General features: G+C 38.8%; 1 protein-coding gene and 1 long non-coding RNA gene across 2 annotated transcripts in view; one reads left to right on the top strand and one right to left on the bottom strand.

The window, feature by feature from the left end:
* LOC128626837 (uncharacterized) overlaps positions 1–5,627 on the bottom strand; it is a 7,572-nt gene extending 1,945 nt beyond the window's left edge. Inside the window, exons 1-2 of the long non-coding RNA XR_008390924.1 lie at positions 5,565–5,627; positions 10–96 (exon numbers count right to left, since the gene is read on the bottom strand). This is a non-coding gene — a long non-coding RNA (uncharacterized LOC128626837). The remainder of the gene's footprint in view (positions 1–9; positions 97–5,564) is intronic.
* Positions 5,628–24,648: 19,021 nt separating this feature from the next.
* LOC119065710 (antigen WC1.1-like) lies at positions 24,649–65,726 on the top strand. The gene is given in 21 exon segments (XM_037167838.2): positions 24,649–24,715; positions 32,619–32,933; positions 37,803–38,111; positions 38,205–38,522; positions 44,771–44,860; positions 46,041–46,355; positions 54,993–55,034; positions 55,124–55,438; positions 55,697–55,729; positions 56,308–56,445; positions 56,856–56,951; positions 57,219–57,319; positions 57,840–57,969; positions 64,347–64,551; positions 64,553–64,601; positions 64,603–64,815; positions 64,817–64,854; positions 64,856–64,939; positions 64,941–65,096; positions 65,098–65,371; positions 65,373–65,726. Coding segments are annotated over 21 exon segments (3,642 nt in total).
* The last annotated feature ends 6,363 nt before the right edge of the window (positions 65,727–72,089 follow it).

Raw genomic sequence — 72,089 nt, 5'->3', positions numbered from 1 at the left:
AGTACTCACCTGGCCTTCCCAGATGGTCCATTTGTACCTCATTTTCTTTATTCTTATGCACAGCATTACGCAGAAAATACCTGCATCTGCTCAAGACTAAGACAAAGCATACCGAGTCAGAGACAGTCATCTGGAAATGCCCTCATATATTTCCAGATTCTACAGGGTTCCTTTATCCTTATACCTGGGCATCATGTCAGCTCAGGCAGAGTCCCACACACTTCCTCATGCTCCATAGGTAAACCAGGAATGAACTTAACACAATTCTGACCTGTGCCTCCCAGGTATTTTTATCATATATCAGATTCTGATTTCTAAGACCACTTAGGCTTCAATCAAGACCTCAGCCCTGGCTGGTGTAGCTCAGTGGATTGAGCACGGGCCTGTGGACTAAAAGATCGTGGTTTGATTCCCAGTCAGGGCACATGCCTGGGTTGCAGGTCAGTTCCTAGCAGGGGCCAGTTCCCAGCAGGGAGCACACGAGAAGCAACCATACATTGATATTTCTCTCCCTCTCTCCTTCCCTTCCCTTCCCTTCCCTTCCCTTCCCTTCCCTTCCCTTCCCTTCTAAAGACAATTAGAAAAAAATTTTTTAAAAAGACCTCAGAGATTAGAAAAAAGAAGATATTGCTTTGATGTTCTCCACATAATAATGTATACTACTATCTCCTCCCTCCAGATACCCGCTCTCTCATTATAGGTTCCCTATTTCGTAAAGCCCACTATGGCACTTACATTTCTTTATATGTTGGTCTATCTCAAGTAAAAAGGGAGAGACCATGACAAAAAGAAAAAATACAAAGAGCATGGCAAACAGGGCAGAGGACCAAGGTACGCCATTTGGGAATAAACTGACCCCTGGTTCAACCTCCGCCATCGAGACCAAAGACAGAATGTGGAATTCTCTGCCCCAGCTCTTTTATCACCTAGGTGAGCAGAGTGATGAAGTCACAGCTTCAGGCACAATAGGAGTGATGATGGTCTGGGCTGGGATTGGCCAAGCCTCACTGCATGTATGTTATACAGAAGCAAGTAAACTCAGGGAGCTTCACTTCTACCAGAATTCAATGGGACCCAAAATACTAACCCAGCAGGCCAGACCAGAAAGAGGGCAGATTACTACACAGATATTTAGAGTGTGCCTCTATCTGCATCAGAATTATATCCATTCATCTAATGAAATAATGATTTCCCTAGAGTTCACAGCTCAAGAGCCAGTCTTATTAAACAAGATATCTAAGTTGAAGGACCAGAAAAGGACATATTTTCCTAAAGAAAGATTTCAGATCCTTTCCTAGAAGATTTGTAAAACTTTGTCTTTGGGTGCTTATTCATGTCAGAAATATGTATTGTGGATCATGCAATATTGTACCAGTCACAGGTATCAATGGGAAGGGAACAGTTTCTTCTCTAAGGTGGGGGTTATGTTGTCTTTTGAGTAAACAGACTGCAGGTAGTGAAGTTGCTCTGGATAACGCTATTGTCTGAATAACACCTTATTTTTAACCTACCACATGCCCATCTAACAATTTTCAAACAATCTAGATCAATAGATTCTCCCCCATTCACAAGACCACGTGACAGCAGAAGTTGTCTAATGCTCCAAGTCACTTTTGCTAGAGATTCCCAGCCCACTGCCACAGGAAACACTCTGTCCCTCCATCAATTCCTGGTCTGAACTCAACCTTCTCTTAGGTGACTGGAGCAGACCAATGACAAGATATGAATGCACGACCATGGTCTTTGTTAGTTCCCAGTATTTGTTGCATATCATCCCCAGCAGTACACTTTACTCCTCTCTCCTCCATGGAGAGGTCTCATTCCATATTTGGGTTCCCGGCATGGGAGAGAGGTGACAGCAGAAATGTGAAAAAGCCTTTCCTGTCCTCTTCAGTACATCTTTTCCTGTTTCTGTGCTCCAATCAGGTGCTGTAACCTCTCACCTGCAACCCTTTGCTCTTTTGAACCTGTTTTTTTTTTGTGTGGATCATTGTTCAAATTAATATTACTGGCAGAAAACAAACACTAGAAACTTCTATATTATCATCTTTCTCAGAGGTATAAACCACGCATTTTTTGTGTAGAAAATTCTTATACTTTCTTGAGTAGAAATTTAGGTTTCTGAAACTGGGCTACAAAATTTATGTTCTTTGGTATATATTATATATCTAGTATATCATTACATAGAAATTGTCTTTTTTATTTTTTTATTTTGGAAAAATTATAGCTTTACAGCAAGTCACACAGATGATATGTTTTGGTTGTTTACAGTTTTTGGCTATTACAGATAAAACTGGTATGAGCAATCGTATACAGATTTCTGTGTAGAGATAAGTTTTTATTTCTCAACCATGAATGTCCAAGAGTAGCTGGGTAATATGGTAAATGTATGTTTAATTTTTTTGGAATCACAAAACGAGCCTGTCATTTTAGATGACTGAGTTAATTCAGATATATTATCTAACTAAAGTGGAGAAATTATAATGAGAATTATAAAATCTTTTAAACTGGACAAAAATGTAAACATAAAATTTGTGGGAAGACTACATAAACTATGGAAGGAAATGTATATACATAATTACATTGTCTTACCTCACAATAAATTGGACCTAAAGAAAGTAAAAGCATGAAAAAGCTAATGGAGACAAAAGTAGTAAAACAGAAAACATACCTACAATAGAGTAAATCATTAAAGCCACCTAATGCTTAGTAAAGATTAAGGAAACTGCAAAGCCTCCAGCAAGACTGCTACAGGATACAAGTAAGCACCAATTGCTAATATCAGGAACGAAAGAAGTTACACGACTGCAAGTTTCACAGATGTAAAAATGATGAAGGTATAATAAACATTATACCAGTTTAGATAAAGTGGGCAATTCCTTTAAAAAATTACAAAAATTGTCACAGGAAGAATTAGAAGAGCTGAATTGTTTTATATGTACTTTATAAACATCCCCACGAAGTAAACTCCAGGCTCACATGGCTTCAGCAACTATTTATCATACGTATTTAAATGAGGAATAAAAGTACTTTTAAACAAACACTTGCATGGTGTAGAACCATGTTTTATGAAGCCATCATAACCTTGATACAAAGAGTGAGGAAAATTTTATGAGAAAAGCAAACCCTCCCGTAAACATAGCTGTAAAAGGCTAAGCAAAATATTCTCTCACTGAGTCCAGTAGTCCAGTAGTATTCATGAGGGTGATGTATCATGACCAAGTAAATCTTTATTCCAGGAATGCAAGGGTGATTTAACATTTGAAAATTCAATCAATGTCTCAACCTCTCAGTTTGACTGTGAGCCTAAAACTGCTCTATAAAATGAAATCTATTAAAAACAAATTCTTCAAAAAAACAAGCAAATTGAGACTCCAATGCTGTATGAAAGAGCATTCTCAAATGTTTGGCTTCTGGATCCCTTTACATGCTTAAAAATTATGAAGAAGAGCCCAAAAGCTTTATTAGAGTAGTTTATGTCTGTCAATATTGACATTAAAATGTTAAATTAAATGTTTAGATTAAATTTAAATAAACATGTAAACATGTATTTATGAATTAATCTAGAAATAATAGTAGTCTTAATTACATGTTTGCATAAATGGCATATTTTAATCAAAAAACTATACTTTCAAAACAAAAATTATGAAGTTATTGTTTTACATTTTCACAAATTTCTTTATTGTCAGGTCTAATAAAAGACAGCTAAATTCTTCTATCTTCTTCTCTATTCAGTCCTTTATGACGTCACACATCATGTACCCTCCCAAAAACTCCTTTGGACACTTATGCTGTAAAATAACATATTTCCAGTAGAATGAATATAAAAGGCCCCACAGTAGCATGCCTGTGGTGTAGAAATTTATAAACCACTTTAAAAATGGTTTGTTGAGTTCAACGAAATATGTACATTCTATAGCCCAGCAGTTCTTCTTCTGAGTATATTCCTAAGAAAAGTTTTCATCAATTTTGGGTAACATTTGGCTGATATAAATGTCTTTATATATGTTCTGGTAGGGAAAATCATTGTTTTGCTTCCCTATTACTTCTAACATCAGCTCTACTTAAAATAGCCAAAAACTAGAAATAATTCAATGTCTATTACAAATAGAACAAATAAATGAATTTCCATAGTCTTGCATAGGGTATTAGATGGCAATTTAAAAGAAATACTGACATGTAGCAACATACTGGAATCTGACAGATATAATATATTGTAAAAAAAGCCAGGCAAGGAAGGACTCTCACCACCTAAACCACTCAAAAATAGGCAGATCGAGTCTAGGATAATAAGAGGCCAACGTAGTGATAGGAGAGGCAGGCATGAGAGAGCCTTCAGTGCAGAAAATATTCTTTTTCTGCTATCTATATACCACTGCTGAGTTATACACTTCATATTGTGAAGTGTACTCTGTGTAAGTTTATAACTCTAACTCACTAAATAAGCCAAGACTTCTTCCTCCTATTTTCTGAGGTTTCTATTTTTTTTTGTACAAAACAGTAATTATTGCTTGAGAGTTTGATGAAACTTACCAATGAGACCATCTTGGCCTGTGTTTTAATTAGAAGACTGGTCTTTGATAACACTTCAAATTCCATTATACTCTTTCTTGAATTCAATTTTACTGTTTCTCCTTATGTTAACACCAATATTGTATATTTTTTGTAAAATTGTAGCTTATATAACGTATTTCCCTATGACTTAAGAATGCTAATTTTCTCTACATACAATTCCACATACAATGTTCTTGTTTCTTTTAAGATATTACTTTGTTTAATTACATGTTTGAACACACAACACACTATACAAATGATGTATTATAGACTTGCACACTTGAAACCTGTATAATATTATTAACCCATGTCACCCCAATAAATTTAATTTAAAAAAGGAAACACCATTACTGAGAACTTTAGAGTGAATCTGGTTCTTTCTGAGCAGAGCATATGCCCCTTTTACTGGATACTTGGTATTTTTGTTAATTCCTCTACAGTTTGTCTCAGTATAAACATTTTTCCTTATTACTCAAGTGACAATCTGCAAGTCCTCCCAAAACAAGATCATACATACTCTTTTGTAAATTGTGTGCAATTTCTACCTACTGATTCTTTAGCTCTTTCTTTTTCTCAACTTTTTCGTTTCTTACTTCAGGGATCCTAGCTAAGTTCAGGCCAGTGCTTTGCTTCTGTCTTCTATATTTCTTAGCATTGTATATTTTCCACATCTGTATCTTTTTGTCTTGTCTTCTTGAAAAATTATTCAAATTGATTTTCATCTCACCAATTTGTTCTTCATCTACATTTATACTCTTTGATTCTTAATTGTTTTCTTTAACTTCTCAGCTTGTAGCACTTTTGAGCTTGCCTCATATTAATCACAGACACAGTGAATAGCTTAGATTGTTCCTACAGATTTCTGTGGCTATAAAACATGCAATGAAATAAATTGTGGAAAATGCAAGATCAGAACTTTCCACCATTATCAGTTTTTCCCCTTTCAGCTCTCTCCCAGGGTGTTTGCTGCCCTTCACCAACCTCTGCCCAGCCCAGCACTCTCCACTCACCAGTTACATCTCGGTTTCAGTCTACTCAGGGAAGGATCTCACTCCGATATGGTTAATTCTTTAGATACTTCTTTCCCTTTTATCTCTATTATATCTCCAGAATTGATTTTGACAATGGCAGCCCCTGCTGGCTCACCATTTTGGCAAAAATATATTGTCATAAGATATAAAACAAAGTGCTCATTGAAGAAGAAATATTTTGAAAACATAATATAAATGTTTTCAAACTACATGTTTGAGCCAAACTACAAAATATTATCAATTAGTACACCAAATTCAAATTTCTAAAACTAATTATTCCTTTATTTCTATGACTGATCAACAGTGTGACTGCTATTTTAAAAAATTCTACACATAACTGCAGATCTTTTAGAGCAATCTAAGATGTATGAGGTACGCCACAAATTTCTACCAAGCAGAGATCAGCAAGGCCTCTGATGTTACTGGTAATCAGATATTACCAAAGATGCAGGATGTTTTTCTGTTCATCATTGCCCATTTGCAATTGTAACCATTATGATGTATAACAGGAAGAGAAATTTCTCTATATTAAAAAAATAATAACAGCAGATACATTTGCATTCAGGGAAAGGAAGTGGCTTGTGGGTAATAGTAATAAAGTTAATATTCTATGTGTCTATTTTATTTTAGCAGACCCGCCAGTGCCCAAAGATTATCCTTAGACTCATATTATTTACAGTAAGCTTACTATGCAGATAAGGTCCCGTGAGTACCTACTAACTAGTCTAATCTGTTTATATGCTGAAACTCTGTTATGTCCTTATATGCCATTCAACTGTCCCTGCTAAACCAAAGCACAAAGGTGAACCAAAATGCAAATAGGAACAATGAGCAAGTTCTGACTAGTGGGGTCAGATTGTGCACAAAATTACCTCAAATATGAGAATCAGGGAACCAAAAGATGGCAAGGCAGTGACTGCTAGATGAACCAACCTTTTCTCTGATTCCTGCCCATGAATCAAGCATGCGGTCTCAAGTGAACAAAATTCTTCTACTTTGTTTTAGTTGAAGGAAGCATTTTTTACTGACTTACTGTCCACTTACTTCCCTATACCTGAGGCAAGAAGGTCAATTTCAAGAGACCCAAGGGACGCATTTCAAAACTTGTGAAGAAGAGAAATTGGGAAAGGTCCGTGGAGAGAGGAAAGAGTATGTACAAAGTAATGGTGACAGCTGGGTTCAAATGGAAAGAGCAATTCCTTCGAACAGAAGGGTTGGAGAGAACAGTAGTGGAATATTAAAATTGGGCCACATTTGTTATTTACATTTTGTGCCAGGCTACATTCTTTCCTCATCCCCCTTTAACACTAAACTTCAGTAAATGTTGACTACATAAAATAAGCTTTTGATAGCAACGTTTTGGAAGAGTAAGAAGCAGCAAAATGTCCACACATTAAATGGTAAAATGGATCAGAGAGAAAATAAAATGCATAGAAACCAAAGAAAGAAAACAGAGGATTCAACATAAACACACTTTCAGAAAATGGTAGAAATATAATAACCCAAACACAGTCAAGAACCATCAAAAATACTAGGGACAGGGCACAGAACTAATGACTCACATCACTTTTATTTTTTTATTCAAAGAACTGAGAATTTAGACATGTTATATGTGGATGGTATATTTGTTCTCAGTAGATGTGTGAACTTTAATAATTTTCCCAGGAAGTCCTACAGGTTCGTGAGTCTGACCATATTCTGTATAATATGTGATCCTATGTATCCTAACACAGCAGTTCAGAAATAAAGGACCTCGTTTCCTTCCCCTTCCACTGATAGCCACACATTAGAATAGAATTTGGGGATAACTGTAGGTATTTTTTGCCTGTAAGTGTTTGCCACTTGACTTTCTGTACTCCTAGCTTGGATCTAGGGAGCTATTTAATTTCTTCACCATAAGGAAGCGACTCAGAGATAGTGAAATAGGGAGCAATTTTACAGAGCGTATATAACTGCTTATGAGAGAGCTATTTTCCAAGATGTTATGCACCAATATTTCCTACAATGCAGGTTGAAAAGACTATCTGCATTCACCATGGCCATACTGAGGGAACAACATGGTCCCACTCCTAAAGAGTGATCACTACCCCTGACCCCGACCCAGCCTCCAGCATTCCTATTACCCACCAAGAAACATGTTGTTTCTGGTGTTTTTCTATATTAGCCAAAGGAAGTGAGAATGAGGAACCAAAAATATTTTCCCAACTGAAACCTAACCATACTATGGGGTAATTTGAATTGATTTACATTTTAAAAGATCACTGTGCTTGAGGATATAAGACTATCTTCATTTTAATTAACTGTAAAGCACATATTATGTGCTACACACAGTAGTAACTCAACAATGATAAGATAGAATTGGGTATGGAAGTAAGTTGAGAACTAAGAATCTTCACAGCCAAAGCTACAGAGTTAACAGAAAATCATTCTGCTTCCAAGTGATTCTATACCTCCCTGTCCAATTATGCCTCTGAAAAGTGTTAAGATTTATTTTTATTAAGAAAATTCTGTCACATTTACATCTATCTCCATGAAATCAATTTCCATAATCTGTAGGAGAAGAAACTCAATTATGTAAGAAAGCATGATGTAAGTAGGACAGAACATTTCTAGAATATTCAAGTGTTTTCTTGGGAGCAGAGGTCACCTTGGGATCAGAGACACCTCAAACCTGGATCTGGACTCAGCATTTCCCCCAGTCTAACCACAGATCACTAGGGTTTCACCCAAGTGAAACAAATATATATTTGAGTTACAGTGGCTGAGGTATGAATACTATAAAAGCAGTCATGCTAAGTCTTTATGCAGTCAAAAGATGTTTCAATAACACAAATTGGTCTTAAAGGACCAAAGTATTTATTATTGGACAATGTGGATAGAAATGGAACACAAGTCAGCATTATCCAATCAGGACCTAGACTGATATTTTCTTATCCTCCAGTATGGACCCAAAATGTAACAGGACTTTAACACAGGTATATTTGTTCAGAAGACATTCCACTGTCTCCAAGTTCAGCATCCTAACTTCCAACCTCATCATCTTCTTTCAGGAGTTTCTCCTTTCCGAGATCTTCTTTCCTTAAGAAATGTGAAAACCAACTGCAATAACAAAATCAGGGCCTGGTTGTAACTGGGAGCCTAAACAGAGCCATTGGAGGCATCAGAATCATGGGCAAGGTGAAAACAACATTCCTAGGCCCCAGATGAGATCATATCTGCACAACATAAAACATCAGGAAAAGCATTTTTAATACAAACTGTTGTTTTCAGACCATTGCCTAAGAAATATTTATAATAGAGACTGAAGACCTCTGTGAATAGCTATTTTTCAGTCTGCACAAACAGCAGGGACATGAAATTGGAGGAAGAAATAATTGTGAACATCCTACCTTTCCCAATATGATTGGGCTAAATCACAGGAATTTGGTGATGAGAGGGTACAATTTCATTACCTTTTATTTCATGAGGACACTTAAAGACCAGATCCTGAGTTCCCAGATGTTCACAAGGATAATTCTGGCCTTTTCTGAAAGCCCTTTAATGGATATAGCAACTTCAGAGTCTACTGTTTTTCTCTTCCTAAGGGACTGATCACCCTCACATGGAGTATGACAGCAGTAGTTTTATTTGGCTTTCCAGCTCCAAAATTCTGTGGAGCAAGGCCAGCTTCATGGACATGAAAGCTCTGCAATAGTGCAGGACCTTATGCGGTTGCCACGTCCCAAGTCTTAATAATTTTTGAACACAGAATCCCCCATTTTCATTTTACATTGGGCCTTCAAAATTATGAGACTAATCCCACCATGGGTCTTAAGGAAATATGGAGTAATTCTCACCCTTTACATCATACCCAATGAAAACATACACTTATTAAACTAACTTAGATATATTAGTAACAACAGGGTATCAAAATATAACCTAATATCAATTTTAACTATATTTCTCAATCTGCCACACCTTAAAATAACCCAAACATCTTTTGATAATATGTGATTATTGTGATTGGGAAAATAAGGTCTCAACATCAAAAGTCTATGTGTGGTTGTAACTATCATGAAGTCTAGTTACCCCCATTCTCCCTAAAGATAACTACTAATAACAGAAATGACTGGGGAAAGTAATTGGTGTAATTAAGAAATATGGGACCACTCTAAAATTGTCTTTGCAGAAAGGATTGATAAGTAAGGACTCAAAGGCATCTCTCCAGGAAATAGGATATTGAACTTCTCTTTCACTGGTCTCTGAGGGACTCTTCTCTGGGCTACACAATTTGTGGAGCTTAGTACAAAATAAAATGCAGAGTCTCTTCTTCAAAAACTATCAATAAGTTCAAGGTGTGACAGGAGAGCAAGAAAGCAAGTGTGAGGTTGGGTGCCCCTTAGAGTGGTGGCTTGTTGCAATGGCAGGGGTCTCATTCTCCTGAAGGTGGTCCTGAGCATGTTCATCTCATTCATTTCCCGTAAATTAACTTCAGGGTGAATTTCAGACACAGAAAACCCTTCATATTTGCATTTGCATTCTAGATAACCTGCCTTCTCTAATAGCAATATCTTTCTCTGATAGAAAGCATGTAGGTAGAGTGGACCTACCCCTATAATGAGGAAAAGATTGTCCTGGATCTAACTGATTTTTTGTGTGTGACCTTGAGAAAATTGCACATTATCTACTTTCAGTTACTTATGAAGTAGTATTTGACTATATAATTCCTATGATCCCTTCAAGGACTGAATTCCAGAGTCTATAATTAAAGGCATTCTGGATAATTGGTAGATACAGCAGCTTCAAAATTTTATAATATTATCACCATAAAACACAAAAATCTTCATAATATTGCAATATATTTCAGTAAATGATATTTCTCAGTCATCACCCACCCTAAAGTTTTACAATTTTCAGAGGAAGGAATTAAGATATACAAATTGCCAGGTATAAAAACAGTCATGGGGATATAAAGTACATAGGGAATATATTCAATAATATTATAATAAGTATGTATTATAAGATGGGTATCAGATGGGTACTATTGGTCTGAAGTTGCAATTTCCCAAAGCTCTACCCCCTTCATTATCTTCTCCATGCAAGACTTGACCTCATGCCCATTCCCAAGAGCAGATTGGCCTGCCTTGCTGGGACATGTCTATGTCCAAAACCAACTTTGTCTTTACACTCATTGGCACACAGTGGCAGCTTAACCACAGAATCATCTGACAAGAAAGAAGCATTCTAAGAATAGACATGAAAAGAGAAATCTGCACTTGAGAAAACTTAGATAAGCCTTCAGAACAGAATTGCAGACTTGAAATATTTGCTTTCTAGAGAGAAGACTTGGTATTTCCTGGAGAGTCAGAGAGATATGCTGACATGTATGATTCTGAGATGGGACACAGGATGTCATGTGCAGATGTTATGCCCGCAAATGCTACAAATCACCCCAGATGATAGCTTATAGTCAAGAAAACATGCAAGTGAGGGTGAGGGACATCCACCCATCTCCAGCTGTTTCTCCTCCTGTGTCATGGTCATCATCAATGTCCTCACATGCAGCCTCACAGAGATATGTACATGGAGGCAATACAGATACAAAGGTTCTGAATCAGAAACTCAATATCCAGAGATGCCTTTATGTAGAACAACCTTTGAAGTCTTTGGGAGCTGCTCTCAACTCATCAGAACCCCTACCCCTTCAAGAATATACCCAGAACTTCTGACCCAGTCCTGCCCCACACCTGGTGCTGAAGTTCCTGCTCCCTTACATGATACCATCTTTCCTTGCCTTTCCTGATCCAAGTCATTGAGGCTTAGAGTCCACAGAAGTACAGGTAACATTTTCCAGAAATGTAATAAAGGCAAGATCCAAATTCTGCATCCCATATCACAATAGCCCACTTCTCATCCACTGCCCACAAGATCTCCTCATCCCCACCTCTTTTTTAAAGAGTACTTTGATACTTTCTTTTCTTTCTGCACTGCTGAACTGACAGGCAAATGAGAAAGAGGAACAGGCAGGGTCCCAAGATAAATCTGAAGATAGCTGTCACACATAAGATCCCAGTGCCAGGAATTGAGCCTAAATGGGTTCATGAAGAAAACATACCCTCTGGATAGGAAAGGGCACAGGGGAATCATGTCCCTTACAACCACCTGTTGCTGCTCAGGATGGTGAAGTTACAACTTCAGGCAGAGTGGACAGTTTTGAGTGTCCACTGATAAATCCTGTCCCCTGTCCTTTGCAGACCTCAGCCCCATCCTATAATACCCCAAAATTTACATAACAGAATTCTGAGGAGTATCAGGAAGTTTCACAACTGCCACAGACTGGAGTTTCAGAAGCATCATAACCAGCCCCCTTCCCAGGGACAGAGCTCATCCACATCAGAACAGGGAAAAGGCTCAGAGGACTGCTATTCAGGATGAGAATATTCCCAAAGGGAACAGCACCCATGTGCATGGCAACTTTTTCTCTTTCCCCAGCTTTTCTGCCCCAGCTCAACCCAGGAGAAGAAAAGAATCCGAGGAAGGACACTTTACCCTTTTCCAAAGGACCAAGGGTACCTCAGGGCACATCAGGTCCTGCCCGAAATGTGAGCACCACAAAGAATCATGGACTATCACTTCTGTCACATGAGGAAGAAGGAAGGGAACACTGTATCTGTTTTAAAATGTAAGCAAATGTTCCCCATTCTCTGGACACCAAAGAAAAACAAAATTGTCAAACCATCACCAGGACATGGACACTGTCTATAGTCTTAGAAAGCTCTAGGTCTGCCTCCTCCAAAAGGGCCTGGAGAACTCCATCATCAGGCCATAGGCTCACCTAGTGTAATAACACAGTTCATGGAAGACTTTTTGAAAGAACATTTTTGCATTCTTACCTTGTTTCCCATTACTGCCGTAACAAATTGCCACCGACTGGGTGACTCGAAAGAGAAATTTATCTCTCACATCTCTGGAGGATAGAAGTCCAAAATCAAGGTGTCAGCAGAGCCATGCTCTTTCTGTAGGTTTCAGGGGAGAATCTTCCCTTACCTCTTCTTAGCTTCTGGTGCTTGCTGGCAATCCATGTTCGTTAGCTTAGAAACATGTCGCTCTAGTCTCTGCCTCCATCAACACATATCATTTTCATATTGAGACATATCATATCAATGAGACAACACTGGGTGTCTCATGTTCACATAGTGTTCTCTCTGTGTTTGTGTCTAAATGTCCCTTTTCTTATAAAAACTGTAAACATTGGATTAGTGACCACTCTAATCCAGCAAAATCTCACCTTTACATCATTAAATCTAAAAAGACCATTTCTCCAAATAAGGTCACATTCTGAAGTAGTGGGTGGACATGAATTTTGGAGGGGCACTATTTAACTCAGAAAGTACCTCATCTTCCAAGCTGTAAAAACTGATTCTCCTTTACAGAGTTTCAATCCAAAGCCTTGACCTGTCCACATACCAGAGCACCTCAGGCCAGGATCCTCTTCACCCCTGTAGTTTCTCACAGTGACTAAAAGTACTGGTCTGTGGAAAAACTCCCTGCCCCCACACAACACTTCGACCAGCCAGATGCCCTCACTTCCCAGGCAAAACACTAATCCCCCAGGCAGCCAGGGCAGAGACATGCACATTGTGATGGAAAGCAGAAAAGAGAGAAACCACACCTTCAGGTAGTCACAAATTTGTATGAGGACATCCTGGAAAGCATAATGAGTTGTATAATCAAAACAAACTGTGTTCCATCTTTTTTTGGATTACCAATAGAACTGGTACTAGGTGTTTGTGACAGTAGTGACCCACACTTCTGGGTGCCACATCGCTCATTAGAGTTATAGAAATTTGGAGTAGTAAACTCTGAGCTGAACCCTCCAGTGCTTCCTATATTGCGCCAAAATAAGGACCACAAACTAACATTTTAAGTAGTCACTGTTAGAGTGGTTGTCTATTTAACACAAACTGTTACAAGTTTAGTTTCCGACATAAAGATTTGAGAATAGAAAGTTTATTGAGAAATACTCTCTTCAGGGACTAAAAAAAAAAGGCAGACTGGAGAGAGGGACAAGTTGAACCATAAAAGCAGCCCCATGACTTAAGGAGGTATCTGTTACTTCAAATGAAAAAGCAGCAAATGTGGAAAAAACTTCCAGTTAAGATAGATGTGTAGATAGAAGTCCTTTGCTTCCGTGCACAACCATAGAAAGAATCCCAACTAGATCCCAAAACAAAAAAACACCCAGAACTATCAGAAAACTCAGCTGTCTGGAAGTCCAATGATCAAGGATGTAAGAAGCCACACACATTCACCCGGATGGGTGGAGGGGCAGAGTCACGGAGACAATGAGAGGTGGTGTGGCATGAAGAAGCAGTGGTGGTGGTGGAACAGCCAGTCCCACATTCACGTATAGTGGATAAAAATCAGGAGGGATATCTGGGGAGTGAGGGATCCCAGTCCAGGCCAGTATGCAGAGCCCAGGGTTCCAGCACTGGGAAGATAAACTCCATTACCTCTGGTTATAAAAAACCAGCTGAGTTTGGAGCAGTGAAAGAAAGTTCTGGATTTTCATTGCTCAAAAGGCCTGCACAGACTTAGAACAAACATAAACCCATCCACTCTGGGTTTCATCACCAGGGCAGCAGGTGGAAGGGCACCAGTGGCACATGGGAACTGGGTGAAGTAAGTGGAAACAGGATGATTGTTGGGCAAACCTTTAGAAGCCAAGCAATAGCACTGTCCCCGTCTTTGAGCCCTCCCCCCTCACAGAGCCACAGTCTTGAAGTGGGTTACTCTGCCTTGGCAATTACCTAAGGCTCCGCCCCACACAATTTACATGTGCCTTATCTACATAGGCCATGCTACTAAGACAGGGAGTAAAAGAAGCTCTACCTAATACACAGAAACAAACACAAAAAGGCTGCAAAAGACATATGGCCCAAATGAAAGAACAGAACAAAACTCCAGTAAAAGATCTAAGCAACATGGAGATAGCCAACCTAACAGATGCAGAGTTCAAAACACTGGTGATCAGGATGCTCAGAGAACTCACTGAGTACAGCAAAAACATAAAGGCAGAAATGGAGGTTATACTAGATGAAATAAAGAAAAATCCACAGGGAACCAACAGTAAAGGGAAGAAAACCAGGATTCAAATCAACAATTTGGAACATAAGAGAAAAATAAACATCCAACCAGAAGAGAAAGAAGAAAACAGAATTCAAAAAAATAAGGATAGGCTTAGGAACATCTGGGACATTTCCAAACATGCCAACATACAGATCATAGGGATGCCAGAAGGAGAAGAAGAAGAGCAAGAAATTGAAAACATATTTGAAAAAATAATGAAAGAAAACTTCCCTAATTTGGGGAAAGATATAAACATACAAGTCCAGGAAACATAGTCCCAAACAAGTTAGACCCAAAGAGGACCACACCAAGACACATCATAATTAAAATTCAAAACGTTAAAGAAAGAGAGAATCATAAAAGCAGCAAGAGAAAAGTAGGTAATTACTTACAAAGGAGTTCCCATAAGACTATCAGCTTATTTCTTTAAAAAAAATCTTGCAAGCAAGAAAGGACTGGCAAGAAGTATTCAAAGTGATGAAAAGCAAGGACCTACAACCTAGATTACTCTATCCAAGAAGCTATCATTTAGAATGGAAGGGCAGATAAAGTGCTTCCCAGACAAGGTAAAGCTAAAGGAGTTCATCATCATCATGCCATTATTAAATAAAATGTTAGAGGGACTTATTTAAGAAAAAGAAGATCAGCCCTGGCTGGTGTAGCTCAGTGGATTGAGTGCGGGCCTGCAAACCACACGATCGAGGTTCAATTCCCAGTCAGGGCACATTCGTGGGTTACAGGCCAGTTCCCAGCAGGGGCCAGTTCCCAGCAAAAGGTGCGCCAGAAGCAACCATACATTGATGTTTCTCTCCCTCTCTCCTTCCCTTCCCCTCTAAAGATAAATAAATAAATAATCTTGAAAAAGAAGATCAAAACCATGAACATTAAAAGCCACCAATTCACAACTATCAACAACTGAATCTTAAAAACAAAACAAACTAAGCAAACAACCAGATAGGAACAGAATCATAGGTATATTGGAGGGTTATCAACCAGGAGGGGGAAGGGTGAGAATGAAGGAAGTGGTGCAGGGATTAAGAAGCATAACTGGTGTGGCAAACTCTGGCCCGAGGAGTATGCGTGTTGTGGCTGAAGACAAAAACAAATGCACACAGACTACAATAGTCCTGCGGAGACGGTACAGGTACTCTCTTAAGATGAGAGTCCTACAGCCACTTCTCTCAAGGGGAGAGTGCCCCCACCCTAGACAAGCTTTTGTCGTTTTTCTTGGGTCTTACATCAAAGAAGGATTTATTACCTATTACCTATAATGTTATTGTCTACATATTAGGTACAATCAAGGCAATGAAAATAACAAACGCAGAAGGGAAAGGTGGCGAGCTGATTATGCTCCATCCTTGGGACATAGCATAATTCACACAGGCTTTGGAAATTACCTTGAAGATAGGCAATAAACATCTACTGTTTCAGACCATGGTGAGACAGTTTTAGCAAGAGCAAGTAATAACAGTTTGGATGAAATTTCTAGGCCTGATTCCCACAAGAAAACCTGGTTTGAGGGTCTGGCTTCTTCCCACCACTTTGCTCCTGTTGGCTTTCCATACAGAGCTGAGTCACATTTGCCAGACTAAAACAAACCAGTTCCCTACAAACTGGTAGGAACAAAATTGATAGAGAGATGTTAAGAATAAGATAGGAAATGAAGATGCCAAAGAACTTACGTTCACAACCCATGGCCATGAACTAAGAAGGCAATTGCTTGAGGCAAGAAGGGTACCAGGTAGAGAGGGTGACAAAGGGAGAAAAATGGGACACCTATAACAGCATAATAAATAACATATACTTTGAAAAGGCAGAAGTGATTTTTTAAAAAGCAAAAGTAGAAATGTAATAAACAATAAACATGAAAAATCAAGGACATGTCATTAGCAAAAGATAACAATAATTCTTCAATACCCATGCTCAAAGATATGAAGTTTTGCCATCTAGTTGATAAACAATCTAACTGAAGAATTCAATAAATGAAATGAAAAAGAGAGCATCTGCAACGGTGCTCTGCCAATGAGACAAAAAAAAATGACCCACAAGCCAGGAATTTTGAAATATCAAGTCAAAGGAGAACAAACATTAAAGAATTTATAAAATGAAAAAGCTTATGTGATGTATAAGACTCCATCAAAAGAACACATAATGGTATAGTTCGGATTCCAGAAGGAGAATAAGAAGGCGGCAGAAATTTTACTTTAAAAATTAAAAAGCAAAAATTCCCCAAACCTGAGAAGATATTTGGACATCAAAGTTCACAGAGCTAATAGATCCCCTTGTTACCTCAGTGAAAAAAAAAAGAACATCTTCAAAATATAAGATAATAAGACTGTCAAAACCAAATATAAAGAAAACACTAAAAGTAGTCAGAAAGGGCCCTGGCTGGTGTAGCTCAGTGGATTGAGCACAGGCCTGCAAACCAAACAATCGTGGTTTGATTCCCAGTCAAGGCACATGCCTGGGTTGCAGGCCAGTTCCCAGCAGGGGACACACGAGAGGCAATCATACATTGATATTTCTCTCCCTCTCTCCTTCCCTTCCCCTCTAAAGATAAATAAATAAAGTCTTTTTTAAAAAAAGAGAGAGAGATTTTATTTTAAAAAACAGTAGTCAGGAAGAAAAAGGATTGAACATGCATGGAACCCTCTGAAGGCCAGGAGAGAGTGGAATGATATATCCAAATGGTTGAAAGAAAGTTTCCTTTTGCAACAACATGGATGGAACTGGAAAGCATTATGCTGAGTGAAATAGGCCAGGTGCTGAAAGACAAATACCATATGATCTCACCTTTAACAGGAAGCTAAACAACAAAACAAACAAGCAAGCAGAAAAAAAAAACAAAGACACTGAAGTAGAGAACAAGGGGATAGTGACCAGAGGGGAGAAGGAAGGGAAGTTAAGGGGAAAAAGGGGGAGGGATTTGGAGGAACAAATAGGAAGGACACAGGGATGAGAACTAAGGGAGTTGGAAATGGGAAGGAGGTGGGGAGCAAGGGGCGGGGGAGGCTGGGATGGGAAAAATAGACAAAAAACTGTACTTGAAAAATAACTAAATAAAATTTAAAAAAAAAGAAAGTTTCCAACCAAGATTACAGAAAAATTACCCTTCGCACATGAAGGAAAATAAAGTATTCCCCAGGAAAACAAAGCTGAGGACGTTCATTGCCACTAAACCTGCCTTGAAAGAAGTCCTGAAAGGAATTCTTTAAGTTAAAATGAAAAAAAAATGCTAATCAGCAACATGAAAACATATGACAAAATATAACAAACTGGGAAAGGTTCAATTTGAATATTCTAATTCTGTAATAGGATGGTGTGTTGACAACTAACTATAGATACACGTTAAAGAAAATTATTATTAAAATAAGTATAGCTACTATAATTTTAACAAATATACAACATAAAAAAGGCAAATTGTGACATAAAAAATATACATAGAATATGAAAGGGTGGAGCTCTAATAGGCAATCAAAAGTGAGTTGTTAAAGACTTAAGATGACTGACATGTTTTATGTAGGTCTAATAGTAACCGAAAAATGCAATCCTAGAGTAGATGCGCAAAAGATAAAGAAAGGAGAAGAGAGCATGCCAACACAGAAAATAAATTATTTTAACAGGTAGGCAGAAACAGAGAGGAAATAAATAAAAAAATGTAAATTAAAAAAGCCACAAAATAATTAATAAGATAGAATTACTAAGTCTTTACATATTAATTATTACTCTAAATAAATTGAATTCACCAATCAAAAGGCACTAAGCGGCTAAAAAAAAGAGACCCAACTATGCTGCCTACAAAGACTCACTTACATTTTAAAGACATACCATAAATTTAAGTGAAAGAATGGAAAAAGATATTCATTCAAGAACACATCAAAAGACAGGGTAGATATACTTATATACACAAATACCATATTTTTCCCTGTATAATGCACACCCACTTTTGTGCACATTATACACAGGATTATTACACCTTTTATTATACACATAATATGTAATCATTATACCCATGTATAAGGTGTATTCCTATTTTTCCCACAAAAATTTGGGCAAAAGGGTGCACATTATACATGGCAAGGCATGGCAATCTTTAAGCCAAAAGCAGTAAAAAGAGACAAAGAACATCAATTCTATAGTAATAAAGAGCTCAGTTCATTAATAAGATATAACAATCATAAACATATACACATCTCACACTAAAGCAACTAAATGTGTTAAGCAAATACTAATAGAACTGAAGGGGAAATAGACAGTAATAGTAGGAGAATTTAATTCTCTTTCAGCAATGGAAAGATTATCTAGACTGAAAATCAACAAAGAAATGTTGGACTTAAACCATACATTAGACCAGAGATTTTCAACCAGTGTATCAAAGAGGCTACAAGAATGAGTGTGCTGCAAGAATTTTTAAAACATGAAATACCTGATTATTTAGCCATGTGCACTGACCTCTTTTCCCTTAGGTTGTCAAAGTTAAAAAATGACAATAGCCAACACAACAGTAAACACGTGCTGTGAATCAATAAAAATTATACCTTTTTTATTTGTTCAGCTATTTTATTGTCATCTTATGCTAAATTTTAGAATCCCAGAGGATAAAATGAATCCTCCAAACCCTGAATTTATAAATAAGTACCACAAATCACATGAAGAACTGATAAGGAATATTCAAAACCCACTAAACAAGAAGTAAACAAGATGACCAGAAAAAATTTCTGAAAGGTCTTTAAACATATTCACCATGTTTACAATTTGCACCATATTACATAAATAAATAGACAGAGACATATAAAGACTTATTCCCTTATATAACTGAATTATGTTGCCATGATTCAGGTTCAAGTTAGTCATTTTACCAAGAAGAAAAAAAAATTTCTACAACTGAAACATGACATAGAACTTTGTGTTATTGTGTTCAGTTTTATTCACAATATTGATGAAATGCCATTATCCTTTTTGCTTTGTTTATATCTATTTTTGTCAGATTGGCAAAAATATAATACATCTTTGGTGGGCAGCAGAATTTTAGTAATTAGTTTACATGTACCATGAGACGGAAAAAGTTGAAAATTGAGGCATTACACCACACAGACTTAACAGACGTAGAACATTTTACCAAGAGCAGCAAAATGTCCATTCTTCTAAACTATACACTGAACATTCTCCAGGAAAGATCATATGATAGGACACAAAAAATTCTTGGCAAATTTAAAGAAAATTGAAATTATAGCATGAATCTTTTTCAATCATAGTGGTATAAAACTAGAAGTCAATAAGAGTAAAGATGGGAAATGTACAAATATGTAGAAATGAAACAACACACTCCTGAACAACCAATGGGTCAAAAATGAATCAAGAGGCAAATTTAAAACTATCTTGAAACAAATGTAAATAAAACTACCATATACTAAAACCTACAGGGTGATGTAAAAGCAGCTCTGATGTGAAAGTTTATAACAATAAATGTATGCATTGATGAAACAGAAAAATCGCAAGTAAACAACCCAGGTTAAAGTCTCAGAGAACTAGAAAAGAAAGTATGAACCATGCCCAAAGTTAGCTGAAATAAGGAAATAAAAAATTAGAGCATAAAAAAATAATACAGAGATCAGAAAAACAATGGAAAAGTCAGTAGACAAAGAGCTAATTTTTCTTTTTTTACTGGTGTTGAAGTACAGTTGTCTCCATTTTCCCCCCACCACTCTCCTCCACCCCATTGATGCCCACCTCACACCCTCAATCCTACCCCCCATTTAGTTTGTCCATGGTCCTTTATACATGTTTTTTGACAGCCCTTCCCCTTCCTTCCTCTGTTACCCTCCTCCCCACTCCCCTCTGGTTTTCAAAAACTAGAAACAAAATTAACAAAACCTTAGCAAGATTAACCAAAAAAAAAAAGACTTAAAATCAGAAATGAGAGAACAAACATTATAACTGATACTACAGAAATATATAGGATCATAAAAGACTACTATGAAAATTAACATGCCAACAAATTGGAAAATATAGAAGAAATGGATAATTTTCTAGAAACATACAACCTACAGTTATTGAATAAGAAAGAAATAGAAAATCTGAAGAGATTGAATCTCTAATCCAAAAACTCATGACCATTAACAATAGTGTGGTGATTGCTGGGGTGAGGAGGGTATAAGGGGACTAGGGAAAATACAATAAAAATAAATTATAAAATAATAACAAAAATCTAAATAAAAAATAAAGAAATACAGGACAGGAAAAAACCCTCCTGACACAGGACCAGATAGATTCACTGACAAATTTCACTAAACATTTAAACAACAAATGCCAATCCTTCTCAAACTCTTGCAAAAACTTGAAGAGGAAGGAATACTACCAAACCCATTTTATGAGCCCAGTATTGCCCTAATACCAAAGCCAGATAAGCACACTGAATGAAAAAAAAATAAAACAAAACAAAGAACTATAGACCAATAACTCTGGTGAATGTAGATGCTAAACTTCTCAATAAAACCTTAGTAAACTGAATTTAAAAATAGCTTTAAAATGGTTATGCACCCTAACCTGGATGCAAGGATGGTTCAACATATGCATATACAAATATGATACATCACATTAGTAGACAAAAGATAAAAATCCTATGATCATCTCAATACATGCAGAAAAACCATTTGACAACACACAACAAATTTTCAGGATTAAAACCCTCAACAGCCCTGGCTGGTGTAGCTCAGTGGATTGAGCACAGGCCTGTGAAGCAAAGGGTCACCGGTTTGATTCTCAGTCAGGGCATGTGCCTGGGTTGCAGGCCAGGTCCCCAGGAGGGGACATGTGAAAGGCAATCACACATTCATGTTTCTCTCCCATTCTTTCTCCTTCTCTCCCACTCTTTCTCCTTCTCTTCCTCTCTCTCTAAAAATAATTAAATAAAATATTTTTTAAAGTGGCAAGAGATCGATATTTAAAAAATAAAAATAAGTAAATAAATAAAACCCTCAACAAAATGGGTGTAGAATAACATACTTCGATGAAATAAAGGTCATATACAAGAAACCCACAGCTAACATTATACTCAATGATGAAAAACTGAAAGCTTTCCTTCTATGATCAAGAACAAGTATGTTCATTCTCACCACTTTTATCCAACACAGTACTGGAAATCCTAACTACAGCAATTAGGCAAGACATAAGATAAAAGGCATCTAAATCAGAAAGGAAGAAGTAAAATTGTAATTACTTGGAGATGATGTAATCTTATATACAAAAAAAACTAAGAATCAATCAAAAAAACCTATTGGAACTAATCAATAAATGCAGAATATAAAAATCAACATACAGATATCAGTTGCATTTCTACACACTAACATCTAAAAGAAATAAAACTATCAAATTCAGAATGGCATCAAAAAGCAATCAATTTACCAAGGAAATAAATACCTATATGATGAAAACTACAAGAATTTTGTAAAAAAAATTAAATACAAACAAGTGGAAGGGCTCCAATGCTTATGTATTAAAATAATTAATATCCTCAAAATGTCCATATTACCCAAAGCCATTTATAGAATCAACACAATCCCTATCAAAACCCCAATGGCAATTTTTCCAAAAATAGAATAAATAACCAATCCTGAAATTCATACAGGACCACAAAAGAGACAGAATAGAAAAAGCAATTATGGAAAAGAACAAAGCTGGATGCATTACACTTCCTGACTTCAAACTATTTTATATAACAATGGAATAGTAATTAACAGTATGGCACTGTCATAAAAAATAGACACAGAGGCCAATGGAACAGAATAGAGAGCCTGAAATAAGCCCTCATGTATACAGTCAACTAATATTTGACAAGGAAGCCAAGAACATTTAAGGGGAAAAGGATATTTTCTTCCACAAATGTTGACAATATTGGATAACCACAAACAAAAAAAATGAATTTGGATTCCTATTTTTAAGTAAACTCGAAATGAATAATAAACTTTAACATAAGACCTAACACGACACCATCAAACCCCTAGAAGAAAATGTAGGGAAACGTCGTTAACACTGATGTTGCCAATAAATAATTTTTTAGAGATGACACCAAGAGTACAAGCAAAAAAAGCAAAAGTCAGTAAGTTCTATTACTTTATGCTAACTGGGTGTTATGTTAAGTGAGAGAACTCAGACAGAGAAAGACAAAGACTGTATGGTGTCCTTTATATGTAAAATAAAAAACAAAATCAAAACAGAAAGTAGAACAGAAGTTACCAGGAGTTAGGTGGGTGAGTTGGGGAGATGTTTAAAGGTACAAACTTGCAACCAGTACATAAGTAAATCTTGGAGATCTAATGCACAGCATAGTGATTATAGATAATAATGTATTATAAACCTCAAAGTTGTTAAGAGATTATATCTTAATTTTTCCCATCACACACAAAAAAACAAGTATGCGGTATGATAGAGGTATAAGCTAACACTACTATTATTTTTAAATGATAATATTAGTATTTATTTTGTTGATATCAAGAATAAGATAAGAAATTTGTATAAAATTTATTCCATTTTCAAACATTGTCATGAGAGTCACCTTCTTCATTTATTCAGAAATATGAAAAGAATGTGAGAGTGGACTAACTGGTTTGTATGAAAATGAATGGAAAGTGAGGAAGAGGAACAGAAGTGTTGAAAAGAGGACCCAGGATTAGAAGGGCATGCACTTTCTAACCACTGAAGAATAGATTGTCCAGTGCAAATTGCCGTATTGTAAAATGGGGATTAACTTTGTAACCCATTTGTAATCTGTAGTACCGCCATGTCTCAGGAAACTATAATTATTCCTAGGACAAGTGTCTGTTCTCATTATGTTTGTCTTGGGGGGCAATAAATTCTCTGAAATGAGAGAAGGAAAGACAGACTTTATACTTATTTCTATCAACTGCTCTATTTTTTAATGAGGCTTTTAATTACAAGTCAGAAATAAAGGAAGAGGAAAGCGCACCTTATGAAGCCAATAATAATGTCCTTTTGGTGTTTATTTCACTGTTGTTGTTTTTTTCCATTAACCTGATAACCACTTAAACTAAATTTATAGGGTTGACATAGGTTCACAAAATCACACTGGTCTCAAGTGTGCAATTCAACAAAACATCATCTATACACTTGCATCATGCATGCATCACCCTAAGAAGTCTCTTTCCACCCCCATTCCCAACCCCTTTTGCTCACCTCAATCTATATCCAAAGAAACCCAAAATACCTGAGAATTTTTATATTTCTAATCCTAATTTTCTGTTAACTTTACTTTTGGTTTTTACTGTTAAATGGTTCTTGTTTTTTGTTTGTTTGGTTTTTGTTTTGCACCCACGACATGTGACATTGAAGATCTAGACCGAATTTAACAAAAATCATTTTCACTTGGTCCATGGGGTGGTAGAACTGTCCCAGAAACAGTGCATCTGACTGATCTCACCAGCTGCACAGAGCCGGCCATTGAGCCAGACCTGTGGGGTGAAGAGAAAGCCACACATATTTTTTTAACTATAGATTTACTGTATAGATTTACTGTGACTATGTATTTACTGTATTTAACTATATATTTACTGTATTTTTTAACTATATATTTACTGTATTTTTTAACTATAGATTTACTGTATAGATTTACTGTTTCCCTACATTTTCTTGTAGGAGAGGGGAGGGTGGACAAAGTAGCCCCTGACATTAGAAAACCTTGTAAATCATATAAGGAGATATTTGAAGATTCAGCATCTAATTGGTGTTTGAATTTCAGAAAATTTCCTTTTATATGGTCTCTAATGGCAGGGAAGATGTTAACTAGGGTTTCTATTGGCTGCTGGAAGATGGCCATTCAGGCAATGGGACTATATAACCCCCTTTCTGCTGTAGGAGTCCCCATTAATGATCAGGAGGATCCTTGTACAGTTTGAGAAAGTTGAGATTGTTACCTGTAGACATGAGGATCATAACGACCATGAATGGAAACTGCTTTCTCCAAGGACTTGCTTTTTCCCTCGTCAGTGTCCTAGCGAGTGCTCAAGGTAAGCGTAGCCTCACTTCTTAAAATCAGCAGTGATACTGGATTAGCTCTAACCATCTGGGGAGATGATCCCTAGAATTGCACCGAGAACGCCTCCTTATAAATCATTGGTTTTCACCAAATGTAATCTTTAGTGACAGTTAACATTGATTTTTATCCTGTGGGGACCCTGCTTTTCAAGTTTAAATGTGAGATGTTGCAGAGATGTAAACCTTGTTCTCAGATTGACCCAAATCTGTGTTTCATGCCTCTCCGACACCTAAAGCTCAAATCACCTTCTGCAGTGGATTACGGCTGAGTGTCTACCCCGGGCTGGGTCTCTGATCTGTCCTTCCTCTATTCTGTATTATGTCTCTCTCAACTGGTATTTTGGTATGTCTGCTCTTTCAGCTAATAGATTGCGTGTATGTGTATATATGTGTACATGTGTTTGTTGGAAAGAAAGAGAAAGAGAAATGGGTGGGGAGAAGTTTGAAGAGTATGTGAAGGTTAAACATGAAAGCAAGAGTGTGTCTGCCCAGGGAAATCAACATTTTAGATAGGAATTCATAGAACTCACACTCTCTAAGCCAGACAGTTGGACTTGGTGGAGAAAGTGATAGTGGTGGCGATGATACATGTGCATGTGCATATGATGAGGACAGAGATGGAAACCTTCCTGCTTATCATGAAAGCCTTCCCAACATGAACTATAATTATATTGCCAGATAACCCTGCACCTGCAGTCTAAGCCTGACTTTGAGATTCTTTATCTTCCCCACAAACCCACAGCTCTGGTATTTTTCTGCTTTACTGTAGTTTTTCCCCAGCATTGGGTTCTTGGCAGAAATTTTGCCTTCCTGTCTGTGATGTTTTCTTTTCCTAACTCTTGGATTGATGGTCCTCAAACCCCATTATGCAACAGAGAAAAGTGATTCCAAATGTAGGTGATTGTGGGTGAATTAATATTAGCATTGAAGGCAGAAGGGGAATGGAGCCTCAGAGACTTCAGGATGTACCTCTCTTGGTCAACCTTGTCCTGACCCACTGGGGTACATGAGCTTGTTCTGTGACATCCTAAAAGAGCTGCTAATTCAAAAGAATCCTGTCCTTACTAACATCCTATAGTGAGTTGTCTCTTTTATAGTTCCCGCAGATCCTCTATGAAAACTGTCCCCCATTGGGCCCCTGACTCAAGATATCAATGTGCAAGCCCCTAAAATGTGAATAATCTAGCCATGTGCTTGGAGAGCTGGCTCTTGTAGGTGTAGGCCTTGGTCTGTGGCTGCTTTTGCAATGCTCCTCACCTCTCTATCCCTTTTTTTAACCCAACTTTCCTCTTTTTTTTTTTTAATTATTTAAATTGTTGTTCAAGTACAGCTTTCTGTCTTTTACTCCCATCTTTCCTTTTTATTTCAAACCCTTCCAGTTAGAAGTCTTTGTCTCTTTTCTTTGGGAAATTCTACTCCTCCCAACAGGAGCAAGAATTTCTGTTTCTCACACCTTTGTTATATTTCTTGAAACTTCCAGTTCCTTGGGCTTGGGTGATATGCTAATAAAGATTGATTTTGGTATTTTTATCTGTATTAAGGGCTTTCCATTATACTCATGGAAATTCTCTTCTTAATTAAATTAGTGTGCCTTTCTTTGATGTCTACTTTCTTGTGATATTGATATAACTGCTCCATTTAATGATAGTGTATACATATATAAATACATTTTTCCATCATTTAAATTTCAACCTTTTTTTGCCCTCCTATATAAGGTGTCTTGCATATAGCATTTACTCTAATTTTGTTGTTTTATCTAGATTGGCTTTTGCTTGAAGTATCTAATACATTTACATTAAATGCAATTAATGATATTGTTTGGTTAGTGTGTTCCATTTGCTTGTAATTGACCCACACATTTTATATTCCTTTTTCTCTTCTTTTTTTCCTTTTTTATATTAGACACATTTGTTATTATCCCAGATTTTTCTCTTTTTCTTTAATTTTCAACAGCTTTACGAGGCATGGGGCTTTTCATATCTTAGGTTTCTTTGAGCTTCTTGAATATGTGTTATACTTTTCATTCATTTTTCAGATTCCCAACCATTATTTCTTCAGATATTATTTCTGAGGCTCTAATTGTCTCTGTCTCCCTCTGTGTGTTTCCCCATCCCTCATCCTCCTTTTCTTCTCTCCTTTAAGTCACTAATTCTGTCTTAAGTTGAGAGTTTAGATTCTACCTAAAACTCTTTTAACCTATCCATTTAATTCTTTTTTATTGTTGTTCAGTTACAGTTGTCCCCATTTTTCACCCATTACTCTCTCCTGCCCTACCTACACCCCATCTCCCACATTTAATCCTCCCCTCCATTGTCTTTGTCTATGGGATCCTTTATACATCTTCCTTGATTTCACCATTCCCCTTCTTTTCCCTGTTATACTCCTTACTCCTCCACTTTGGTCACTGTCAGTTTGTTCTTTATTTCCATACCCAGGGTTCTATTTTGCTCATTAGTTTATTCTGTTCATTGGATTCCTCTTATAGATTATATGGTATTTGTCTTTCACCGACTGGCTTATCTCACTTAACATAATCTTCTCCAGTTCCATCTATGCTGTGGTGAATGGTAGAAGCTCCTTCTTTCTTTATGCTGTGTATTATTCCATTGCGTTACTGTACCATCATTTTTGACTCACTCATTTACTGATGGGCACTTAGGCTGTTTCTAGCACTTGGGTATTGTAAATGCTGATACGATCATTGGGGTGCATAAATTCTTTTGAATTGGTCTTTCAGGATTCTTCCAGTATGATCCCAGCAGTGGACATTGGATCAAAAGTCAGTTCCATCTTCAGTTTTTTTAGGAAATTCTATACTGTTTTACACAGTGGTTGCACAAGTCTGCATTCCCACCAACAGTGGGCTAGGTTCCCTTTTCTCTATGACCTGCCAGCACCTGTTGTTTGTTGATTTGTTTATGATGGTTTTTCTGACTGGTATAAAGTGAGATCTCATTGTCGTTTTAATTTGCATCTCTCTGATGCCTAGTGATGTCAAGCATCATTTCATGTGCCTATGGGCCCTCTGTATGTTCTCCTTGGAGAAGTGTCTGTTCAGGTCCTTTGCTCATTTTTTAGTTGAATTTTTTGTTTTCCTGGTGTGGAGTCGTGTGAGTTCTTTATATATTTTGGAGATCAAACCCTTGTCCAAGGTATCATCGATAATTACTTTTTCCCATACAGTTGGTTCTCTTATAATTTTGTTTATGCTTTCTTTAGCCATGAAAAATCTTTTTAATTGTATGTAGTCTCATTTGTTTGTTTTTCCATTATATCCCTTGCTCTAGGGGACATATCAGGAACAAGACAAGAGTATCTGCTTTCACCACTTCTCTTCAAAGTACTGTTAGAAGTTCTTGCCACAGCAATCAGACAAGAAAGAGAAATAAGAGGCATCCAAATTGGAAAGAAGAAAGTAAAACTGTCATTGTTTGCAGATGATATGATAGTGTACATAGAAAACCCAATTAATTTAATTCTTAATTCTAGACATTTTATTTCCAGTTGGCATTGTGACTTTGATTTTTATATATTTATAATTCTTCATTTATTTTTTCATATTTTTACCTTTTTCCTTCTTTCCTCTTTTTTCTTGAATAGATAGATAAAACCCTTATAGATAAAGGGTTTTAGATAGATAAAACCCTTATCTGCTAACTTCACCATCTTTATCTTGGATTTTTGTCTCTTCTTATTTTTCCACTTTGTTATTTCATCATATAATCCCCTCTCTTTACATCTCATGTAAGTTGTTTTTATGCTAGAAATTTATATGGAAAAGATAAAATACTCCAGGTATATTTTTAATATGTGAAAGGATTCATCTTCTGTTCTGCTAGACATGTGGGGTAGTGGTGCTGACCACCAAAATATCTAAATACAAGCTAGAACAAGTCTGGGTTACAGTTTTAGCAACACCCAGTCTACTTCTGATTTTTTCCTGTTTTTATGCATGGGATCAGAGGGATTTCAGTTGAAAGCCTGCATGTTTTGGTAGCTTAGCACCCAAGAGAATGAGAGAATATCCACTCTGCTTTTCAAAATTTTTGACTTAGTCCTTTGGCCTCCTGCCTTTCTCAGTTTTTATATTGGGCAAACATTTGAGGAGAAAACCTGTTGTGTGAGAGTAGCCTGCAAGCCTCCAACTTTGTCACTCTAGCACCAGGTAACCCCCAAAGGTATGCTGGCTTTTTTATCCCAACAGGAGTCCTCTGCATTGCTTAAGCCCAGATTTTGTGCTATTAACCCATGAACTGAATTGAAAAATTCCCATAGCCCTAACTCATGTAGTTCAGTGGATTGAGCATGGGCCTGCAAACCAAAGGGTCACTGATTCAATTCCCTGTCAGAGCACATGCTTGGGTTGTGGGCCAGGTCCCCAGTGTAGGGCACATGATGTTTCTACATCATTGGAAGCACACATTGATGTTTCTCTTCCCCTCTTTCTCCTTCCCTTCCCCTCTCCCTAAAAATAAATAAATAAAATCATTTTGAAAAAGAAAAAAATCCTATAAAGAAAAAAAAAGCTGTAGATCCTTGGTAACACTGAAATAATCTCTATTGTTTTAGCATATACAGTCTATGTGGTATCAACAAATATCTAATACCTTTCACCTTTTTTTATGTTTTCTAGGGTTTTTTGGATACCATTCATCTTCTCCTTCTGGGATCCCTATTATATGGATATTATTATTTTTCATGTTGTTCTGCAGTTCCCTTAACCCCTCTTTATTATTTTTACATTTTTTTCCTTTTCTTTTCTTTTTTTTTTTTTTGGTCCTTCTGGAAGTTTTTTCTACTTTTTCCTCCAGCTCACTGATTTGATCCTCTGCTTTACCTTGCTTGCTTTTGATTTCTTCTATTCTGTTCTTCAATTCAAAAATTGTATTATTCATTTCCTCTTGGCTCTTGATAGTTTCTTTGTCCTCTTTTATGCTGATAGAGTTTGTAGTAAGTTCCTTGTAGTTTCCCTGTAGTTTTTGGTAATTCTCTGTGACCTCAGTGAGCTTCCTTATAACAAATGTTTTGAATGCAATATCGGATAGTTGACTTGCCTCTATTTCATTTAGCACTCTTCCTGAGGATTCCTCCTTTCCTTTCATTTGGGGATTGTTTCTTTGTCTTCCTATTATTGGTGAGACTCTTCTTGTTTCCTTCTGCTTGTTAAATTGATCTGTTTTGACTCCCTGAGTTTGTGGCGAACTTCTGTGGTGGGAGACCTGTGAGATTCAGTGATGGAAACTGCTTGATCTCCAGAACTTGATGCTTTTTGATGCCCTGTATGCCACTTATGTTGGCTCTCTGGATAAAATCGAGTTTTGATTATTGTTGGGTCATCCTTTGGTGAGTTTTTCCTTCCAGCTGGTTGATTGAGAGTTTTTCTGCCCACCACATCCTGTATGTTGTTGTGCAGATGCTGCCAGAGCAAAACCATAAAGCCCAGGGAAAAAACCCACACCCCCAAAAATAACCCTCACTCCACAATCCCACTATCAATAGTAAATGAACCAGTATTAATAAGGTTGCAAAGAGATTAAAACTATTATAAGAAAAAACAATGAATATGAGATAACCTACTGAAAAAAATTTTGAGAGGGTAGAGGGAGGAGCACTAGTAAGAGTTGGGAGTTGGAGCAATGGAAAGAGAGAAAGTAAAATTTACATCATGAATTTAAAAAAAGAAATGAAGAAGGTGGAATCAAGTATGAGAAGGGAAGCATATAGTATTGAGTTTGAAATAAATAAAATAAAATAAAATAAAGTGAGAGAGAAAAAGAAAAAGTAAGGGGAAAAGTAAAAAATAATAAAAATATAGGAGCCAAATTGGAGAGCAAGATCCACCACTATCAACAACAAATGAGCTAAAATTAAAATAGGTTGTATGGGAATAAGAGGGCAAAAAGAAAGAAAGAAAAGCTTAAGAGATGCTAGAGGAATAGGAAGTGCTTTTGAAATGATAGAGGAAGAGAGAATGCTGAGAGTGAAGAATGAAAACCAGGCTAAGCCAAGGAAAAATGAAAATTTGAGATGAAAATAAAGAAGAAAAAAGGAGAATAAAGAAAATAAAAGGGCAGGATGAAAGAGAAAAAGAAGAAAAAACAGGTTAACACAGGGCAAAATTAAAAATTTGAGATGAAAAAGAGCAGGAGAGGGGATTTGTAAAATTTGAGATTTAAGATACAAAATTAGTGAAGATCTAGAGAAAAAAATTAAAAATGCAACAATGACTACCCTATCCACAATCAACTAGCAAAGATTGCTAAAGGTGGAGAGAGAACATGGGTATTTTAATAGCAGAGAAAAGGGATCTGAGATGACCAATGATATAAAAATTAGTTTTGTGGAGCTGGACAGGAGAGAAATAGTAAGAGTGTGAAATGAGAACAAGTTGTAGCAAGAGAGAAAACAAAATTTTAAATGAAAATAATGAGAGGAAAGAAGACAGTAAAATGGGGTAAAAGAAGGGAGGGGCAAAATATGTGACTTGGAGTAAACTATAGTGTAAAATCTAGTGACTTAATATGCACAAACCTGATGGACAACAAATGAATGTTAAAAAGCTATGCAGAAAAGAAAATATCAAAAATCATGGAGATTACCTCAGTAGATTTTGTCTCAGTAGACTCTAGTACTTAGCACTGTTTTTTTCATTCTGGATCTACCTCTGGTGATGTCGGATGTTGACCCCATCTGAGACTTCCAGGGAACTACTGTCTGTGGCTGTCTCCTTCAGTTGTTAGTCTAGTCACTCTGCACTCAGCAGTCAGGCTTAAGCACCACAGGGTGGGACAGAGTCCTTCCTGGAGTCTGTCCTCATTCTCTCCTCAGGCATCTGTGAACACCTCCATTCTCAATGGAAACAAAATTTTTAGGTTTTAGTGTCTACTCATCAGTTACTTGAAGTAAATTGATAGACATTATTTACCTTCTCTTTACATTCCTTTTTTCTTGTGTAAAAACTAGAGAATAATAATACCGTAGATCTGTCAAAATTGTTCAAGTATTTTCAGAGCAGGAATGTACTATTTTTGCTTTGTGGTCAAGTGAGAAATATATATTTCCCCCAGAGAAAAAAATAACTCCATATTTTGAATAATAGCAACTTCTGACATGAAGATTACATTTGTTTGGGAGAAGAAGCAACATTATATGATTCCCAGTGGAATAGGTGGTCAATGTCAATCAATATCATCTGACATTATCTTTCATGTAAGGTTGCCCAATCTACTCAGAGAAAAGCATTTTTTAAACTAAATATCCAGATCTAAATTCTGAAGCCTAGAATAATAATGGAAGTATTCTGGAATAAACCATGGCCTGTCTCATGGTCTATTTTTCAGCTCAGAACACTGTATACCAAGAAGAACATTTGTGAATGGGATAAAACTGATGGCTGCTACCTGAGACTTCTGATGAGCTCACTCCAGTTCCTTACTCCACTCCCTTTAATTTTATTCTTCTAGTTCTTGGGTCAGTGAAAGCAAAGTGTGTGTGGTTTATAAGAAATCCAACCAGCTGGTAGCCCATAACAATGATTTTAAACTCACTTACCTTCTTAGGGTAGAAATTCTAACATTTCCTGTCTATCTTTTACAGGTGTTATGCAGAACTCTGCAAATGAGAAGATGAACTCTGATAGAACCCAAATAACACTTCTATCTGAGATGACTCGCCACATTATTTTCTGCTTAATTTTTTCTGTTTTTTTTTTTCTGCCTATTTTCAACCCTATTACTCTCTGATTACTGCCATAGGAAACCAGACCCAGGTGTGATCCTAGTACAGCTCACCTGCTCAAGTGAATTTGTCCTGCAGGACCAGAAAACCCTCCTCTTTTTCGCTGTGTAAATATCCCATTGGCTTCTCTCTCCTCAGACAGTGGACAGCTTCGCCTGGTGGACGGGAGCAGTCGCTGTGCCGGCAGAGTGGAAATCCTTCATGAGGGCTCCTGGGGCACCATCTGTGATGAGGACTGGGACCTGAACGATGCTGAGGTGGTGTGCAGACAGCTGAGCTGTGGAGAAGCCCTCAATGCCATGCTCTCTGCTCACTTCGGACCAGGATCGGGCCAGATCTGGCTGAGTGGTATAGACTGCAATGGAAAGGAGTCCCACCTGTGGAACTGCAATTCCTGGGGCTGGGGAGAGCACGATTGCTGGCATGAGGAGGATGCAGGCGTGATCTGCTCAGGTTTGCTCTGCACAATGTCCATTGCCTGGGAAGGAGATGGGAGCATTCAAGGATGAGAGTCTGAACCCTGGGGTCAGGGGAAGAGGCCAGTATTGAGGAAAGGAACAGAGGAGAAGAAAGCTTCCTTCCACTGTACCTATGCAGACAGCTTGGCTGCAGAGAAGCCTTCAAGGCTACTTACTTCAGGGTAGGATTAAGATGGATTTGGCCGAACAGTGTGATGTGCAGAGAAAAGGAGTCCCAAGTGTGGAAGTGTCCTTCACAGGGCTGGGGGCCATTATACTGCAGTTATGGGGAGAATGCAGGAGTCATTTGCTCAGGTATGGTCAGGGCATTGTCCACCAGGTGAAAGAATGGCAAGTCCCAGGGAAGCTAGTGTCTGATCACTGGGGCAGTAGAAGATGGGTGGCTAAAGAATCTGAGACATCTACCCATCATCACCAAGTGCACAAAATACTGTGAATGATAGGATTCCTCTACTTTCTTCTTATTGTCTCAATTGCTATTCTTTCCTTCTTTGGTAACAAAATAGTTCATTCTAGTATTATCTCAATTAAATTCAATCTTTATGATTTTTTAAAATTTTACTTTTGTAAGAATGATTTTGTAAGTGATTTTGCAAATCACTACACATATTCCCTTTGCATTGTGAGCCAGCCTAACAGAGGGAGGGTCAAGAATGAGGATGTACTTTCCTGAATTGAATTCTTTCTGTGTATATCATGTGAAACACTGTTTTGGGCTAGATTAGTAAAAATAGAGACACAGAGGATATCATTAAACAAATCAGAGAGGAATTTGGGGATTTGTGACAAATTGCGATTCTCTTTTGCAAATTCAAGCCTACATGTTTGTAGTCTTTGGCCAGTAGAACCAAAGATCTTTTGAAGAAATGCTTTGAGTCATAGGTTCTCAATTCATTGTAACATGAAAAAATTCTTCATTTTTTTCTTCCAAACATCTGTTTAAACTCAAACTTTGGAGAAACACTAACACTGGCAAATCAATGGCAAAGGTAATAAAGTATTAATTTGTCTTTTATGTAAGAATTATATAGTTTTTACCTGACAGCTCAGTGCATTTGGGGGTTTATTTGATAAGAATGGTAGTAAGGGAACAAACTATTTTGAAAAAGGTAGAAGAGGTTCCCAGTAGCTGTGGGTGGTGAGAATGACAATGGGATCTTCCAAAGGACACATCTGGGGTTCTCTGAGCAGTACAAAGAGTCCAGAGGTGGTGTAGAGAAGGCTCCATGTACCTTTATGTGAATTCTGTGTGGCTCATTGTAGGGATTGAGAAGAATGAATTGTAAGGTGGACTCAAGGTTTACATAGGGAAAAGGTCAGAGTGATAGAAATAGGATCCCAGTGATTCAAGTAAGTGAAATTTTCAGTAACTTGCCTAAAAACATAGGATATCTACATAACAGGACACCAGACAAGGACAGACCTGACCATAATTTTCATTTACCCTTGGGTGAAGTTGATTAATTCAAATCCCTCTGAAGAGGCTGTTTCATTTGTGCTAGCCAGGACTCTCATACACTTAGCAGAGGTCTTAAACCTGTGTACTCATGTTTACCCTCCACTAGGAATAAAGCCCTACAAAGATCAGAACATTCTTTTATTGTGATTTACCTGTCAAAGTTCCTGAAATATGGCAAACTCTACAAAGATGTTTGTATTTTGAATAAAACAACATGAAATGGACCCTCAATATTGTTTCCAAATACCTTTTTTCTATCTAAATATCAGACCTGGGCATTGAGTTTAGAGATGCCACATTTGAAGCCTCCCTTCTCTCTCCCTTTTCATCATCTGCCAATCAGAGACTCCATTTTTGCCTATTCCAGGCCTCCAGTGTCCCACTCTCCTTGCTCTTTGCTGCATCCTGATGGAAAGTTCATGCTGACCACCTCTGGCTTTATAGGGGAATGCACAGCCCAAGGGCATGGGACAAGTTTGGTCTTAAGAAGACACTTGGATCTGTGTGGGTCTCTGAGTGCCCAAATACCATAACAAATGGAGATCTTTCCCACATCTCAGACAAGTTTCTCTGTTTCAATCTGAATAGTAGGATCCTGGATTGAAGGATAAGGAGCTAGAAGGGTACAGGCATAGGTGAGGCTGACCATCAAAAGACTTCAGAGTTGTCGATGTGGATGCAGATGAGTCACAGCTATAGACAGGATAGAGAAGAAGTGTCAGCCAGAAGTGAAGTAATAGAAATGGAGCCTAGATGAAAGGTGATGATACCCAACATGGTCGTTCTTGCTATCTCAATTCTCTAGATAAATATCAATACAAAATAAAACTATAATGACAAGAGGGAATATATCCTCTGGCATAAGGAACCCTAAGCACAAGCTGAGATACAGAAAATTGGGGATCTTCCAGACTCAGTCACAGGTGCAGAAAGAGTAGTTTCCTAAAGGCCTGGCCCCCTGAGAGTCCTCTTGTAACTCAGGTTGATGTCTCTTTAGCAAACAAGCTAAATTTGGAAAATGGAGAGAAGAGTAGAGGTGAATCACCCAGGAGAGTGGGCCATGGTATATATGCTTAGCAGCGGGCCTGAAGGGAGACGAGATGCTGTACCAACCTGGCACAGGGAACTGGCATTGAGAGCATAAGGAGGCACAGAGGAAGTGAAGTCTGGGGCCAACAGTATTCCTCAATTCTGCAACCTTGAACAAGTCCCTCCTATGATAAAGCCTCCCCTGATTCTGTCTTCTCTGGCTTAAAATAAGAACATAGTGCTTGAGGATCCCCAGTATTATTTGCAGCTTTTAAAGCTTGTTGATCTTTAATCTTATCCCTGAAAGAGTCCATATTTTGCTTGGTGTGGGCTTGGGTGCCTCCCTCCTTTTTAATTCAAGTAAAGGTATGTTCATATCTCTTCAGATTTATGACTCAGTATGTGAGCACAGTTCACTACAGTGCAAGACACAGATTTCAAATTTTAGGGTTTTTTCTAGCTTTCAATTTTTGTTTTGTTGGTACTTTGGGGGTTCTGTAGTATTAGATTAAACATATTAATTCTAAATTCAGTATTTCTTGATAAAACTACTTGTCCTGTGTCATTTCTTCTGCTTAGGCAGGTCTTTGGAAATGTGTCCTGACATTTTCCAGGTCAGGTCAGGAAGACCAGTTTCCAGTGAAAGGGTCAAGAGCTGGACAGGCGCTCTCAGTGTAAGCACAGTGCCTACCCTGAAAATGTCACTCACTCTTTCTTCTCAGATAAGCCAGTCAGAAGTTCAGTGAGAATCTCTATGTCAGACAGATTCTTCCCTCACCCTCAGAGACTTCACTTACCTTTCCATTAACATAGAAATAGCACACAACAAGTAGATAGTATCAGCAGTGAGTTCCAATATTATTTTACCTCAGATAATGGCATCTATGAAAGTACTGAATTGTTAAAACTTCACTTCTCACTAGCAATACCAGTCTTGCACAGATATTAAAATCTCTTTACCAATCACAGACTAATGGGAGGACTTGTCACATCACAGAAGTGAACAACTTCAGTCAATATGAAAATGTAGGGTCATGTTAGGTGACATGCTGAAGAAATGTATGTTGGTAGGGGTGCCCCAGAATGAGTCTTTGTTTCAATCAACCCTTTTCCAAAAGATACAGATATATGTATATGTGTGTGTATATATGTATATACACACGCATATATATATAAGTTTAATATAGTTATATTATAGTTAAATTATACATATATATATAAATTTATTTTTCTCTTGGTACCTTATGGTTTGGTGGCAGAAGGTCAGAGCACTGTTGATAAAATGTGTTTAAAAACTTGTTCACAAATATTTATTCCAAATATTTTTATCTTTCTACTATAGTTTTTGCAATTTGGAAGTCTCCAAATGATAGCTTGTTTGCTCTCTGTTTCCACCCTCTCCCTCTCCTTTTTTACAGTGTGCTGTCTTCTTACTCAAGAATCCAAGTAGGAGAGGAATATACAGTTAGAGTATAGATAGGATTAACGTACCTCAATTACTCTTACTCCTTAATGATTGCTAAGATTCCCCAGTCTGGGAAAAAAAAACCAATATGAAGTGATCAACAGACTTAGCTGTCTTACATATTCCCCCTGAAAACTCACTGTCTCTCAAGTTCAATGGCAAATCCTAGGGTTCAAGAAAGATGACTAGGACCACTCACTCCTTTTTCCTATGGCTCTCAGAGCTTTCTTAACATTCAAACTCATCTTTGGACAACTTCTTTCACACCAGGTCACTTAAAAAATTCTTGGAATTTTTGCCATCAAAAATTATTTTAAAAATGTGAAATCATAAAATTGGACTGGTTATATCTATATTTTCTCCCTTCAGCTATAAGTCTGCCTATAGTTTGGCACGTGCTCATGGATCCAACCCTCATGATTTTCCCTATCTTCAGTCACTTGAAGGTTAGCGACTGAGATAAAGCTGCTCAGAATTCTAGCCCCAGAAATCTCAGGATACATTTCTAACCTTGTCTGCTTAATAGGCCTCAAACAGCTGGAATTGCCCTGTCTAGGAAGAAAATTCCCAGAACTTTTTTATACTATGGGTTAATTCAGTTATTCATACCTCTACACCCAAGTTGGAAAGCCCTCTACAGTGCAATTTTCTTCAGCCCTGTAATTGCTAGGCCACTAGGTACGGAATTCTCATTTCTCACCAACTTCAAAGTGTGCATTTCTCCTCGGAAATGTGTTTATAAAAATGCAATTCTGACAATAATTGTCACAATCCTTTTCCATATCCCACCATCAGAAACATAAAACTTTCACACCATTGCCTATGACATGTTTCCAGTTGCCAAGCCAGGATCATGGACAATTCACTGGGTTTGGTTTTTTTCCTCTCAGGATTTGTGCGTCTGGCTGGAGGGGGTGGACCCTGCTCAGGGCAAGTAGAAGTGCATTCTGGACATGACTGGACTCCAGTGTCTGATGCGAACTTTACGTGGCCCACTGCCCAGGTCATCTGTGCAGAACTGGGGTGTGGCAAAGCTGTGTCTGTCCTGGTGGATGTGCCTTTCAGAGAGTCAGGTGGACGGGCATGGGCTGAAGAGTTCCGGTGTGAAGGGCAGGAGCCTGAGCTCAGGATCTGCCCCAGAGTGCCCTGTCCAGGAGGTGCTGGCCAGCACAGTGGGGCTGTTCAAGTTGTCTGTTCAGGTGAGATGCAGAGCAGGACTTTAACCTCCTTGCATATTCAGTTGAGGTAGGAAAAACATGAGATTTTGATGAAATCCTGCTTTCTCCTACCAGCATACACAGAAGTGTGGCTCATGAAAAATGGCACCTCTCAGTGTGAAGGACAAGTGGAGATGAATATTTCTGGAGAATGGAGAATGCTCTGTGCCTCTCACTGGAACATGGCCAATGCCAATGTTGTCTGTCGTCAGCTCGGCTGTGGAGTTGCCATCTCTACCCCAAAAGGAGCCTACTTTGTGGGAGGAGGTGATCAGATCTGGAAAGCCCAATTTCACTGTTCAGGGACTGAGTCCTTCCTGTGGAATTGCCCAATGACTGCCCTGGGCATTCCTGACTGTACCCATGGGAACACAGCCTCTGTGATCTGTTCAGGTAAGAGAAAAAAAAAAGGCTACCTGTTACTAAGGGTGTTCTTGAATGAATGTCCCTAACAGCAGAAAGTTGGAAAAGTTGCCTTCAAAGGTAAGGTATCTCATGGTGAAATATGGTTCTTCTCATTGTTCAGCCATCTTTTTTGGTCAATGCAAGAATGTTAAGAACAATAATATTTTTCAAATAAACATTCTATTTAAGTATGATCACAGAATATATAAGTAGTAAGTGTACACCTCAGTCATGTACGCCACCCCAGGTTAATAAAGAGAACATTAAAAGCACCCAGGAAGTCACCTTCCCCTCCCACCATTCACTCTACCCTCCCTCCTCTACAGTCAAGACCACTTTTGTAACTTCTACTACATAGAATATTATTGTCATTTTTAAACTTTATACAAAATCATGAAATGTTTTCTTTTGTGTCTATCTTCTTTGACTGCACATCGTGTTTGAAATTCATTCATGTTATTGTTTAAGCAGCACTTTATTCATTTTTATTGCTATAGAGTATTCCATTGAATGATCACATGACCACGTATTTATTGATCAATGCAACTGATGGTAGATTTGAGTTGCTTCCAGTCCCTGAGTATTACAAATATAGTGTTAGGAATTACCATAACAATAATTTTTCATACAGGTATGTATATTTATTTTGTATGTTTGATCCTTGGCCTTTTATTTTTACTCTCTTAATGGTATGGTGTTCTTTGTTTAATCAAGTTCTTAATTTTAGTAAAGTATAACTTATCAACTATTTCCTGTACATTTAGGGTTTCTTATATTCTTTTTAAGAGAACTCTGCCTACCTGAGGATCATAAAGTATTCTCCAAGAGTATCTTATGGAGGCTTAATTATTTTTCTTTTGCATATGATTGTACAATCCTTCTAGGGGATTAATATCTATGTATGGTGTGAGCTAAGGGTCAAGTTCCACAGTTTTTAATGGATAACCAATTGACTCAGAATATTTTCCAGAAAAGACTCTTTTCCCTACTACAGTGACACCTTTGTCATAGAGTGCATGTATATGAGAGTCTTTCTCTAGATTCTGTTCTGTTCCATTGTATAATTTGTCTATCCCTGCACTGCTATCACACTTTCTTAGTTACTGTAACTTTATAGTAAGTCTAGAAAACTTTAAAGAAGTTTCTTTTATAATAACTCCCCTAACTTTATTGGTTTTTTTGCCTACTATGTTAGCCATTCTTTGGTTCGCAGGACAGCACTCAATGCACTGAGCCACACCAGCCAGGGCAGTCATTCTTGATCTCTTGCATTATCATAAAATTTTTGAATCAGCTTGTCATTTTTCACCCAAAAAAGTATAATGATATTTTGATTGAGATTAAACTTATTCTACACATGGATTTGAAGATAATTAACCTTGAAAATATTGAGTCATCCCATTTATTTATGTGGTATATCTCTCCATTCATTTAGGTCTTTAATATCTCTCAAAGGTTTTACACATCTTTCACTAGGTTTTCTCTTAGGCATTTCATATTTCTGATGTTTTTTAGTATTTCTCTTAGTGAAGGTGTCCTATGAATGAATTCTCTATGAAGCATTTTTAACTTTTATATTTCTATATTTTTACTTTCACCAATCTGACACAGAGAAAAATTGCAAGAATAAGAATTTCCAGATAGCCCTTTATCCACATTCTACCAATGTTAGTATCTTGCTATAATATCTCTCTCTGTCTGTCTCTCTGTCTGTCTGTCTCTCTCTCTCCTGCCCCATCCCTCCCTGAATATGTAAATTCTTTCTGAATTAATAGTTAAAACTGGTAGGTTGCAGACCTAATATCCCTTTACCCTTAAAATACTTCAAAGAATTCCCTTACATATCCACAGCACAATGATCAAATTCCAGAAATGAACATTGTTATAAAGCTATTATTTAGTCCACAAGCTTTATTCAGATTTTGCTGACCGATCCAAGGATATTGTTCATAGCTAAAAGGAGGTTTGAATAATGTGCTGCATTCAGTTCTCATGTCCATTTAGTCTCCTTTAATGTGGAATACTTTCTGAATCTTTACATTTCATGACACTGACTTTTTAAAGAATACAGGACAATTGTTATGCAGAATGTCCTACCATTTCAGCTGGAACAATGCACAAGGGAATTAAATACAGTAGGAGAATAGTAAATTGATATTGGAGTCCATCCCACATTGATGTAGATTGATTTTTTTCCTAAGTAGATAGAACAGAAAGCATAGCCAGATAAATCAGTAAACACCAATCTTCCCTAACTTACTGTACAGCTTGAGCTGTTAATATATGATAGAGCTGATGCATAGCAAATACTATCTTAAGACTTCTATGATCCACAGTTAGTCTACTGGATTCATCAGTTTTTCTCTCAGGTCCTGCTAGACAAATCCTTAAGTAAGTAAGTAAGTCCTAAATTCTTAATGTCTCCCAGGTATAAGAAATGAACCACAACGCTTACTTCACACCACACCAAAAAAAATTGAAATCAAAATGATTACCAACCAACCTATATGTAAAATGTTTAACTATTAAACTTCTGAAAGGAAACATAGGAAAAAACTTGGGGGATATTGGAGTAGGCAAACATTTCTTAAGGCATTAAGTATTTAAAAATGATATTAGACTTCATCATTAATGATTAAGGAATTCAAATTAAAGTTAATGAAAGAGAAACAACACTTCCCTAACTAGAATGACTAAAATTAAAAGGTTTACAATTCCAGTTTTGACAAGGATGTGGGGCAACTAGAGCCCCATGCATTGCTGGTGGTAGGAGGATATAACGATTTGGAAAAAGAAAAAGAAATTAGTTAAACATACTTCTAAATGTTGCCAAACAATTCTGCTACTAGACATTTCCTTGAGAGAAATAAAAACCTAGGCTCACAGAAATATTTGATCATTAATTTTCATAGCATATTGGCAATAATCAAAAAGTATAAACAAATTTTATTAACAGAAGACTGAATAAACAAATTGTAGTATGTTCAGATGATGAAAGGCTTTTCAACCATAAAAAGGACAAACAACTGATAGATGCATCTACACAGGTAAATCTCAAAAACATGCTGAGAAAAAGAGCTGTAAAAAAGGAATATATATTACATGATTCGATTGCATTCTACAATACATAACCCAAACTACATGACAGAAGGCAGATTAATGTTTTCCTAGGAACTGGGTCATGGGTTGGGGGACATATTGGCTCCCAAGGCAAATGGGAACTTTCTGGGTTCGTGTTCATGCTGTCTGAAGGAGGTTGACTATATAGGTGCACGCATTTGTCGAAACATGAAAATGTACTCTTAATACAGGTACATTTTATTGTATGAAAAGTATACCTTGATAGAGTTGATTTTACTGGGTTTTTTGTTTGTTTCTAGCTTATTTCTACTGCAGTCCAAATTTATGATTTTTATGACCTTTTCTTAATTTTTCTTTTGAAAAAATTTGGAACTCATATTTGCTAGAGCATACAATTAACCCTGTTAAATGGCCTACATGCCCTTGGGAATAACATGTATTCTGCAGCTATGAGATGCATAATTATTAAATCACACCATTATATATTTTAAATACTGATTGGTCATTTTTGTTGGCTTGCTCTCTCAGTTACTGAGACAGGTGTTTTTATGAATAATGAAAGCTCTGTAAACCCTCATCAACAGAAGCTACAAAGCCCATAAGGCTTCTGCCAATAGTCTCTCTAAGAACGTCTCAAGGCCTACTGCCTTGATCCAAAAGACATGGCACATGTTTGGGGTTACTGTGACTAAAGGTTCTATACACATCCATGTTCAAGTCCTTATTCAGACAAACATTTTTAATTCTATTTAGTAGAAGTTAGTTAAGGACAAACATTTCTCTTTTTATTCAGCATTCTAGATAACATAGTAAGTGTCCTGGTTACTAACATGGACTAACAAGTTTTCCCAAAAAACTCAGCAGCTGAATACAAATAATACATGTCATTTTGCTTATGATTTCCTGGGTCAGGAACTTGAGAAAGACTCAATTTGGCAGTTCCATGTCGGGGTCTCTTATGTGGTTTCACTTAGATGTCACCTGGGGTAAAGTCATCTGAAGACTTGACTGAACTGGAAATCCAGATGGCTCCCTTACACGGAAAACACCTGGTACTTCAGCTCCACAAGACCACCTGCATATGGCCTCTCCAACATGACAGTCTCAGCAGAGTCAGACTTCCCATAAAGCAAATATCCTACATGAATCATGGGGAAGCTACACGGTTTTCCTGACATAGTGCTGAGAATTAAGCAGTGCTGCCTTCACTGCATTTTATTGTTTACAAACAACTCATGAAGGTTTGCCAAGATCAAGTGAAAGAGATATGGCCCTCACTTCTCCAAGGATGCATTATCAGAGATTTTGTGAAAATGTTTAATAAATCATCATGGGTGTATTAAATATCCCACTGTGTGCATTTTCTAATTCCTGCTACTTTTAGTTTTGTCAATTATTGCTTTATAAAAATAGGACTTAGTATACATGAAGGTTAGGCTTTTTTGCCATGTTTCTTGTTCCCCTTTTCATATTTTCTATTATTTTCCTTTCTGTGCTTTATTCTATACATTTGCCTCTGATCTTCTGTTTACTATTTCTACTATGTGCTAGTCTAATGTGCTGGTACATTCTTTTTTTAAGTTCTACTGACTTTTGAAGTCTGAGAATTTTTATTTGCTTTTCATAATAACTTCTCTGCCAAGATATTCATTTTGTCATTTAATTCTATGAACATTTAATCATGATTATTTAAAGTCCTTGGCAGGTAACTCCAAGGTAGTTACCTTGGAGTTACCTTGGCAGGTAACTCCAAGATGCCTTGTGGAAATCTTTGTAGTGTCGTCTCTTTTGTCTTGGTTTTCCATGAGATCTCTTTTACATGGGAATTTTTTAAATATCAGGCACTGTTGATAAAAGTTGTAGAAATCCTCCAGAAAGCATTTTATTTTGCTTCCTCCAGGAACTTGATTTAAGGGTGGGTTGCCTTATTTAAAAGGAAGTGCAGTGATTAGAAGCTGAGCATCACTTCCTGTGAGGAATATTCTTAGTTTACTTTTCCTTCCATGGTACAAGGATTCTGGTTCACAGGCATGGTCCTCCGTGGCTCACCCTGAATTACACTCTGTGTTCCCCAAACACCGTGAGTGGCAAAATCCCTGCTGAGCTGTTCAGAGTCTCAGCTATAACCTTTGAATTGATGAAGTTCTTACAAGGTAAGTGGCTCACCTCTGCCCTTTACTTCTTTTTTCTAATTTTTATTTCTTTATTTTTATTGTTCTTCAAGTACAATTGTCTCCATTTCCTCTCCTATCACTTTCCCTCACACACCCACCCCCACCTCTCACCCTCAATCCTATACTGCTTTGGCTTTGTTCATGAGTCTTTTATACATGTTCCTTGATGACTTTCTCCTTTTTTCCCTGTTACCCTCTTCCCCTCTGGTTACTGTCAGTTTGTTCTTAATTTAAATGTCTTTGGTTATATTTTTGCTTGCTTGCTTGTTTTGTTGAGTAGATTTCATTAATAGGTGAGATTGTATGGTATTTGTCTTTCACTGCCTGGCTTGTTTCACTTAGCATAATGCTCCCCAGTTCCATCCATGCTGTCAAGAAGGGTAGGAGTTTCTTCTTTCTTTTTCCTGTGTAACATTCTATTGTATAAATGTACCATAGTTTTGATCTACTCACTTACTGATGGGCACTTAGGCTGCTTGCAGCAGGACATAAAGGAAAGAATAAACAAATGGGACTCTCAAAATTAAAAGCTTTTGCACATCTAAAGAAAACATCAGCAAAATGAAAAAGGAACCAACCATATGGAAAAATATATTTACCATTGATAACTCGAACAAGGGTTTGATCACCAAAATATATAAAGAACTCAAACAACTCCACTGCTCTTAACTTTTTTCTCACTGCTTCAATCCTAAAATTCTCACTGCCTTGGTAGCTCTACAACACTTCCAAAGAGTACTAATGCATGCCAGTTTTTTTCTTAAACTCACTTTTCATGCAGTTTACTTAAAAAAGAAATCATTTTCAGAGACAGAACTCTCCATAAAGAATGCAAGCTCTAATATTATCACATATTAGATAATACTCGAATATTAACATTGCTCTTAACTTACATCTTTCATCTCAGACTCCATTGCTAGGTTATTATGAAATTCAAGTTCCTGCTCTTCAACCCTGCTAACCCTCCGATTGTTTCTGTAGGAAACCAGACGCAGGTGCCACCCCAGTGCAACTCCTTGTCTGAACCAGAAGGCTCTGCACTCTCGGAGGACAGCGCTGCCCACTGCTCAGGTGAGGGCTCCCACTGGACCAGAAAACCCTCCCCTCTTTCTCTGTGTAAATGCCGCATTGGTCTCTCTCTCCTCAGACAGCAGACAGCTCCGCCTGGTGGACGGGGGCAGTCGCTGTGCCGGCAGAGTGGAGATCCTTCACCAGGGCTCCTGGGGTACCATCTGTGATGACAGCTGGGACCTGAACGATGCCCAGGTGGTGTGCAGACAGCTGGGCTGTGGAAAAGCCCTCAATGCCACAGTCTCTGCTTACTTTGGGGCAGGATCAGGCCAGATCTGGCTGGATGACGTGAACTGCACAGGAAAAGAGTCCCACCTGTGGAAGTGCCCTTCCCAGGGCTGGGGACATCATAACTGCTGGCACAAAGAGGATGTGGGGGTCATCTGCTCAGGTCAGTGCTGCACATTGTCCATGGGCTGGGGAGGAGGCGGGGGCCCTCTACGATGGGAGTCCGAGCCCTGACAGGTGTTGCTGACACCAAGGTGTCCACAGAGCTGCATTATTCTGGAGGCTCCGGGGAAGACTTCCTCTCCCTGGCTTTTCTACTTTCCAAAGCTGGTGTGCATTCATTCCGGGCTCCATGCTCCCTTTTTTTCCTTCAGACAAACAACCCTGCCCCCCTCTGACCGTTCTTCTTTAGCCACATTTTCCTCTGAACTGAAGCTGGGAAAGTTTGTTTTTAAGGGCAGTGGGTCTAAGGATGTGATTAGACTGAACTCACCTGGTTAATGCATGATAACTCAGGTTAATCTCGTCATCCCAAGGTCCTTATCTTGATACTAACTAAAGAGTCCCTTTTGCTATAAAAGGGAACATTTCACAAGTTCCACAGGGCAGGACGTGGAAATCTTCAGAGGTCCTTTATTCCACCTGCCACCACTATCCACACTCCCATCCACACTCTGTCAGTTTTGTCGGAAGCAGGACTGGGCTCTTCTCCCTGCAGAGGGCCCAGGCTGGTGTTCCTCTCTGTTCATGTTCCACTACATCTTTGTGGTAGAGATACACAGACACAAATGGACAAACTCAGGGAAAAGAGACACAAATTTCAGTCTTGCCACTTAGTGGCTGTCTCCTCAGCAGAGTCAGTGATGAGTGTTCACATCCTCTAGGAGAGAGAAAGTACACAGAGCTTTGAGTGGACCACTCACTGTGCCCTGTTTCCTCCTTTCACTTTTAGAATTCCTGGCCCTGAGGATGGTGAACGACGACCAGGAGTGTGCTGGGTGGCTGGAAGTTTTCTACAATGGGACCTGGGGCAGTGTCTGCCGCAGCCCCATGGAAACCATGACCTTGTCCACGATCTGCAGACACCTTGGCTGTGGGGACAGGGGGACCCTTGACACTTCTGTTAATTTTAGGGAAGGCTCTAGACCCCGGTGGGTCGATGGAATCCAGTGTCGGAACACTGATATGTCTCTCTGGCAGTGCCCTTCTGACCCTTGGAAATACAGTTCATGCGGTCCAAAGGAGGAAGCTTACATCACGTGTGCAAGTATTTACTGTCTGTTTCTATGTGTCCATCCCACCCCTGTAGGATTCTGTTAGTGATACTGATATTTTCAAATCTGAGAGAAGACATTAAGATGAGTGACTGTAAGATGAAGATGATTTAATTCACATGTTGCAATCTAGTTTCAAAGGAAAAAATGAGAAAACCTGTGATCACAGCAAATTATGTGAAAAATATCAGAAAAATAGGAAAAATCATGTGGGAGCACCATTAATACTCCAATAAACTTTCTAAGGAAGTGCTAACTAATTTGCAGTAGTTTATAGATTTGCTTAGTACCTTAATATAAGTAAGGGGCAGGGCAGAGAATCAATCCTGATTGGTTTATGTCTTAAACTTATGATATTTTACTCTGAAATGCAACTATACCACTTGAACTAGTTCTCTTGTCAGTCTGCTGGTTGATGGTAATTGAGTGCCCGTAATTACAAATTTATACTTTAGCTAAGAGGACAGTGGAGAGAAACATTACAGTCATGGCTCTCACAGAGCTTACAATCCAGTGATGAAAATGCTCATGAGGCAGGAATTTCAAGTGTCATGAAAAATGAGAAAGGGCTTGGAAGCATGTAATGGGGCAAGAGAAGAATCGTTTGAATGGAGACCTACAAAATCAGTATGAGTTTCTCAAAGGAAGAAAGGAGACAGATCATTTTGGTCATTGTAAATACTGAGTTGTGAGAAGACATGGAATATTTGAGGTACTGAGAAAATTTCTTCATGGCCAGAGCAGAAACAGGGTACAGGGGAGGGGTACAGGAGTAGCAAAGGATTAGCTGGGAATGAAGAGCAAAGCAAAGACCTCTCTTAGGCAGTACCAACAAGAACAATCCCATTAAAAAGTTTTGTCTTTGTTTTTTTACTTCTTTGTTGCCATATCATGGAGAACTACTGGGAGGTCAGTGGCCTCATTCCCCATATTTTTCTGCTTGAATTTGTCCCTTCTAAGAGGCCCTCAGTATATTGGTCTTCTTGGTTGATCATTCATCGCCTGGGACTTTCTCTTTACTCTGTGTACATTTATGCTCTTTCATTCCATTCTCCCAAAATTTTCTGCAGATCCTGATGAAATTTGGAGCCCAATCATCTGCAAAGTCCCTTATACCCTTAATATTCCCTTCACTTTTATGTTCAGATCAAAACCTGACTCTTCTATGAAAATACTGATTTTCCTATCAATGGGAGGCTGTGTGTTTCTCTTCCAACACACTTTTCCCTGTGCTGAGACGGAGTAGGTGTGCTCTTTGCTCTCAGTTGCCATTTTCAGCAATTCCTCTTCTGTGTTTCTTCTCAACATCACATTACATTGACATTGACACCATGAGGCAATTCCATGTACTACTTCTTTTTTTTCTTTTTTTTTTTTGCATTTTTTAAAAATTTTATTTAGTTATTTTTCAAGTACAGTTTTTTTGTCTATTTCTCCCATCCCAGCCCCCCCCACCCCGTGCTCCCCACCTCCCTCCCATTTCCACCCCCCTTAGTTCTCGTCCCTGTGTCCTTCCTATTTGTTCCTCCAAATCCCTTTTCTTTTTCCCCCTTAAATTCCATTCCCTCTCCCCTCTGGTCACTGTCCCCTTGTTCTCTGTTTCAGTGCCTTGGTTTTTAGTCTGCTTGCTTGTTTGTTTTGTTGTTTAGCTTCCTGTTAAAGATGAGATCATATGGTATTTGTCTTTCAACACCTGGCCTATTTCACTCAGCATAATGCTTTCTCCACGTACGACTTCTGCCTGTTGCTGTCATCACCCTAACTTCTGCTCAATGCTCCCCCACCCCTCACCTTGTCCACTAAAGACTGCAGCACCAGACTCGTGAGTTTCTTCATTTATGTCTTACTCCTGGGACTGTTAGAAGTTACTACAACATACTTAAATGCAACTAAGGCAACAATCCTGGCCTCTCAGTTTGTTAAATTCCTCATTTCTAAGCACCTTCCCTTCCATCCAACCTCTGGCTATGCATACCCTACCAACCATCATTAACTGTACACTTGAAATCTTGACTTCTTTATTCCATTCTCTGGTCGTTGATTCTTATCCTATGGCTCATAAACTTTAATGATCCTTTCCCAATAAATTTCATCCTCATGGAAATGCCCAACTTTCCACTATTGGTTTTTCTTATGTTTCTTCTACCCTCATGTCTTCACATTTTTCTTAGCCAGATTAGATAATATGATCTAACATTATAGTCATTTTCCTTGAACTACACTCAACTCCCTTTCCTCCTCTTTGTCAGTTTTAACAGACACATACATTAGGATGGTTGAAGTCAACTACCTAACTACTCTTTGCCTGTACTGGACTAATAAGGCAAGCAAAGAACACACAGCATGTTGCTAGTCTACTTTTGAATTCATGGACACAGTCTCCAATGAGCGAGCATTCCACACTGCCTTGAAGTTCTACTGTACTCCTCCAATATGTGTGCTTGCCCTGTCTTTAAAATTATATTTTACATATGAAGTGTTCTCCTCACACTTCAAAATGGGGAAAAGGGGGATGACTGTAATTGAACAACAATAAAAAATATTAAGAAAAACCTGATTCCTACTATCCATTCTCAAGATCACAATCTTGTGTCTTACCTCACTGACAAATTAGAATAGAAAATACAAATTAGAATAGAAACAACTCCTCATCTTCCTTTCAACACATCTACCAACTTGTGATCTGTGCACAGGCTTCTACTTGGCTCCACCATCAGTGGCCTTAGTCCATATCTTAGGCCAGATCTTCTTCTTGGGCAACATATTCCAAACACACTCACCTCGTCAAAGTCTTCAGTTCCTCAGTTATTCCCACTTCCTCAGCACCATCAACTTCTCCCAGTCTCTTGGTATGGCCTCAAGTGTCTCACATTATAAAAAAATACCTGAAAAACAACCTAGATTCTTCCTCAACCTAGATTCTCTCCCTGCCTACTACCCCATCCTTATTTTCTCTGCTCCACAGACATGTTTTCAAAAGTATGGTCATTAATGACTCACTGTATTCACACTTGTGTGTCTTACACTGTTCCTACATTATCCATTTAAGTTTTAGGCTCCACCATTTCTCAGAATCAGCAAGAAAATAAAATATAACTTATTTATATAAGTTTATAAATATAACTTTCTGTCTTCATTATTCTTGACCTTTCAGCAACTTTCAACAGGTTGACTTCTCTTTCCTTTTTTTTTTCTTTTTGCCTTCTGATGATCCCTCTATCTCACTGATTGTTCTCCTTATTCTACCTCATTGATGGTTGCTCTCATTCTTACAGAGTTGCAACTCCTGTCCTCAGCCTATAAGAGAGATTTGAGATACTCTTAGGACTCAGTATCACACACTTTCCTCTTTGTTTCTTCCTGGACTCCCTTCCTAAGGCCCATGGCCTAAATGACTTCTATATACTGAGAGCAAACTCCACAACTGTTCTTTGCCATTAACTCCAAACCCATTTTCTGTTGCTACCTGATATCTCCACTGAATATTAGTAGGTCATTCAAATTTATTCCAAAGCAGGATTTTTTTAATTTAATTTTTATTTTAATTTTTCTGTCACCATTTAGTCCCTTTATACCCCATCCTCCCATCAATCATCATACTGTTGTCCATATCCATGAGCCCTTTTTTTGTTTGCTTAACCCTTCACCTCCTAATTCCCCTCACTTAGCTACTACAAAGCAGGATATTTTATTCACCTGCTCAGTCCCTGTACCTAAATTTTTCCTCCCTACTATATTTCTCATTTCAGTTAATGTCACTACCATTACTTAAGCTCAATAGATAGGAGAGAACCTTTATTTCTTTCACTTCCCTTCCCCTCTACTCCAATATAACAGCAAATTCTGTTGGCTCTCTCTTTGGATATATCCTTAACCTTCTATTCTTTCTATTTTCATCATCATCTTAGTCCAGAAAAGAACCTCTTGCCTGGATTAACCAACAGTTGCTTGTGGTCACCTAGGTTCACTCTTTCTCTTCCATAATATGTATTTTTTCTGTCAGCCAGAGGCAAGTTTTAAAATTCAGTTTGTATATATTTTCTCTTTTTTTACTTTTCATTTCTTTTCCTTTCTTTCTTAAAGCCACCAGTAGCTTTCTAAGGAGCTTAAGATGAAACTCAGATTTCTTACACTGGTTGACAAAGCCATACATGTTCCTTCCCCTACCCACCACTCAGTCCTCCTCTCCTATCTCTCTTCCACTCAGCAGGTGTGTATATTGACTCTTTTTGTATTCATGAAATAAGAGGCAAGGGGAAGTAAGGGAAGGCAAGCTGGCCATCCTTTAATTTGTATTCTTTTACCAGACCAATGGTATTCACCTTATGACCTTAAGTAATTTTTTATCTGCTTGGCTTCCCTTTCAACTTCTTATCATTCAGTTCTCACTTTAAATATTATTTCCTTGGTGAGGTTCCTCACCAATTTAAATGATATTACCTCTCCCAAAATTCTTTATAATATATCCCTGACATTCATATTTATTATCCCTAAACACAGATTGCTTTTCTCAGTATCTCTCCTGCACGGTTCCCATTTCTCTGCCCAACCAATTTTATATTTCATAGCACATTTTATGGTTCTCATAGTACTCTTTACTGGGTGAAATCATCATTTATTCATTTTTATGTTTATTATACATCTATCATATTAATTTGATAATCCCATAGGATCTAGGACATGATTGGCTTTCATATTCTCCACTCTATGTCCAGTGCTGTAACAGTACCTGGCATACAGTAGACACTCAAATAGGGGTTTTGAATAAATTAATAACCTGTTTGTGTAGTCAAAATTAAAAATAATTTTATGAAGGTATAATCTAAATTAATTGAATGATTTTTAAACTCAGAAGTAAATTGATCAGTTTTGCATTTAAAGAACATCCTTTGGCCCTAGTGGGGTAGTTCAGGTCATTAGAGCATCATCCAATACACTAAGGTTACAGGTTCAATCTCCAGTCAGTAACATTAACTAATTTAAGAATCAACTAGTGAATGCTTAAATCAGTGGATCACCAAGCTGATGTCTCTCTCTCTCAGCAATAAATAAAAATAAATAAAAAGAAAATATCTTTTGAGTACAAGATAAATGAAGGATTATTGCAGGGCAAATGTACATGCATAGTGGTATAGTGGTGACTTAATAGTCACCAGTCACCAGTCACCAGCTATAGCTTGGAGGAGTCAAAGCTGATGGCTAGAGATATGGCAGTGCCTTTCCTTAATATGGGAAACACAGAACTTTATGGGAGGAAATCCACAGGCTCAATTTGGGTATGTTAAATTCAAAGTTAGTAAGAACACTCAGGTACAGGCGGATGTCATTAGGTAATTTAAATTTAGGGAAAAAATCTGAGTGGGAGATACAAATTCGGATGTTGTCATAGAAATGCTTACATCAGAATGGATGATATCATAGAAAAATAAATATTCCTAGGACAGAAATATTAACATTTAAAAACTGGGCAGGGCATTCTATGAACTGACATGGTGTCTAATGCGGAGCTGACAGACAAATAGGACCCAGAAAATACTGCATTTGGAAGCCAGGTTAAAAAAAAGTTTCAAGGAAAAGGGAATACTCTTATGTGTTAAATACTGCTAAGATGCTGAGTAAATTAGAACTGAAGTGTGCCCATTAAATTCATTGTATGACATTGATTATCCTAACTAGACCTCTTTTAAGAGTGGAATGTTGGGCAGAGGGTGGAAACCAGAAATAAAAATATCAAAGGATAGGGTGATAGGGAAAATGCATACAACGCTTTTCAGAAACCGTGAAAGACAGAAAGTTGGAATTAAGGCACTGGAATGTTGTATCCAATGCTGGAAATAAATGTCTTTTAATTACTAAGGTGATTAATGTGTTGACCAACAGTAGGATGAAATGCCTTTAGAAGTGATGCTAGCACATTTCACTGTCTAGGTACATGTGTTCCATTTGCAAACACAACTGGAAACCACATCACAGGGAGTCTGTAATTAGGCTAATTAGCAGAAATGCCAGGGTAGATGTAACCTGGTTGTTGGCCTCACACTCTGGAGGACTTCCTGTGGAAGAGGGAGGGGACTCACCCTGAGCTCCTCCAGGGGGCGGGGCCCTGACAAGATAGATGGAGGTTACCAGGAGGCAGGTTTGGGTTTATTCTAAGCGCAAGTATCGCAAGAGACTCTTGCCACTCTGATATGGTCCCCCAGGGAATGAACACTGTTATACGTAAAGGAACGCTGAGGCAAGCAGATTGGCCTGCCAACCTTTCCTTATATCCCCTTTTCACGGAATCAGCCGCACTTGCTCCTGTTGGGTCTGCGCCAGGCTTGGCATTAGGGAATTTGTGTTCTTCCCACTAGTTTGTTTTAAGATTAGAAAAAGTCCAGTTCCTTTCTCTTTCATTTAAATTACAAAAACAATGCTTACTTACTGTAAGCAGGAAAGACATAAGATATAAAAGGCGAATCGTATTCCCTGACTCCTCATTCATTCATATCCTCCTGATATAAGCAGAATTAATGGACTAGCAAGTACCATTTTCTTAGTTCATCCATTTTCACTAAAGCATTTCCAAATTCATGCCCAGAAAAGAATTTATGTGGATGGTGTTTTATTATTGGGTTTTACAAAGTTGAGATTCAACAATATACATTATTGTTAAATTGAATTTTTAATAATTTATTTGTTTTGGGTAGTTGTTCCATTACCATTTACCCTTCTTATACCCTATTCCACCTCCACCTAAACTCCTCTCCCCCTCAATCACCACACTGTCGTCCACGTAGAAGTAACTCATTTAAATAATGGCAACTATTTATTCACGTGGAGTCGGTACTACACTTCATGTAACCATTTGCTTATTTATTGGAAGTCCAATTATTTTCAATTTTTCCCTATCCAAATAATCTTCTGATAGATATTATCATAGTGTATCTCTACAAACTAGTGAGTTTATTGCTGTAGGATTACTCCCAATATTTATATTATTAGATCAAAGGATAAGGAGGTATGCGCACACACACAAATCTTAGATATGGTCAAGTTACTTTCTCAGGTTAATTCTTTTCAACTGTCTTCTTCATAACTACACAGAAGATGCTGAGATTTTTCAAGAACTTGATTCTTAAGCCAAACGATGTAGACACTCCAAAGTCAATAAGCTTACAAAGCCCACAAGTCTCATTCTATTTGAAGTCTGAATAAAAGTAACATTTGCTTTGCTTCTCTTTCTTTCTCCTCCTTCCCTTCTCCTTCTTTCCTTCCCTCTCTTCTTTCCACCTCTTCCTTCTTTTGCATTTTCACAGTGTCTTCTCTTCCCTCAACACTTTTTCCTGTCACTTGGTTTGTCCCCGCCCCTCCACCACGCTACGCTCCATTCAGATATACTTTGGACAATAGGATGGCAGTTGCCTGAAATCCACACCAGTGAGAAATAGATATTTTATAGGCAGAGTCTCACTCCCTTCCTTGCTTTTCTTTCTTCATCTTTGTCTTCCTACTCTTGTGAAAGACTGAAGAAATATTAAACTATAAGACCTTACATTAATGGTAATTTTCATCAGTCAAACACAATAAATAAAAGGTAGTGAGGTTTTCAATCCTGAAGTCACAACCACCTCAGAGAGGTCCTGCCATTATTTTCAGAGATGATCTCTGCATAGTACAGGAGGTTGGATAGGATGAGATGGAAAGATAAGATCCTCTGACATTTTATGGCAAGTACTGTATATACTTCTGTTTTCTTGTGTTGTTCTGAATTTGTGCCTATTTTCTTTGGTTTCAATTCTTACATGTGTTTTGTTTTGAACCTCTGTGTCTTCTTAATGTAGTTTTTTTAGTATTTTTATTTGAGTCTTATAGAGACACTTCTGTCTAACTAACTAACTAGTAATCTATTTTTCTCTAATTCTACTTGTTCTAGTCCTTTAAAAAAAAGTGTCCTGACCCTATAGTCATCTTTTTGGCTTGTCCATTTTTCACATGGAAAAAATTATGAGAAAAGTTTACAATTTGTTCTATAATTTCCCTTTAAAAAGTATAAGTGCAATATTGAATACAAATCACTTCTACGATTCTAGACTTATTTATTTTTAACATTCACTGTTTATTACCACATATCATTAATGTTAATTTCCATTTCTTTTATTATCTTGCTGATTAGCAAGATTTTTTAAATTATATTTCACTGGATTTTATTCATTGACTCATTCACTCAATAAATGTTCATCAAGCTCCTATACATAGCATTTATAGAAGGTTCTCAATGTATACTTCTTGAATAAATATGTACAATGTGCAACACATTGTCTTAATAGCAGAAACACAGAAGTGAAAAGATATGCAAGGCCCTTATTTAGGAACACTTTCATTCAGGGGTCTGTATGTGTGTGTTTGTATTTGTATTTGTTGTGGAATGTGGAGAGTGATAAACAAGTACACAGAGAAAGTAATTTATGCTGGTGCTAGAGGCTAGGATCCAGTGAATGTCTCAGTAGCTCAGGCCATTAGATTAATTATGAGGCCTGTGTTTCCACTTGTCATTGGACTGAGCCAAGGACCCTAAATAATCTTGTTGTGAGGCAAGACCACGCCCAGCTGTCCCTGATCCAGTGCTTCCCCATTGTCTGCTTCTACAGGAAAGAGACCCAAGAGCTGTCCCACTGCTGCCCCCTGCACAGGTACATCAGCCCCTCTCACCTCCCCTGTGGGCTCCCAGGGCTCCTTCTCTCCCACCAGGGGTGGTAACAAGGTACTGCCACCTTGTCAGACAGAGACAAGCTCCGACTCAGAGATGGAGGCACTGAGTGCTCTGGGCGAGTGGAGGTTTGGCACAATGGCTCCTGGGGCACAGTGTGTGATGACTCCTGGAGCCTGGCAGAGGCCGAGGTGGTGTGTCAGCAGCTGGGCTGTGGCTCTGCCCTGGAAGCTCTGCAGGAGGCAATGTTTGGCCCAGGAAAAGGGCACATCTGGCTGGATGAGGTACAGTGCAGGGGCAGGGAGTCCTCCCTGTGGGCCTGTGCTGCGGAGCCCTGGGGGCAGAGTGACTGCAAGCATGAGGAGGACGCTGGAGTGAGGTGCTCTGGTGAGTGGTAGAGACTGGGTTGGGCTCTAGTTGAGCTGGAGCAGGGGTGGGAAAATGGGCCTGGCTGGGGTAAGATGGGCAGTTGGTACTCTGAAAGTATCTAGGGGCTGCAGCACTGGATTAAGGAAGGGGGAGCTGGGAGGACTCAGTATTGATATTATGCTAACCAAAGGGAGATTTCACGGCTCATGTAAGAAACGTGGGTTACCCTGCATTCTGGCCAATTCCTGTGCTCCCAACTCCTGTTTTTCTCTCTAGGTAAAAGATCAATGTTGCCAGCTACTACAGCAGGTACAGTGCCACGATCCATGGATATGAGACCATGGTCAAATTCTTGGGACATGTTCTGTAGAATTTCTGACAGAATCAGCCAACTGAGAAAGGAAAGATCCCAAGGAGCAACTGGGTGGTGGGGAGTTATCAGGTATTTTCCTTGGAGAAACTTCCCCTTCCTTGGTTCACTGTGCCAGAAGTTTCTCATGCCTGCAGACCATGGGAGGCTGGTTCTAAGGATTTCTTCACATGCCCGAGATTGTAGCTCCTCAGCAGCTGACATCTATGTCAAGACTGTTTGGTGTTCTAGTCTGGTGAAGCCCAAGAGAAGGGGCCGAAGCTGTGCCCTGGCCCTCAGAGATTGTTGTAGGTCTGAGGCTCCCTGATAATCCCCAGCACTCCATGAACCACATTGGAGTAGAGCTGAATTTCTTAGGACGTGGTCTAAGATAGTGCTCTCCAGGTTCACAATCAATCCCATTATGTTGGAAGCTGGTACTTCACTGTCCTGAGCTTTCTGGATGAAAATGTTGGTGTAAGTGAGATTAACTGTACCTGCGCCCTTCTCCAAATCCTCTTGGCTTTGTTCTTTTTAGGGACCAGATCTGGCCCAAGGCCTGTCCCTGGCATCTTCTCCCTGCCCGGGATCCTTTGCCTCATCCTGGGGGCCCTTCTCTTCCTGGTCCTCATCATCCTAGTGATTCAGCTGCACAGATGGAGAGTAGAGCACAGAGGTGGGCTGCAGGGGGTACTGGGTAACATGGAAAGTGTATGCAGGCACGAAATGGGGCAGGGGTGCCAAGGGGAACTGGGCAAGGCATCTTTTTTTATGTCATTGGTTTACAAAATGCATCTGCCCCTTGTTACTCACTAAGAACTGAATATACAGACGTTCTAGATAGCGGGGTATGAGCACTCCTAAGTCATAGCTTTTTATGTGAGACAGGAAAGAATAGGAGCTGAACTTTGGATACAGGGTCAGACAAAGGATGGAGGTGCAGACATGGTACTTGGGCATAAGACTATACAAGGACCCTGGAAACCATGAGCATTTTCCCAGTGTGAGCAGAGATACAATGAAGGATCAGCTTGTTGGTTCAACACTATCAGGGGGCAATCTCTGACCTGCTGGTGGTTTGCTCAGCCTTATCTAGTTTTGAAGATGCTCTTGACCAGGCTGTGTATGAGGAGATTGATTATCTTGTAACACCAAAGAAAGAGGATCTACTGAGCAGCTCAGGTGAGTCTCCCTGCCTGGCCTTCCTGGGACCTCTACTTCTCAGGCATCCACTGGCTGAGCCAGGTCTTCCCAGCATCTGTAGACCCCACATATACCCAAGGTTCACAGAGGTAAGAGGGGCCTGTCCACAGCCTCAGTGAGCTCTGAGCCTTCCCTTGACACCACAAGAGCCATGCTAACCCATCATTTCTCCTGTCCTTACTGTGGAGCCTCTGGATGCAGGAAGGATTGTTCCATTTGTTTTTGTGATGTTTTTCTCCACTTCAGAATTCCTGTCAGACGACTCAGTAACAAAACTGCCATATTACACCAGGGATGGTGAGCAGAATAGTGACTATAAATCTGTTCCAGGTAGGAGAGGTAGATCTGTCCTGGCTGGGCACTGGGGGCAAGGGAACTTCCCACAGAGATGAGAGCCAGGGGAAACAGTCTCCCTTTGACTGAGATGAGAGGGTTCCCTTGTCTCACAGGTCTCCAGTCTCCCTCTTCTCTGGTGGCACTACAATACCCCATTATGGAGTTAGGCTCTCAGTGTCCACAACCGCCCTCATTCAGTCACAAGAGCACAAATTGTTTTTAAAAATAACATCTGGAAAGTATAACCTGATAAAATATTTTAGTAATGGTCCCCAGTGTAAGAGTTCCTTTAAAAAATTTTTTAGTTTTAATCAAGAAATACTGAGATATTTGGATCATTTTCAGGTTATGGCACACAGAAATAAAATGCATGGCTTTGGAAAGACCCATTAAAGCATGGGGCAAATGGTGCCTCTGTTTAGCAACCATCAGAATCTCTACGTCAGAATAGGCTGTAGGTATTACCTAAACCAACCCATTTACTATGGTTTTACCTGATCTCCTTGTCTGCCCGTAGAAGCCTCAGCTGAGAGGACTGATGCCTTTAGTGAGGGTTATGATGATGCAGAAGAGGTACCAGTGCCCAAGACTCCTTCTGCCTCTCAGATGGATGAGCAGGAAGTGACCGCAGAGGAGAATGGGATGAGAGCTTTTCAGACAGGTGAGTGGGATTAATTAATCCCTGGCATATTTTGTCTCTGGCCTAGATAATTTCTCAATGCCCATTCTTCTTGTAGATTCAAAACTTGGATGACCTCATATGTTTGATAGCATCACTTAGACCATGTATCTTTCTCTAGCTTTCACATTCCTTGGGAGGGAGGAAGTACTCTGTAGTCCTGGTAGCTATTTTTCCCTAATGTCAACCTTCTTTTTCTTTTTTTAATTGTTTTTCATGCACAGTTGTCTCCATTTTCCCTGCACCACTCTCCCCACCCCACAGAACCCCAACTCCCACCCTCAAACCTAACCCCGTTTGGCTTTGTCCATGAGTCCTTTATACATGTCCCTTAATAACCCTTTTTCTTCTTTACCCCGTTACCCTCCTCTCCTCTTCCCTCTGGTTGCTTTCAGTTTGTTCTTTATTTCAGTGTTTCTGATTATATTTTCCTTGTTTGTCTGCTATATTGATTAGGTTTCATGTGTAGGTGAGATCATATGGCATTTGTCTTTCACTGCCTGGCTTATATCACTTAGCATAATGCTCTCCAATTCCATTTGCACTATCATGAAGGGAATCATGACCATCATAAACAATACAACAAACAACAATTGCCAGTGAGGAGTGGAGAAAAAGGAACCCTAGTACACAGTTTTGTGGGAAGGCAGATTGGTGTAACCACTGTAGAAAACAGTATGGAATTTCCTAAAAAAAACTAAAAATGGAACTGCCTTTTGACCTAGCAATTCCACTAATGAGATTGTACTCTAAGAATCCTGAAACACTAATTCAAAAGAACCTATGCACCTCAATGTTGATAGCAGCACAATTTACAACAGCCAAGTGTGGGAAATAACCTAAGTGCCCATCAGTAAATGAGTGGATCAAAAAATTGGTACACTTACATGATGGAATACTACACAACAGAAAGAAAAAAGGAGCTCCTATTCTTTGTTATTTTAAATATTTTATTGTTTATGCTGTTACAATTGTCCTAATTTTCCCCCTTTGCCCTTCCCCACCCAGTCCACCCCTCATTCCCACAGTCAATCCTCACTCCATTGTCTATGTTCATGGTTTATTCTTATATGTTCATTGACTAATTCCTTCACCTCCTTTCAACCAGTCCCCATTTCCTCCCTCCTCTCTTACAGCTGTTGGTCTGTTGCATATTTTCTATGCCTCTGCCTCTATTTTTCTCACTAGTTTCTGTTTTTCATTAGATTCCGCTTATACGTGAGATCATATGATATTTGTCTTTAATTGACTGGCTTGTTTCACTTGGCATAATAGTCTCCAGGTCCAACCATGCTATTGCAAAAGGTAAGAATTTCTTCTTTTTCACTTCTGCATAGTACTCCATTGTGTAAATGTACCTCTCGCACAAGCCCAAACCAGGGCCTGAACCTACAACCCAGGAGTCTAACAAATGACCTTTCAGTTTGCACTATGCTGCCCAACCAATTGAGGTTCAATGGCCAGGAAAGTGATCAAATCCTTTTAAGTTCAGACTTTTCTCTCCATCACTTCCTCTTAATTTTTCAGGAAATTCTCATTTCTTGTCCATCTATTTATAAAGCCTTCTAAGCAAATTACATCAATTTATCTCTCTTTATCAGAAGTTGATGGAGGACAAATTGGCACTCTCCCCCAAACCTCTATCTAAGTGGGCAAGAAAGCAAGGAAGATGAGACTTAGAGGAGATCCAGAAGGAATATAGGTAGATTAATTTGGAACTTTTAGCTATATGAGTTTTACAAATTTAAAGATATAGTATAGTCATCAAAATCCATGTGAGGTATAATACGTAAGACTGCAGTAGCACTAAGCATAGGAGTAATGGAAACACACTGTTGCAAAGTTCTTATATTTTACCTGATGTAGTACAGTTTTTCCTCTAGTGAGACCGTGATAAAATAATGCTGCATGTTCTAATTTCTAGAGGAACCACTAAAAATTGATGTAAAGTTATATCGCCAAAAAGGCAGTAGAGGAATTAAACCAGAATATTACATATATTCATTTAACTAAAAATAAGGTAAGAAAAGAACCAAAGAAAGAGAGTAAATAGAAAATAGAGAGCAAAATGGTAGTGCTAAATCCAACCGTATTATAATTATATTAGATGTAAATTGACAAGTAGTCCAGTTAAAAGGCATCAGTTGACTACTGCACATCAATTAGAGTAGCTAAAATGAACAACAGTGATTATAACAATTTGACAAAGAGGGAAGGAGCATAAAATGGAGTAAAAATAGCCTCTTCAACAAATGGTGTTAGGAGATCTGGACACCTACATGCAAAAAAATGAAACTCGGTCACCAACTTACACCATACACAAGAATAAATTCAATGTGGATAAAAGACTTAAATGTAAGTCATGACACCATAGAAGTTCTAGAGGAAAACATAGGCAGGAAAACCTCAGACATTCCACACAGCAACATCTTCACTGATATGTCCCCTAAAGCAAGGGACATAAAGGAAAGAATAAACAAATGGAACCTCATCAAATTAAAAAGCTTCTGCATGGCTAAAGAAAACAGTATTAAAATGAAAAGAGAACCAACTATATGGGAAAACATATTTGCCAATGATACTTTGGACAAGAGTTTGAGCTCCAAAATATATAAAGAACTCACATGACTCCACTCCAGGAAGACAAAAAAAAAAAAAGCCCTGGCTGGTATAGCTCAGTGGATAGAGCACAGGCCTGTAACCAAAGGATCATGGTTCAATTCCCAGTCAGGGCACATGCCTGGGTTGCAGGCCAGTGCCCAGCAGGGGATGCATGAGAGGCAACCATACATTGATATTTCTCTCCCTCTCTCCTTCCCCTCTGAAGATAAATAAATTTAAATCTTTAAAAAAAAACAATAAAAATGGGCAAAAGACTTGAACAGACACCTCTCCAAGGAGGATATACAGAGGGCCCAGAGACATATAAAAGGATGCTCGGCATCATTAGCCATCAGAGAGATGCAAAATAAAACCACAATGAGATACCACCTCACACTGGTCAGAATGACCAACATAAACAAATCAACAAACAACTGTTGGAGAGGTTGTGGAGAAAAGGGAACCCTAGTGCACTGTTGGTGGGATTACAGACCGGTGCAGCCACTGTGGAAAACAGTATAGAATTTCCTCAAAAAGCTAAAAATGGAACTGCCTTCTGACCCAGCAATTTCACGCTGAAATTATATCCTAAGAGCCCTGAAACACCAATTCAAAAAAACTTACGCACCCCAATGTCCATAGCAGCACAATTTACGATAGCCAAGTGCTAGAATCAACCTAAGTGCCCATCAGTAAATGAGTGGATAAAAAACTATGGTACAGCCCTGGCTGGTGTAGCTCAGTGGATTGAGTGCGGGACTGCAAACCAAAGGAACGCAGTTCGATTCCCAGTCAGGACACATGCCTGGGTTGCAGGCCAGTTCCCAGCAGGGGACGCACGAGAGGCAACCATACATTGATGTTTCTCTCCCTTTCTCCTTCCCTTCTGAAGATAAATAAATAAAATCTTTTTAAAAAAACTATGGTACATTTACACAGTGGAATACTATGCAACAGAGAGAAAAAAGGAGTTCCTACCCTTTGCAAGAGCATGGATGAAACTGTAGAGCATTATGCTAAGTGAAATAAGCCAAGCAATCAGGAACAAATACCATATGGTCTCACCTTTAACTGGAACATAATCAACAAAAGAAAAAAGCAAACAAAATATAACCAGAGACATTGAAATTAAGAACAATCTAAGAATAGTGGGGGCGGGACAAGGAGGGAAGGGTTTTCAGGAACGACTATAAAGGACACATGGACAAAACCAAGGGGTAGGGTGGAAGCAAGAGAGGGAGGTGAATTTGGCTAGCTTGTGGGGGAGTGATGGGGGGAAATGCAGACAACTATAATTGGACAACAATAAAATAATTTGAAAAAATAAAATCAATAAATATTATTTTTATGCTGATGACCATCACAAAAACAAAGTGATCATAACAAATACTGATGTAGATGCAGAGAAACTGGTTCTCACATACATTGTTGGTGGGTATAAAGCCACTTTGACACTGTCTTCAAACTAAACATGCACTTACCATATGAGGCAGCCATTACATTCTTGGACATTTATCCCAGAGAATAAAAATGTATGTTCATGCAAGGCCTGTACATAAATGTTCTAAGCAGTTTTATTTGTAATAACAAAATACTGGAAACAGCCCAATGCCTTCAATGGGTCCACAGTTGAACTGTGATACATCCTCACAATGGAACACATTTGTGCAATAAAAAGGAATGGACTACTGATACATACAACAATCCAGATAGGCTAAAGAATATTATGCTTAATGAAAAAAGTTGCAGACATTACATCCAAAAGTTATATAATTCTGTTTATATAATGTTATCAAATCAACAAAACTATACAGGTAGAGAACAGATTAGCAGTTGCCAGGTGATAGGGTGAGGGCTGAGGTGGGGTGGGAAGTGAGTATAAGTACAAAGAGGTAGCGTAAGGGAGTTCTTTTGTGATGACTGACTAGTTCTATATCTTGAGTTCAGTCATGTTGGACTTTTCTTGTATTTTGTATAATTTTCAAGTTTAATTTTTACTGCTTCCATATAAGCATGAACTCAGTACTTTGTCCTTAATAATTGAGGACATTGCTGGATAGTAAAGTATAATACTAAACTTCCCTGTTGTTTAGATCTACAAATGTACATAATCAACATCTTTTCTTGTTTCTTCCACCACTTACTGATTCCAAGGTGGTGAGTAGGTTTCTTATTTTAACTACATAATCTTTTACATTTTTCTATGGATGTGACCTTTTAATCTTCACTTTTGGACACCCACAAATAACCACCTCCTTTGCAGTCATTCAGAAACCAAAATTAATTCTCCACTTAACATGCTTATTTCTCTGTAGTCCCTCTGCTCTTTTTACTCTGGTCACAGCACATAACTTTCACAGCCTCTTCTTATGAAAGGCGCCATGCATTTATCTCTGTATGGTTTTCTTTACTGTTAGACTGTGGAAGTGCAAGAATGTTATCCTGTAGAACTTGAGTTTATTTCCTTTGCTCTAATTTGGATATTGATTTGAATATGTAAATTATATTTCTGGGTTTATATCTAAACATAAAAAAGTCTTCCTCAACTGTTCCAGATCCATCTACCTGACTCTGGCCCAGAGTTGACAGGGGGACTAATGGGTTGATATGCACTAGATCAGAGGAGATAGTGACAGGAAAGTAGTCCTCACACAAAGGTTGGTGCAAAGTCATCCTCTCAAATTCTCTTTAGAGCAAGAGGGTCTTCAGGATCTCAATGACATGGCTTCTCTTTGCTTTATGCTGCTATTCAGAGTTTGATTCTGACTTAGTAAAGAGGCCTTACTTCTCTTTCAATCTTATTTCCTCCCAATGGGAGCTGAGTCTTCTTTAAATGGGAAATTTTCTCAATGTTGTATAGTTAGGACAATTATTGAGGGATTAAAACTCAGATTGTGTCCAAGGAATTATTATCACTTAGAGACACCCAGTCAAACTTTTCTAGCAGGATATACAAAAATGTGAACAGTGATATGTAAAAAAACCAGGATCATGAATTAATGAATTTGTCATAGTGCTCATTTTGTGATTGAATTAAGTCAGAAATATAAAAGCTTATTGTTGGTTAGTCAGAGTGAATGTTGCTTCTGTTTGTCTCTTGTGTTTGAATTATGTGGCACACAGGAAACAATCAACCTTAGATTTTCTATTTCTGGAAAATGGAATTGTGATAACAAGAGTCAGATAACATTCATTCAAGACATGCACCTATTAAAAGTGGTAGTAAAAACAAAGAAATATATTCTCTGAAATGAGAATTTATTCACTTTTTAAATAAGTTATTATAGGAGTACAAAATAAATAATATATAAATATTCTCCAGCAGGACTCTGTCTCATTAAGTATTCAATGGTTGCACTAACCCAGTTCAATTAACTTACTGAACTGACATTAGTAAAAATGACAAATTATTTAAAATTGAGAGATATGAGGGGGAAAAAGTTAAGGAATGGTTAGGAAAGTTAAGAAAAGTTAAGTAAGAAAGGCCATTTCAGAGAGAAAACACATGTATAAGACACAGAGTTTCGAAAGAACCTGATGGTTTAAGAAATGCTGAGCAGTTCAATATTGCTTGTTAAAACAACTGTGAGGAAGTAGCTACTGGTGATAAAGAGAGTTTCAAGTGTGGAGAGTTTCATAAACTATGAATTTTGAGCTTTCTAATGTAGCATACTGTTTCCCAAATTTTGATTTAAGGTAGCAGACAGGGAGTTTTTGAAAAATAAATGTACGCTTTTTCACAATGGGTTTTCCACCAGAACACAGGAATCAAGAAAACCACAAATCTACAAATGTGGTGGGATCAACAAAAGAACCATCAAAAAATTTTGAGAAGGAGACTGCTGAGATGGGGAAGGGCTCTTTCAAGTATGCCTGGGTCTTGGATAAACTGGAAGCTGAATGTAAGCGTGGTATCACCATTATTGATATCTCCCTGTGGAAGTTTGAAACCAGCAAGTATTATCACTGATGCCCCAGGACACAGAGACTTTATCGAGAAGGTGATTATCAAGAACAGGGACATCTCAGGCTGACTGTGCTGTCCTGATTGTTGCTTCTGGTGTTGGTGAGTTTGAAGCAGGTATTTCCAAGAATGGGCAGACCCATGAGCATGCCCTTCTGGCTTACTCACTGGGTATGAAAGAGCCAATTGTTGGTGTTAACAAAATGGGTTCCACTGAGCCTCCCTGCAGCCAGAAGAGATGTGAGGAAATTGTTAAAGAAGTCAGCCTCCTACATTAGGAATATTGACTACAACCCTGACACTAGAATTTCTGCCAATTTCTGGTTGGAATGGTGACAACATACTAGAGCCAAGTGCTAACATGCCTTGGTTCAAGGGATGGAAAGCTCAGTAAAGATGGCAGTGCCAGTGGAACCATGCTGCTTGAAGCTCTGGATTGTATCCTGCCACCAACTTGTCCAACTGACAAGCCCCTGCATCTGCCCCTCCAAAACGTCTACAAAATTGGTGGCATTGGTACTGTTCCTGTGGGCCGGGTGGAGACTCAAACCCTGCATGGTGGTCACCTTTGCTTCAGTCAACGTTACAACTGAAGTAAAGTCTGTTGAAATGCACCATAAAGCTTCAAGTGAAGTTCTTCCTGGGGACAATGTGGGCTTCAATATCAAGAACATGTCTGTCAAAGATGTTCACTGTGGCAATGCAGCTGGTGACAGCAAAAATGACCCACCAATGGAAGCTGCTGGCTTCACAGCTCAGGCGATTATCCTGAACCATCCAGGCCAAATCAGTGCTGGATGTGCACCTGTGCTGGACTGTCTGTCACACAGCTCACACTGCTTGCAGATTTGCTGAGCTCAGGGAGATGATTGATCGTTGTTCTGGGAAAAGGCTGGAAGATGGCCCAAAGTTTTTGAAATCTGGTGATGCTGCCATCATCAATATGGTACCTGGCAAGCCCATGTGTGATAAGAGCTTCTCTGACTATCCTCCTCTGGGTCACTTTGCTGTTCGTGACATGAGACAGACAGTTGCTGTTGGGGTCATCAAAGCAGTGGACGAGAAGGCAGCTGGAGCTGGCAAAGTCACCAAGTCTGCCCAGAAAGACTTGCCCAATGAGACAAGAATGAGACCCAAGAGCTGTCCCACTGCTGCCCACTGCACAGGGACATGAGCCCCTCCCCTTTGGGCTCCCAGGTTTCCTTCCTTCTCACACGAGGTCCTGCTGCCTCGTCAGAGACAAGGTCCAACTCAGGGATGGAGGCACTGAGTGCTCAGGGAGAGTAGAAGTTTGGCACAATGACTCCTGGGGCACAGTGTGTGATGACTCCTGGAGCCTGGCAGAGGCCAAGGTGGTATGTCAGCAGCTGGGCTGTGGCTCTGCCATGGAATCCCTGCAGGGGGCAGTGCCTGGCCCAGGAAAAGGGCATATCTGGCTGGGTGAGGTGCAGTGCAGGGGCAGGGAGTCCTCCCTGTGGGCCTGTGCTGTGCAGCCCTGGGGACAGAACGACTGCAGGCACAAAGAGAATGCTGCAGTGAGGTGCTCTGCTGAGTGGAAGGTCCAATGATGTTGCACTATGATTGAAGGACATATGAGTTTGTGCCCAGAAGCACTTCTTGAATCAACCTGCTGTTCTGTGCTCTGATTCCAGGGCACAGGATATTGCCTGATCTCCTGTGATAGAAGAGACATCCATATTTTTAGGGGCCTGCTCTATGGAATTTACATATTTCTGGCAAAATTAATCATGTCAATATAAAAAAGACCTATTGATCAGGAATTTATAATCCTACAAACTTGTGGGAGCTGTGATTCTCCAAAGCTTTACCAGCTAACATTTTATAAAAATCCCTTATGACCAGGTTCAGTTTAGGTTGACAAAGCTCAGGGAAGGACCTGGGTTGATCACATCTTGGGATTCAGGCAGACCCACTGTATCTGAATGGTGATTTCGTGGTCTTGAGGACTCGGGAGATAACCAGGATAAAGACATGTTCTCGTGGATTTATCAACCTCTCTAAAACTGCATGCACAACCCACTTCTCTCCTCTGGCACCAAATCAGATCAGCTCATCTTTAGCATCTCCTCCTTACTGAGACCCTCTGTAGCACACTGGGGGCTCTTCTCTTTCTGGCCCTTACCATCCTGGGGATTCAGCTACACAGATAGAGAGCAGAGCACCACGGTGGGCCATAGGGATGCTAAGTCATCTGGAAAGTAGTGGGAAGGGTATTGAACTGGTCAGTTGTGATACAAAGAAAAGTGCACAAGTATTGATCTTCTTCCCATTATCTGGCAAAACTCCACTTTCTCTTCGACAGACTTCAAAATTTGAAAGAACTGAGTCCTTTGTCCTGGGTTGAATGTAAAACAGCTTAATAATTTAGGCTTTCTTTTTTAAAAAAATCACGACCTCCAATGTGCATAGTGCCCATGGAATTCAGTGTAGGATCAAAATCAGGGTTGGGAAACCTAGGTCTGTCCCAAAGGGGCACAGGGCTAAGAAGGGGCCCTGGTAGCCCACAGGGGGTTTTCCAGGGATGAGCATTGGAGAACACTGAAAGCTTTGTCTCTTGGTAAAGGGAACATCTGCAGGGCAGTCTCTACACTCATGTCACTTTCCCCAGCTTTATCTGCTACTGAAGATATGCCTAATGAAGTTGTGTACCAGGAGATTGATAACCCATAAAACAAGAGGAGGAGGACTTGTTGGACAGCTCAGGTGGGTTCCATGCCTTCCCCTCTGTTCATGAGCTGGCCATGGGTTATCTTCAGCAAACACCAACACAACCACCAACTCAGCCTCACACAATCAGCCTCCTCCTAACCCAGGAGTTGAAAGCCCTCTCTCTACAAGCCTAGTTTCAAGGTTTTTTCTAAACAATGACAGTGGGTCTCCTATGGAAAAAGTTTTTCCATTTTTCTGTAATGTTTTTCTCCCTATCAGGTAACCTGTCTGATGACTTGGTGACTAAGCTGCTGTATTATACAGGGGACAATGAGGGGAGTGGAGACTCTGACTCTGCTCCAGAGAGTAGGTCTTTCCTTGGATGGTAGGGATGAAGAGGAAGAATCTTTCTGAGGAGAATTTCTGCTATGATTAGGATGAAAAGAGTCTCTTCTCTCCAGTTCACAATTTTTTTCCATCTGCTCACTCTGTGACCACAGAAAGAAAAGATCAGAACGAATCTCTGTATCCACAGTTACTTCCACTCAGTTATAAACATGCATCTATTATTATAGATTCAAGGAACATTTATTAAAACACCTAAAACTGATCACCTTAAAAATTCTGTATTAAGAGTGAATGTTGAAAAGTATGTTTGGATCCTGAGATAGTATGATATTTAGATCATTTAGTGGATTATGTGTATACTGAGATAAAAAATGATTTTAATAAACACTGAAATACATTTCAGTGCTTAGTGCCTATACTTCTCAAGTGCCACAAGCTCTTATTTATAATAGACATAGAGAGAAGAGTGTTCTCCTGGATCTGCTCCAGATAATAATGTTGAACAGCTCTTGGGATGAAGCATGCTCAGGAGAGTTCCTGGGGATTAAATCCTGAGGTCAACTGAGCTCTAGAGGGGATTAATATCCAAGCCTCCTGTGACTGGGACAGGCAGGATCTCCTGTATCTGACTGACCTGTATCTAGGCTTCCCTCTCCCTGCCAGTTCTGTATCTCCTACAGGTTCAGAAGGCACATGGACAGCGTGGATTCTCTTGGTTCAAATGCATCCCCCATTATCCACTGATATGTTCATATTACATGTTGCAACTCTGTACCATATACTTGAAAATAACACCTGAAATTCATAGCAAAATAACTTTGGTTTATGTTTTGTGGTATAAGTGATCATGTTAAAAAATATTATTGACCTTGATATTTTGAAATATTTAAAAGATTTAAATAACATCTGAGAATATTTGAGATCAAATATATAATTTTGAGACAATCATGGAATATGGTATCTACATTTATTAGCTAAGGTATTAGAATCTCTGCATTTGGTTCCACCAAGATGGAGGCATAGGTGGAAGCACTGCACCTTCTTGCACAACCAAGTTTAAAAACAACAAAGTTTTAGCAACAAAAACGCAGCCAAACCACAGAAAATTGAACTACACAGAAGTCTGACAACAACAAACCCTTCAGCCAAACTGATAAACCTGTGAAGGAGCTAGCAGTGAGACGGACCCCGCAGGCCCCAGTGGCAGAAAGCAGCAGAGGAAACCGCCATTGTCCCTCTCTGACCCCGCCACCACAGATAGCGTCACAACCAGCCACCTGGGTGGCTCCACCCTGGTGAACAACTAAGGCTCTGCCCCTCATACATAACAGGTGGAAATAGATCAAAACATGGCTCAGGAACAACTCAGAGCCCCAGAGCCAATAAATCTAAGCTAACAAGAAATTGCCAAACTTTCAGATGCACAGTTCAAAACACTGGTGATCAGGATGCTCACAGAACTGGTTGATTTTAGTCACAAATTAGAGGAATATATGAAGGCTACACTAATTGAAATGAAAGGAAATGCACAGGAAACCAATAGTAATGGAAAGGAAACTGGGACTCAAATCAAAGGAGTGGACCAGAAGGAGGAAAAAAATGACCAAACAGAAAAGGATGAAGAAACAAGAATTCAAAAAAAATGAGGAGAGGCTTAGGAACCTTCAGGACATCTTTAAACGTTCCAACATCTGAATTATAGGGGTACCAGAAGGGGAAGAGGAACTGCCACAAGTGGAAAACTTATTTGAACAAATAATAAAGGAGAACTTCCCCAATCTGGCAAAGGCAATAGACTTCCAGGAAATCCAGGAAGCTCAGAGAGTCCCAAAGAAGTTGGACCCAAGAAGAAACACACCAAGGCACAGCATAATTACATTAGCCAAGATTCAAATGAAGGAGCGAATCCTAGAAGCAGCAAGAGATAAGGCAACAGTCACCTACAAAGGAGTTCCCATCAGACTGTCAGCTGATTTCTCAAAAGAAACCTTACAGGCAGGAAGGGGCTGGAAAGAAGTATTCCAAGTCATGAAATCCAAAGACCTACAACCAAGACTGCTCTATCCAGCAAAGCTTTCATTTAGAATGGAAGGACAGATAAAGTGCTTCTCAGATAAGATCAAATTCAAGAAGTTCATCATCACCAAGCCCTTATTATATGAAATGTTAAAGGGACTTATCTAAGAAAAAGAAGATAAAAAAGATGAACAGTGAAAGGACAGCAAACTCACAGTTATTAACAACCATACCTAAAACAAAAACAAACTAAGAGGACAGCTAGATCAGGAGCAGAACCATAGAAATGAAGATCACATGGAGGGTTAGCAACAGGGGAGTGGGAGGAGGAGAAGGGGGGAGAAGGTACAGAAAATAAGTAGCATAGATGGTAGGTAGAAAATAGATAGGGGGAGGGTAAGAATAGTATGGGAAATATAGAATCCAAAGAACTTGAGACACATGGTCATAAACTAAAGAGGGGGAATGGTGGGGGGGTGTTCAGGGTGGAGGGGAATGAAAGGGGGTAATAGAACAACTGTAATGGCATAATTAATAAAATATATCTTTTTTAAAAAAGAATCTCTGCATTTGAAGGAACTTAGGGCATCACCTTGTCCAACCATATTTTGATATTTCACCTGCATCCTTATCTGTTTTCAGGGCTTCCAGGACAACATATCAATGTCATAGGAAATGGTTATGATGATGCTGAAGAGGTACTTGTTCCTGAAATTTCTTCTTCCCCAGGCATAAGGGAGAATTTTTCTTTCCCAAAAGAAGAAGGTGATGTCTGGTATTCCCAAAGAGGTGAGTGGGCAGCTTGGTCTCCAGTAGCCTCACTTCCTTGTGATGGAGAAGATGAGTATGACCTATTGATAATTTTTTTATTTGGATACTTAGATAAGATCAGCTCTTCTTTATCCCAGTATATTGTAGCCATTTCATCTCTTCTGAGAGGAGAAACATATTGTGTGCATGTCCACCATCAGTTGATATAAACATCTCTACAAGTTGCAGTGGCTTTGTTCCCATTTTATACCTCAAGCTGAACTATATGTTCTGATAACAATAATGGGCCTCCTTCAGATTGTGAGAAGGAATCTGGAAAGTTTTTTAATACCAATGTAAATTGAATTTCTGAACTATAAAAGTTTGTTTTGAGAGAACCATGTAACCAAATATTTTAAGTTGACATTACCCACTATTAACACAGAATGTGCAGTGACCTAAGTTAGAGTCATAACATCTCAGCACTGAAAGGAAACTAAGATACAATTTTCTCTCAGTGTTTCAATTGACGAAATCCTTCATTCCCTAGGACTAGGCTTTCTGTTTATATGTGAGCACGTGGCCCTGGGCAGCAGGGGGATCTGCTTGAGCTGCTCCCTTTCAGCATCTGGACCCAGGCTGTTCTCATGAAACTTTTAGGCAGGTTTGGTCTGTTATTGGAGTGTTGAGGCAAGGTCATCTGAGGTGCTCTAGAGAGGTCATTTCCTGCCTCCATTTCTTAAGATATCAAGTCACTGGCAGGGAAGAGAGCATTCACGTCTTTTTTCTTCTCCTTGTCATTATTCATCCACCTCCTTCCAAGTTCTGGAGGCCAAGACAACACTACACAGAGAGGCACAATCAGTCTAAAGTAGCTCTGTCTAGCCTTTCACACAAGCTCTGGGCCCCCACACATATCTGGTAGCCACTTTGTACTGGTCTCCTTCCTCAGAGAACTCTGTCTTGTCTTTTTGTCACCACTGAAATCAGAATTCTCCTTACTGTTTCAGGCATCTCTCTACAGTCTCCTAGAGAAGCTGTCAGCACTAGTGTGGAAGAGAAAGGATCCTGTTTGGTCCTGAGACAAGAAGATCCTGGGTATGATGATGTTGAGCTTAGCACCATGTAGCGCCATTCTGGGAGCAAGTAGCTCTTCAAAGAATCTTCTGTAACATTGTTTTTCAATAAGTGAGAGTCCTGTCTTCTTCCTTACTGCAGAATTTTTACCTGTACCTATGATGAAAGGAAATTATCCATAATAAATACTCTGAGCTTCATAGATGAATGCTATTCTTTAAGTATCTAGGTGTTTTCACCCATCTCATCATGGAAAATTCAGTCTAGAAGCATTGTCCTTTCCCCAAGTGAAATCTCGTTGAACAGCCAGTGTTGTCACTCCTATGTTCAGACTATGTTCTCACCTTCCTTTAGGATCAGAGAAGGTCACACCTTCCTCCACCAGCATAAAATTCAGAAATCTGGTCCTGAACTAGGTGCTTACTCTTAGGAACATAAGCTCAGAAACACATAACTGAATATTTCAAAATATTTCACCTCTCTAAAACCTAAAAGAGAGGTTCAAAGTGAAGGTTGGTAGGTAAAAGGGAAATGGTGGCAGCTCTTCTTATTTAGCTCAAATTTTTATGAAATGTTAATGTCAAATATCTACTACATAACAATATATTTTACTCTCACTGCCTTTTCTCTTTTCTAATTTTTCCTCAGCATCCTAAATCTCTCCCTTCTCCATCAA

The sequence above is a fragment of the Artibeus jamaicensis genome, unplaced genomic scaffold (assembly GCF_021234435.1).
Source record: "Artibeus jamaicensis isolate MK-2021 breed Jamaican fruit bat unplaced genomic scaffold, CSHL_Jam_final contig_233, whole genome shotgun sequence".
Classification (NCBI taxonomy): Eukaryota; Metazoa; Chordata; class Mammalia; order Chiroptera; family Phyllostomidae; genus Artibeus; species Artibeus jamaicensis.
The sequence above is the reverse complement of the archived record's forward strand: the minus strand, read 5'-3'. Positions and strand labels throughout refer to the sequence as shown.